We start from the raw sequence: 71442 nt of genomic DNA, 5'->3' as shown, positions 1-71442 counted from the left end.
GGCTGATGTTTATAAACAAGTGGTGTCTGCATTTAGAGTCAATGATTGGAACCTGTTTAATGCTGCTGCTATTTGAGAAACCAATTTTGTTGATTTTATTTTAATATTTTTATGTTACAAAACTGAAGTTGGGATTTTTCAGATAAAGTTTTGGGATATTTAAGTATTTTTATATTTGGTTTATTTTGGTATGAATTTATTTACATTGATTTAGTTTTTTTTTTATTTATTTTAATTAGGATTAAATTTTATATGAAAGCAAGAGTAAATACCAAATTATGTTTTAGTTTTATTCTAAAGTTGGCATATAAAAGGAACAAGTGTTTCTTGAATCATGATATCCAACTTGGACATAGATACAAATGGATTAACCGAAACAAAACGAATATGTATATGCGAGTCAATTTGGTTTAGTTCGTTTATAACTATAAAATCATACTTGAACTATACTTTCGTTATTGAATTGAAATCAGAAAAACGCAAATGAAGGAGTACGGATGAGATTTTTTTCCTGAATACTCGTACATGTTCTGCACGCGTACCCGCAAAATCAATACTAGGATTTTAAGAATTCGATGCTTACCGGCACTGATCCGTTAGGAATAGGTATAGTTTTATTGGGAAGTCCAAGCCGTGTGTGTCTTCAAGCGGTTATTTTGGTACTCGGTACCCGTTTGGATTAAGGTATTTTGGTAATTCATACCCGTTTGATATTCTGGTTTAATTTGGTATAAAGGGTTATTGGCTTAATTTTTGGTTTTAGTATATTATGTTTTGGTTGTGGGTATTACGGCTTTGGTATTATAGTTTATTGAATGTCGATACCATAACGGTACCCATACCAATTTAGCCAATTTGGTACCCATCGAGGACCAATACCCACACCAATTCAGCTTGTTTGTTACTCATACCCGCCACCAATACCAATTTATGTGGATCTTTGAAAAAACAAACAAATTGATACCAAACCGTATATTGTACCATGAAATATGTTACGATACTCGGTCTCCGGTCTAACTGCATTTCGGTACCGGTCTTAACTAAAGGAGAACACTTTTTACATGATTTATTCCAATTCTAAAGGCAAACTTATATGATTATAAAACACATCATATGCATGAAGTGTCATTCCAAAATGGTCATTATTATATATCTTACACTATTCTAGTATAAAGACTCTAAATGGAATGGCTTTGTTTACCAGGATAGGATCCGATACAAATAAAATTAACCTACTAAATATATAAATAAATAGAGTAGTTACTGTTTTGAACTAGGGTAATTATGTTATAAAAATAAAATAGTGTAATAATTATTTTAGTTTATAGAGTAATAATAATTACTTTAATGTTAACATAATTACTCCAGTGATTTGTACACTTCTCGCAATTAAAGTCATTTGTATTTGACCCTTAATCACCATCAACACCACACCTTTTTAAGAGTTGAAAAATTAAGATGACTTATCTATAAAAGTTTGGTTTAGCTAATTCTATCATCCTTGTGCAATATGTTACCTAACCGATTTCCTAAAGGATATTGCAAAATTAGTAAGTGCAATCATAGTCATTAGCCATGGGGAGATATCGACTGTGTTCATATGTCTAATAAACCGACGCTTGATCACCCCTTTCTCAACAAAGTACCATTACGGGTTTGAATAATTTTCTCTGTACGCATTTATGTGTATGTTGATTAAAAGAGTAATAATTTGTGGATGAGAAAGGGGTGGGCGAGCGTCGACTTATGACACCGATGTAGTTAAAAGGAAACACACAAAACTTGTTCTTGAACTAGCTAAAATTCGGTTTTAACCTACACATGCAAAAAATGAGTTGGGTGGTTGAGAATTCAAAAGCAAATCTTTTGATCAATTTTATTGTGTTAGCATGCTTGTTAAATGTTAACAATAGTTAGGATTTTTCCTACTTTGTATATTAATTAATCTATTTTATAGTGTTCCGTTCACCAGTCTGACCGTTAACTAGTTGAGAAAATAAAGAACATAGTATTATGATTTCATGGGAAATGAAGTAAAAAAGAATACATATGTTGGTCCGTTTAAGAAGTAATAACAATGGAAATCACAGATAAACTAACAAATTTATTTTTGTTAGTATATGACTATTATTTTAGCAATTTAATTATTTGTATAACAGATTCTCAATCCACCATTTATACATATTTTTTCCATATCATGTGGTTTTGCAGAGAACAATGTAAAAAATTCTTATGATATCTACATATATGTAATATTTAAATTATTTTCTATATGTGTGTAACATGGCCCGGTATCCTAGTAGATAATATGGCAATGGCAATATAATGATTCTTGGATGCTTTGGATGTTCTAATATGATAGGATGCAGGTAAGGAAACACAAACCGGTGATTAACAACAAAGCATTCTAAGGCTCGAACCTGCGACCCTTCAAAGATAAAACAACAAATTTTTCACTAAACGACATCGATTCCTAGATACTTCTAGGTCCTTAAAAAATTTAATATACCGCTTCTAAAAAATTTGTAAAAAATATTGGTGTCTCGTGACACCAATCCACACCATCCACCCCTTGCATATGGACCTACTTTAAGTTGGTAATGGTATATACTAGTGACCCAAGAAAACACGCTGTATATTTATCTGTAGCCCGTAATGAACACAAACTAACCCAGTTTAACTAAACGGTTCAAAATTTTCGAGTTTACTGAAGACGAACATAGAAAGAGTTGAAGACAATTTATAACCACGAACATAAAAAGAATAAATCACAATGTTGACCAGGGGGTGTTCGGTGAATGGTGGTCGGTGATTGTAAGGCCAATTTTAGTGACTTGTGATATCAAATGACGAAACCCGTTATATGTTTTTATGGTCAAATTAATAATTAAAGCCGATGATAAAACCAGACACAAAACGAGAGCTTCGGGAACGCGCGCTTAGCTTCAACTAGTGAAAGCTTCTAGAATGTTAGTTGTTTGGCTATAAATAGAGTCTTATGTTTGTCATTTATGTGTGTGTGTTTGTAAGATGTAAATCACCACCCAAGGGGAGCTCACCTTGGGTGGGACGGTTCTTCGTTTAATGTAGTAATCTTTTACCGATAACAAGATCGTTCACTATCCATATTATATTTACATTATTGTTCGGTCGTTTGATTTACCGCCTCCGTCTCGACACTTTGTATCAAGTGCAAAATCCGTTCGAGTGGTCTTTTTGGGACCTACAACGTTTTCATGAACATGGAGGTTCAAATATTATCGAGAGCTAATCTAGGGGGCCTTTCAACAGATCATTTACATAAACCAAGACGCGTCAAACATTATGTAAGTGAAAAAAAATATAATAACTACTTTTGATTTGCTTTCTGACTATTGAATTAATTGAATCTGAATGTAATATTATAGGTTAAGGCAAGAGACGATCAAAAAAGTTTTGAAAAAGCTCCTGAACTACTTACCAACATTGGAGATGAAGAGGTGGTGATAGGGGGGGGGGGGGGGGGGTTCAACAACCAAAATCCTGAAGAATGGCATCTAAACACCATTTCCAAATCAGCTGGCTATGAATTTGATTACCAAGAAAACTATGAGTAAGTGAAAGAGAAAAATGTTTGTAAGATTTGGGCAAAGGTTTTCAAGAAAGTTTCCTTAAGTGAGTTTAAAATTTTGGTATGTAGGAGTGTAAATGCTGATGAGTTTGGACATCTGCTGTTTTATATGCTCAAGATAATTTCATTAGCACATTCATTGTTGTATGATTTGGTATATACATGTTGTTTAGTCATACCTGCATTTAGAAGAGGCATAATGTGACTTATAAGCTTAAATAGTTACATTACATGTCCTTAATGATGGTTAGGAATTTATTCTATTAAGTGTATATGCTCACTCCACTCACCGTGTGTATTTTGAAGGTAAGATGATGTCGAAGACTAGAATGATAATGAACATGGTAACAAAAAGAGGATTATGTACATCAATAATAAAAGATACAGTTGTAGTGGGTGACCACACATTGAAATACTCTTGGTTAAGAGCCGAGAATTTAGGGGGTAAACACTTGATGGTTGTCAACACTCTCACGTTGACCGCGCGGTCGGTATTTACGGGTAATCATGAAGGTTATAGACAAATTGAAGCAACTAGGAGCTATAATATGGAGGTTATAGGGGTTTCAAGAACTAAACTGGTGGGGGCATTTCAACAGGTTATCTACATCAATTAAGATGCTTCTGATATTGTGTAAGTGAAAAAAAAAACATTATGGGGAGAATTATAACTTGGTGGAAAAGGTTGAGGTTAGCCCCAAGACAACCAAGGAGAAAAATTGCAAGATCTAGACAAAAGATTTTAAAAAAGTTTGATAGGGAAGATGTACGAGAGATGTTATAAATCATATGATGACTATGAGTTTGAACTTTACTATTTTGTAGAAACTGAGAATGGTTATGAAACTTATAAAGGGGAGCATTTCTTTTTCTTTTATATTGATAAGCAATATTTATTTTTCATAGTTTAAAATTTATTATATGAAAAAAACAAGCCTTTTTCTTTTTCTTTCACATGACTTTCAACACTTTATAAAAAGAAAATAAATCTGAAATTTTGCTAAGAGGGCGATGTGAGAACATACTTTATAAAACTTTTTATGTATATAATTTTAGGAGATGTTTGGCTTTAAGGGTTGTACAACCCACACCTAGTGTTGTATATTGAAAGTTTAAAGATTCAAATCACGTGCCATCTACTAACTTTGATTTTTTTTGTTTTGTTTTTCAACACAATTATTATTATATACACACACAAGTTAATAACTAAAAGATATAGTTGGTGTAGTGGTAAGGTTGTTGGGTTATTAAACAAACCACCTAGTATAATTCTAGTATATATATTTCAAAAGTTGCTGGCTACGAGTTTGATCATGGAGAGAACTATCAGTTGGTGGAAGAGGTTGAGGTTAAACCCAGGAAAACAAAGAAGAAAGTTTGCAAGATTTGGACAAGAGTTTGATAGGGTTGATGAGGTGATAAATGTAATAAAACAAGTAAAATTCTACTCAAACACCACCTAGGCCTATCAACTAGGCTTAATTACACACCATTCAACATGTACTTCGTATGCTCAGTATACGACCCGTATATTGAAATCTTGGATTTGACTTTTTCAGATGTCATACGCTTTATATGTGTTGTTATACGGTTCATATAGCTTAGCCCAATTCCCCAATTGTAACTTTTGGTTTGAATATTATAGGAAATACAGTTGATCACTTTGTATTATTAAGAATACATATAATGTGATAACGATAATAAGTTTAGGAAACTAAATAAACTAAGTAAGAGACATAAGCAAGGAGATATATAAGATACAAATGCATTTAAAAACACATCTTCAATATCTCGTTTTTTCCTTTATGTGGTGTAACGAATTCAACTATATCGGTTAGATTCGTTACATACACTAAACTCAATAAATTCATTAGTAACCACCTAGAATGGTATTGACATATGTATAACTAATGATAAAAAAAATCATATTTCAAACGACATGTATTCGGTTGGTAAAACCCGTGCATTTACAAAACTCACTTGTTGCGGCGGTGAAGCTAAGCGACTTCTGCCAATATCATTTAAGTTTGATATGGCACATGCACTAAACCCTAAAAGTAAATTAATAAACACCCAAAAAGCAGCATATTTATTAACAAAAAAAAAAGCAACACAATTTTAATCAGTATTTGTTAAATTTGTGACGGTACTGATACTTAAATACTCAATCGATCATTCCTAAAAGTAAATTAGTAAACATTCAAAATAAAAATAAGAATTTTTTAAAAAAAATACCCGATGTAAAACCATCACATCACGCGACTTGGACGAGTCGCATACCTTTAAATCTTATAAAATTACAAAATATATAGATTGTAAAAAACACCAAAGCTAAGGGACTTGTGTTGCCAATTGGTGTTATTATTACTGTAAGGCCCCGAACCCGGTGACCCTACTTTAGCGTCGGATTTACTCATAAACACAGTTCTCCAAATCAGAGTTTATTAAAACTTTTCGCGGAATATAAAACATCAATCATTTGTTACAAAACATTAAATCTTTTCTTTAATACCATAACACAAAACTTTATATTTAAAACATCTTTACTTCTTTCTTCAGATGCCAGCCGTTCAATCCATGCCGTGTGTCATCCTCATGCTAACTCTATAATCAGCTCACCTGCGTGCATACTAAAAGTCAGCTTCGCTGAGTGAGTTCTAGTTAATCGAACGCCATACAATACATACACATACATAAATATCCGTAGATACATATCCATACTTCACTAGTTACCCTTCTGTTCTACATACATACTCGCTACCATACATACATACATATCTACAATCACTAACCTCAGTCTACCGAGAGTACGTTCATAGTTCACCGTCTATACCTGTACTCAAGGTCGTGAACACGTACAAGGTTCGCAGTCCTTACCTATGTTCACCATTTATGGTACGTACAAGGATCGCGGTCCTTCCCTATACCATAGTACATCCACAACACGTACAAGGTTCACAGTCCTTCCCTATGTTGCAACTTATTTCATAGCACGTACGAGGTTCGCAGTCCTACCCTAAGCTACAAAATCAGCACGTATAAGGTTCACAGTCCTTTCCTATGCTGAAATACATCCACTACACGTACAAGGTTCGCAGTCCTTCCCTATGTTGCAACCTAATTCATAGCACGTACGAGGTTCGCAGTCCTCCCCTATGCTACAAATACAGCACGTATAAGGTTCACAGTCCTTTCCTATGCTGCAACCTAATTCATAGCACGTACGAGGTTCGCAGTCCTCCCCTATGCTACAAATACAGCACGTATAAGGTTCACAGTCCTTTCCTATGCTGCAACCTAATTCATAGCACGTACGAGGTTCGCAGTCCTCCCCTATGCTACAAATACAGCACGTATAAGGTTCACAGTCCTTAACTACGCCATCACCAGCCGAGTCTATGTCCGACAGAAGCTAGAGGGATTTGCCATCCTAACTTACTATGTCGAACGTAGAACTCACATGCCATTCGTGTACCTATATACACATACTTACATTATAACATAAGAACACTCTAGGCATTCCTTACCTCATTCATTTAACAACCATACCCCTTGTCGTTACGTGCAATATCCGAAGATCGTTCACGCCCCGACAAGTATTTATTTGAAATATTCATACATCTTCGATATATAATATTCGTGCCTTTATTTTTAACCTGACAGTACGCGCAATATCCGAAGATCGTTCGCGTACCGACAAACAATCATTCATATCTATCACACATATCACACATGACATACACTTATCACTTAGGATAAATGTATTAACAACACATCGAGTATGCACACAGCCCCGAAAACATAACAAGGAATGGGGCTAGAAACTCACCTGAATTCTGCTTCTTTTTCTGATAGCTGTAAATCCCTTCTCTATCTGAGCTCGGCTGACTGTACAAGTTACACGTATCAATACTCGTCTGATCTAATCTGGCGGCCTAGTATTAGCTTACTTTTACTTATCGCTTTTAATTTATTTTCTAATCAAACTTGGCTTTAGGCGAAGTTAACCCTCGGGCGAACTTGGCTTCAGGCGAAGTTAAACCTCAGGCGAACTTAGCTTTAGGCGAAGTTAAACCTCAGGCGAACTTAGCTTTAGGCGAAGTTAAACCTCAGGCGAACTTATCATCAGGCGAACTTAAACCTCAGGCGAACTTGTCATCAGGCGAACTTAGCTTGCAGGCGAAGTTCATCAGGCGAACTTAGCTTGCAGGCGAAGTTCATCGCTTGAAGGCGAAGTTGCCCAGATGAAGGCGAAGTTGCCCAGATGTCCGCTGTTTCGGTTTCTGATCAACATTTCGGGCGATTTTAACACCCTTGTTAAGGTTCAATACCACCCACTACACTTCCCGACCATTTTTGGTCGTTTATACACTAAAAGCTCGGATCTTTAAACTTCCTAGATCAAGAATCATACCTTTTTGAGCTTGTTTGGATCTCGTTTATCTTGGTATCACCACTAATCTTTCTCTCTTACCCGGACCTCGCTCGATCCTTCCTTCTTTCTCGGCCCGGCCGGCGGCGGTTTTGGGTGTGCTTGGTGTGTGTGTTAGGGAGTTTGGTGAAAAATGAAAGACATTTTGGGTTTAGGGGATATTTATATCCCTGAAATTCCATGGACCTAAGGCCCATTCTCATTTAACCCATCTCTATTAATCCAAGTCCATAACCCACATCCATTACCCGACACTAGCCCGACCCATACCAACTCCTATTCTTTTATTTATTTCCTGATAACCCGAGTAAACTTTCCCTCTATTATTAAGTAATATAATTAATATTATCTTGAAATTTCGGGATGTTACAAGTCTTCCCTCCTTAAAGAGGTTTCGTCCCCGAAACCTAACTTATTCCCTATAAAAGGAAAACTTCTTATATTTACACGCTTTATTGAATCGCCTTCGCTTTCTGAGTTATCCTTCTTACTTCCGACTTTGCAGTCATCGAATGGTGGTCATGTGTTTTAGCTATTTAAGGTAGCTTGTCCATGAGACCCTCGATGTACCACAACTCATCTCATACCTCCAAGGGCTTCGATTAGTACTTTTAACACTATTGTCTAAAACAACCTTTCATCATAACATAATAATCATTCATAACCAAACTCAATATATTACACGTCACTGATAAACATAAGTTTTAAACCTTAACACAAAACAAGTCCTTAAGCAAAAGTAACTTAATAAAACCATTGCATGAGCAATTATTCCTTCATCAAGCGTTCCTCTCTGCAGTTTCCCCAAGTCTTCATCCTTTCGCACCTTCCGCCCCTGATTCCTTGCAATCCCTAGCCATGTGGTCAGCTTTTCCGCATTTGTAGCACTTTGGACGATCAGGGCAGTCTCGAGAGTAATGCCCACCCTTTCCGCACCGATAGCACCTGTCTGTCCCAATCCTGCATTCCCCCGGGTGCACTCGCCCACACGTCTTACACGCATCCTTGTTCCCAACCTTGGTCTTCCTCTCATCAGTTGTTGTCACCATCTCGCCAGACCGCTTAGCAGAGGTAGCCCATTTCTTCTCCTTCTTTTCCCCACCACCACATCGTCCTCAGCCAGGTCAGCATAAACCACTTCTGCAAGTTCAACAGCAGAGTCAAAAGTAGCAGGTTTATTTGCCCTGACCAACATGCGGACTTTTTGTGGCAATCCCCTCACATAACATTTGATTCTTTTGACCTCAGTGTCAACCATATCAGGCACCAACCTAGATAGTCGGTTGAATTCAGTAGTATACTCACGATGCGTCATCGTACCGGCCTTTAAATTCAAGAACTTCATCTCCGTCCTTTCAACCTCGGCATCTGCGCAGAACTTTTTCATCACCAACTCCTTCAGATCGTCCCATCTCAACGCCTTGATCTCATCCCTAGTCTTTCTCTGCTCCACACCTTCCCACCAATACATAGCTTCTTCCTCAAATGACTGAGTAGCATAACCCACAGCTTGGTCGGGACGGCATTCGCTAATGCGGATAACCTTGTCCATTGTGGCTATCCATTGGAGAGTAGCGATTGCGTCTCCCAAACCAGTCAGCTTTGGCGGGTCGCATCCTTTGAAGGACTTATAGTTGCACCCACCTTGGCCTCTTCTCCTGTCATCGACTTTCACAGACTTATCCTCACTCGAGGCCCCTCTTTCTCCTTCCCCATCCTTCCTACCATCACCACCCGCCCCTTCAGCAGTTCGTTCACGGCTTCCAGCAGATCCTTCGGGATTCAGGTTCTTCACAGCAGCAACTACAGCTTGAACAATGGCTGCCTGAACTGCAGGGCTAAGTTGAACTTCTTCGTTGTTGTTCTTGTCTCCTCCAGCGGCGCTTCCTTCATCTTCGGTGTGGGAAGCTTCTTCTACCGAGGGTTGCCGGACAAGACGAGGCCTGCCACGACGTCCAGTGCGACCCCCAGTTCCCACAAATTCTCCAGCTCCAGCCATCAGTATTCTAAAAGGGACAACACAAACATCCTCACTCAAGGAACTATTTAGTACAAGGATAGCAAGGCTAACAGGTAATAACAGTGGCCAGCTGTGACTAGCTGATCACATTGCTTTCCGTGTCCTATACACTTCCCTTTATGAGTCTCTTTGTGCTGGTTCTACTTAAGCAGTTAGTCACATCAAACAATCAATTATTCCTATCCCTTTTGTTCACATATCTTTCCTTTCTCCTTAACATATATCATTTAATCATACACTTTACCTTTACTGATCTTACTTGAGCGACACATGGCATTCTTGGACTGGCATCTTCTTTACTTTCTTACTTAAATCCCATTCTCTGTTCGAGTCTAAGCATGTAGGATGCTTAAATCTCTCGAACTTTGCTCTGATACCAACTTGTAAGGCCCCGAACCCGGTGACCCTACTTTAGCGTCGGATTAACTCATAAACACAGTTCTCCAAATCAGAGTTTATTAAAACTTTTCGCGGAATATAAAACATCAATCATTTGTTACAAAACATTAAATCTTTTCTTTGATACCATAACACAAAACTTTATATTTAAAACATCTTTACTTCTTTCTTCAGATGCCAGCCGTTCAATCCATGCCGTGTGTCATCCTCATGCTAACTCTATAATCAGCTCACCTGCGTGCATACTAAAAGTCAGCTTCGCTGAGTGAGTTCTAGTTAATCGAACGCCATACAATACATACACATACATAAATATCCGTAGATACATATCCATACTTCACTAGTTACCCTTCTGTTCTACATACATACTCGCTACCATACATACATACATATCTACAATCACTAACCTCAGTCTACCGAGAGTACGTTCATAGTTCACCGTCTATACCTGTACTCAAGGTCGTGAACACGTACAAGGTTCGCAGTCCTTACCTATGTTCACCATTTATGGTACGTACAAGGATCGCGGTCCTTCCCTATACCATAGTACATCCACAACACGTACAAGGTTCACAGTCCTTCCCTATGTTGCAACTTATTTCATAGCACGTACGAGGTTCGCAGTCCTCCCCTAAGCTACAAAATCAGCACGTATAAGGTTCACAGTCCTTTCCTATGCTGAAATACATCCACTACACGTACAAGGTTCGCAGTCCTTCCCTATGTTGCAACCTAATTCATAGCACGTACGAGGTTCGCAGTCCTCCCCTATGCTACAAATACAGCACGTATAAGGTTCACAGTCCTTTCCTATGCTGCAACCTAATTCATAGCACGTACGAGGTTCGCAGTCCTCCCCTATGCTACAAATACAGCACGTATAAGGTTCACAGTCCTTTCCTATGCTGCAACCTAATTCATAGCACGTACGAGGTTCGCAGTCCTCCCCTATGCTACAAATACAGCACGTATAAGGTTCACAGTCCTTTCCTATGCTGCAACCTAATTCATAGCACGTACGAGGTTCGCAGTCCTCCCCTATGCTACAAATACAGCACGTATAAGGTTCACAGTCCTTTCCTATGCTGCAACCTAATTCATAGCACGTACGAGGTTCGCAGTCCTCCCCTATGCTACAAATACAGCACGTATAAGGTTCACAGTCCTTTCCTATGCTGCAACCTAATTCATAGCACGTACGAGGTTCGTAGTCCTCCCCTATGCTACAAATACAGCACGTATAAGGTTCACAGTCCTTTCCTATGCTGCAACCTAATTCATAGCACGTACGAGGTTCGCAGTCCTCCCCTATGCTACAAATACAGCACGTATAAGGTTCACAGTCCTTTCCTATGCTGCAACCTAATTCATAGCACGTACGAGGTTCGCAGTCCTCCCCTATGCTACAAATACAGCTCGTATAAGGTTCACAGTCCTTTCCTATGCTGCAACCTAATTCATAGCACGTACGAGGTTCGCAGTCCTCCCCTATGCTACAAATACAGCACGTATAAGGTTCACAGTCCTTTCCTATGCTGCAACCTAATTCATAGCACGTACGAGGTTCGCAGTCCTCCCCTATGCTACAAATACAGCACGTATAAGGTTCACAGTCCTTTCCTACGCTGCAACCTAATTCATAGCACGTACGAGGTTCGCAGTCCTCCCCTATGCTACAAATACAGCACGTATAAGGTTCACAGTCCTTTCCTACGCTGCAACCTAATTCATAGCACGTACGAGGTTCGCAGTCCTCCCCTATGCTACAAATACAGCACGTATAAGGTTCACAGTCCTTTCCTATGCTGCAACCTAATTCATAGCACGTACGAGGTTCGCAGTCCTCCCCTATGCTACAAATACAGCACGTATAAGGTTCACAGTCCTTAACTACGCCATCACCAGCCGAGTCTATGTCCGACAGAAGCTAGAGGGATTTGCCATCCTAACTTACTATGTCGAACGTAGAACTCACATGCCATTCGTGTACCTATATACACATACTTACATTATAACATAAGAACACTCTAGGCATTCCTTACCTCATTCATTTAACAACCATACCCCTTGTCGTTACGTGCAATATCCGAAGATCGTTCACGCCCCGACAAGTATTTATTTGAAATATTCATACATCTTCGATATATAATATTCGTGCCTTTATTTTTAACCTGACAGTACGCGCAATATCCGAAGATCGTTCGCGTACCGACAAACAATCATTCATATCTATCACACATATCACACATGACATACACTTATCACTTAGGATAAATGTATTAACAACACATCGAGTATGCACACAGCCCCGAAAACATAACAAGGAATGGGGCTAGAAACTCACCTGAATTCTGCTTCTTTTTCTGATAGCTGTAAATCCCTTCTCTATCTGAGCTCGGCTGACTGTACAAGTTACACGTATCAATACTCGTCTGATCTAATCTGGCGGCCTAGTATTAGCTTACTTTTACTTATCGCTTTTAATTTATTTTCTAATCAAACTTGGCTTTAGGCGAAGTTAACCCTCGGGCGAACTTGGCTTCAGGCGAAGTTAAACCTCAGGCGAACTTAGCTTTAGGCGAAGTTAAACCTCAGGCGAACTTAGCTTTAGGCGAAGTTAAACCTCAGGCGAACTTAGCTTTAGGCGAAGTTAAACCTCATGCGAACTTATCATCAGGCGAACTTAAACCTCAGGCGAACTTGTCATCAGGCGAACTTAGCTTGCAGGCGAAGTTCATCAGGCGAACTTAGCTTACAGGCGAAGTTCATCGCTTGAAGGCGAAGTTGCCCAGATGAAGGCGAAGTTGCCCAGATGTCCGCTGTTTCGGTTTCTGATCAACATGTCGGGCGATTTTAACACCCTTGTTAAGGTTCAATACCACCCACTACACTTCCCGACCATTTTTGGTCGTTTATACACTAAAAGCTCGGATCTTTAAACTTCCAAGATCAAGAATCATACCTTTTTGAGCTTGTTTGGATCTCGTTTATCTTGGTATCACCACTAATCTCTCTCTCTTACCCGGACCTCGCTCGATCCTTCCTTCTTTCTCGGCCCGGCCGGCGGCGGTTTTGGGTGTGCTTGGTGTGTGTGTTAGGGAGTTTGGTGAAAAATGAAAGACATTTTGGGTTTAGGGGATATTTATATCCCTGAAATCCCATGGACCTAAGGCCCATTCTCATTTAAGCCATCTCTATTAATCCAAGTCCATAACCCACATCCATTACCCGACACTAGCCCGACCCATACCAACTCCTATTCTTTTATTTATTTCCTGATAACCCGAGTAAACTTTCCCTCTATTATTAAGTAATATAATTAATATTATCTTGAAATTTCGGGATGTTACAATTACGTTTTGAAATAGAAGTTGCTTAAGGGGTGTTTGGGATTCCTTATTTTCATCCTCTTATAACTTACAAACTTTTTGAAAAGTTAATAAGGTGTATAAGGTGTTTGTCAAATCATAAGGCCTTATGGGGTTTAATTTATGGGCAAGGCAAAATAAAGGGGTTTGAAAAGTTAGGAATCTCTAACTTATTAACTTAATGAGTTTGATTTACCTATTACACCCTTTTAACCCTCAAAACTCATTACACTTCATTTAAAAAAGAGTGTCTTTTTTAGTCATTTTGGTTTTCTCCAACACATAAGCTAATACAAACATTTTTTTTAAACTTTTTTTAAAAATTCATAAGTTAATAAGGTCTTTTAACAAGATGTCCTTTTTCACTTAAATAAGGAATCCCAAACACACCCTTAATATTAAAGCAGAGTAATATTAGGGTGTGTTTGGGATTCCTTATTTTCTTCTCCTTATAACTTATTGTGATAGAATAAGTTATTTTTGTGTTAAAATAGTGTTTGGGAATACAAAAGTCCTTTTCCATTTCTCCTTATCTAATAGGCTAAAATATAAGTTTTCAATAAGTTAGGATTTCCTAACTTATCTCCTTATCAATACAACTTCCCATTACACCCTCATCCCACCATTCCACCTAGCTCTTTAACCACCTACCCTTACTAACAAAAATGTCCTTTTTAGTCATTTTACATCAATAAGTTATACCAAACACTTTTTAAAACACAATTTATTACCTTATATTAATCCAAACACTTTTTTAGAAACCCCTTATTGAAAACCCATAATACATTTTTTAGGTAACATATTGCACAAGGATGATTAGTTAGGAAAACCCATCATCCTTGTCCAATATGTTACCTAACTAATTTCCTTAAGGATATTGCAAAATTAGTAAGTGCAATCATAGTCTAAGCCATGGGGCGATATCGATTGTGTTCATATGTCTAATAAACCGACGCGTGATCACCCCTTTCTCAACAAAGAATCATTACGGGTTTAAATAAATTTCTATGTACGCATTTATGTGTATGCTGATTAAAAGAGTAATAATTTGTGGATGAGAAAGGGGTGGGCGAGCGTCTGTTTATGACACCGATGTAGTTAAAAGAAAACACACAAAACTTGTTCTTGAACTAGCTAAAATTCGGTTTCAGCCAACACATGCAAAAAATGAGTTGGGTGGTTGAGAATCCAAAAGAAAATATTTTGATCAATCTTATTGTGTTAGCATGCTTGTTAAATGTTAACACTTAACAATAGTTAGGATTTTTCCTACTTTGTGTACTTTTAAACATTTAATTAATCTATGAAATAGCGTTCAGTGAATTGGTATTATGATTTAATGGGAAATGAGGTAAAAAGAATACATATCCTAGTAACACGGTGTGTTGGTCCGTTTAAAAAGTAAAAACATTGAAAATCACATGTAAACTAACAAATTTAAAGTTATATTTTTAGTATGACTATTATTTCAGCAATTCAATTATTTATATAACCACCATTTATACATATTTTTCCTGTATCTTGTGGTTTTGCAGAGAACAATATAAAAAATTCTTATAATGTTTACGTATATATAATATTTAAAATATTTTTCATGTGTGTGTAATATGACAATGGCTTTAGTGGATAATATGACAATGGCTAGTATCCACATACTAGTATCCTAGTAGATAATATGACAATGGCTTTAGTGGATTTTACTTATAGAATATAATGATTCATGGATCCTTAGATGTTCTAATATGATACTGATACGATGCAGGTAAGGAAACACAAGCCGGTGATTAACAACAAAGCATTCTAAGGCTCGAACCTACGACCCATCAAAGATAAAAACAACAAATTTTCCATTAGACCACATTGACTCCTAGATACTTTTAGGTCTTTAAAAAAATTAATATATCGCTTTCAAGAAATTTGTAAAAAAAACATTGGTGTCTCATGACCTTAATCCACACTATCCACCCTTGCATATGGACCTACTTTAAGTTGGTATATACTAGGACCCAAGAAAACACGCTATATATTTTCTGTAGACCGTAATGAACACAAACCAACCATTTTAACTGCACGGTTCAAAATTTTCGAAATTACTTGAAGACGAACATAGAAAGAGTTGAAGACGATTTATAACCGACCAACATTAAAGCCACAATAAGAAAAAAAATACAAATTTTTCTCAAACTCAACAATTGTTCATAAAAAACAAGGCGGCAACATTAATGTAGAGCAACAAAGATCCAGAATTTCCAGCAGCGTTACATAGAACAAGAGTTTTATAAAAACTAAAGAAACTGGATAATAATAAACTTAAACAAAGTCAAAAAACACATCAAAAACATATTACCCTTGTATGCAAGCAGCAGCCCAAGTGTTTTGAACTCAGACACAATGCCAGCGAAAGGGTAAAACCTTCATCATCTTCATCAATCACCCTTCCTCCTAAACGAGCACCCTTCGGTGAGCCTAGCCTTACCACCGGTGGGCTGGCATAACACCGTCTGGCAGTTTCCGCACACCACCACTGTCTGAGAATGGCTAAACACGGTGGTTCTGTAAATCCAAATAATAACATTTCAATCAATCATATAACATAAATAAACATAAACAAGAAGTCAAGTTGTGATCTTAATGTAAACATGAGCTCATAACACGCATTACGCTTGAGGTGATGATGAAAATGAATTTTGAGTGTTTGAACAAATTATGAAGCATCAATTGAACAAATCTGACCGATTACGATAAAGATATATGATATTTTGGTGCTTTAAAAGTTTAAAATGATATAATATTTCCAATCAATAAAAGATTATTAATGTGCATTTTAAAACCAAGCTTGTGATTACAAATTTACAATACAACTTTTAAGAGAAAATACAAAAATATAAAGATCAATACTTACATATTGAAGCAGCCTTGGCATTTGACATCCTGCACAAACCAAACTAATCAGAATATATACGATTACATCCTAAGAAGCTTCAATTCAAATACGTGTTTAGTATGGGCACGAACAAGCTACTCAAGCAAGGATCGATAAAAAAGCTTTAAATGAGCCGATCATTTTCAGCTCAAGCCAAGCCCGAGTCTCAAATGAATGAAGCTCATTTAGTTATCAAGCATTCAAGCCCCGTTTAGGATACTCGTTTAGCCTTGTCCGGACTTAACAAGCCTAAACAAGCTTCCCAAACAAGGCTCAAGCTTTTTAAATCCAAGCCTTGCATGGGAAACTCGTTTGAATTTGAGCCGAATCCGAGACTCAAACAAAGCTTAATTTGTAATTTTTTATAAAGTTTTACTTATTTTAAACTTCTATATATTCATTTCGCATTGCACAGTCGAGCTCTGGCTCATTTAAAGTACACAAGTTTGAGCCAAGCTTAAGCTAATTTAAAGTTTTTTCTGAAAATATATAAACATAATTAAAACCATATATAAGACAATTAACTAATAACTAATAACACATGAACCAGGCTCAAGCCTCAGAAAAGAGCTCAAAACAAACCGAACTCAAGTAAGACAAAACTGGCCGAGCTCGGACCGTTTACACCACTAACATTTAGCAATTGTGATTCAATACTTCCCTAAAAATATATATTGTTAAAAAAACTGCAACTTTAAACATCAATTAAACTTCAAACAGTATTTAACAATTATAAATAAATAAATAACAGATAAGCTATGCCCGAGCTTAAAAACCGACTCACGAGCCAAGCTCAAGCTTCAGAAAAGAGCTTGAAACTAACCGAGCTCGAGTAAGCCAAAACAATTGTGATTCTATACTTTCCTAAAAATATATATTATAAAAAAAACTGATTCTATAATGCCATTTTAAAATTAATAATAATAATAATAATAATAATAATAAAAGTACCATGAAGAATGAATTAGGAGACTGGACAAGCCTCTTAAGCTTATGCTTCCTCTTCTCCAATTCAGCTGGCGGATTCAACAGATCAACATCATTCGGTAAAACCTAACAATATTAATATTAATATTAATATTCATTCATTCATTCATTCCATTAATCAATAAATCAATCAAACATATATAAACAGTAGTACAAATACAAATCAATACATGATATGATTTGATTAAAAGGACTCACCATCTTTGTTGATTGATGTTTGCAGCCGCCTCAGGAAAACCCTAGAAAATGTAGTAGATGCAAAAGAGGAGTGTGTGAATTAGGTGTTTGTTTGTATATAGATATCAAAATATGTGTAGAAGAGACTAATGAGATGTTGAATTGGGCTTTGTTTATTATTAATGGGCCGGTTTTAGACCCAACTTTAAGTAGGAGCTGATTTATAATTTAGATACTTCATTCTTAATTGGTGGATAATAGGACCCGGTGTATCTAACCCGGAATCGGTTTCTAACCGTACTTGACCTGCGGGTATGTGTAGATATAGGATTTCTCCTCGGAGTCATACCCAGAACCGGAAATACTTGGTCAAAACATACTCCAGTCATATACCCAACTATACCCGGAACTGGTTCCTGCCTGACCCGGTTTTGACTTTTGTTGACTATACCCGGAACCGATTTCAATATGACTTCGGTTCCTGAGAATACATGGTTTGTGCTATCTCTAGTTGGATATGTTATATGTGAATACCGTTTTTAAAAAATTGAAATTATAATGCCTTATAATATAATAATAAGATTGCATAATGAATACATAATTTAGTTGTTTTTTAAAATGGCCAAGGGCAACCGGGTGCCAAGGGATTCCGAAAGGCTTACCATCTGCATACAACTCATCTTATTCAAGTTTGAATCTCTCTTACAGTGGTGTTGCCCATATTTTAAAACTTGCACATAAAAATAGGAATCAAACTTAAACGCCATCTTAGAAAGAAATCCTAAGAAAAGCCTCTGACCAATTCACCAAAGTAAAGGTATATGAAACATGAAGATGGCGATGACTACAGGTACAAAGTAGCTTATGTGGATTCAAATAACACAAGATATAAAACAAAAGGAAAATTATCCTTTCATATGTAATATGTATGTTTTATTTTGTGTAACATCTATATTCCTTTCATATTGTATATCTCATATCTCACTTTGTCATTTCAATGTCTCGCGTTGTTGGTCATTTTCATCTCATTCCTGTCATCACTAACTAGATTTATCATCAATTTCTTCAGTTATTCATTACTCACATTCGTACCTCTTCCTCTTTTCATGTAACTCCACTCGTCGAACACTTCTTACGCGTGTAGTCTTGCCAACACCACCATCTACCTGAATCACCACTAAGCACGATGCAAATCACCACCTTAGCCCACTTCATATGCTCCTTTTTCTTGGTGTAAATTACATCATCACATGGTTTCATTTATGCTTAAAATCTTATACTTAGACCATGTGTAGTCATAACTCTCTACATGTGGGCATTTTGCGTCATGTGGCGCCCAGTCAGCTTTTCAAAATTTTGCAAAAAGAGGGTGTAGTCATAACTCTCTACCCTTAAGCATTTTGCGTCACGTGACGCCCAATCACTTTCGGTACCAGTACCCGGTAAAATGGCCTTTTTTTATTTGCGTTATGTAAATTTACCCGTTTTCGTCCGAAGTATACGTACTGTAAATTTACTCGTTTTTTATTAAAAATTTAAGGCTCCAGCAAACCCGTCCAAGCTTCGCCACTACACATAAATCTCAAGCTTTATTTGAGACTCAAACTAAAAAACACTTTACCGGCTTGACTCGCTTCCAACTAATTTACAAATTAAAATAATATTCTTCGTTCACAAAGAATAAAAACAAACACAATATATATAAGAAGAATGACACACTCACACACATCATTTATCAAAATAAAAAAACCTATCCATCTATCATTCCAATCAACCTACTAACAACGATAATGACGATGACGTCACCAGCAACGACTTCACTACTACTTATCTTAATAATATTATCCGCCATTGTATCAACAACCACCACCGTTAAACCAACACCAACACCATGGCCACACCAATTCCACTCGCTCCTAATCATGAACTACACCGGCACACTCGAAACAATCGACCTGTGGTACGACTGGACCAACGGCCGCAACTTCAACATCATACAACACCAGCTCGGGAGCGTGTTGTATGATCTCGAGTGGAATAACGGCACTTCTTTTTTTTATAATTTGGATTCCGACCTCCAGCAGTGCTCGTCAGCTCAGCTGGAGGTCGGAATCCTCCGACCTAATTGGCTCGACGGAGCCAATTACGTCGGGCAACGTCACGTGGACGGGTTTTTGTGTCACGTGTGGGAGAAAGCCGAGTTTATTACTTATTATGAAGATGTTGTCACTAAACGACCCGTGCATTGGGTGTTCTATACGGGTATAGCAGATTATACACTATCTAGTGTTTCAGATTTGTTTAAATTGTAGCTTGTTATTTATAATTTGGGGGGGGGGGGGGAGGGGGAGGGATGTACAAAATTAGGGTTAATGTATCGAACCAAAAAACGAAACTTTGTTTTTTTTAGTTGGTTTTGTAGGGGTGTGCATAAAATTGAAAAAACTGTTTCAAAACGGAATAAACCGAAAATACCAAACTATTGAAACCAACGGTCTGGTTTTATGTTTTCGTAAAAGTCAAACCTTCACTTTTCACTTTCGGGTTTGTGTGTTAACTAAAACCCAAAAAAACGAACCGAACTTTTCGATTTTTATTTTGATTTTTAAGTAATTATATAATAGTTTCATTTATAATTGAACCTAATACTTTTCGCCCAAATGTGTAATAATCAATTAATTAGTAACTAAAAAAAATATAAATATGGGCTCAAATTCGTTAGTTTTCACCAGCTGTCATGCCCAAAATTTTCTATGGCAAAACGAAAGAAAACCGAAACAAAATGATCCGAAACCAAAACCAAAAAACTGAGACCGAATGGTTATCAAAAACTAGAGAACCGATAATTTGATTTTTGCCCAAAACCGACCTGACCCATGTACAACCCTAGTTGTTAGATTTCTAAAAACTTTTTGGTTTTGGTTTTGGTTAGGTTTCAGTTTTCTCAGTTTTGGCATTTGAGCTTAAAAATTTTAAGTCGGGAAAAGAATTTGCCCAAAACAATTAATTTAGGCGTAAATTATTTTGTTTATTAATAAATAATTGATTATTATACATTTGGGCTAAAATATTTATTAAATTCTTATAAATCACTTAAAATCGGAAATTCTGTTTGGTTTCTGCGGTTTTTATTTCATGCAAAACCAAAAACATAAAACCAAACCGTTGGTTTCAGTTTTATATTCGATATTTTCAGTTTCGGGTCGGTTTCTTTAGGTACTGATGATTTGTGGGTGTGAATGCAGGAAGAGAAGCACATGTAATGACATTTGAAGTAGGTGCAGCTCTTGAGGATGCAAAGTGGCAGGTTCCATGGTATTGTTTCGAGAAGAGTACTCCGGCTGCCACACTGGCGGACGTTAATAGCAGCAGCATCACGCATCGAGGTTTGGTCGATTTTGCCTCTCGCAGATTCACAAGTGTGTAACAGTAATTCACAGTGTGATCCTGTTAGTTTTTGTTCCGGCGGCTTAATAATAACCATTGTGTTCAAGAATGTATGTGTGGTTGCAAAGATCAGTTTTGTTTGTTATTACTCGGTTGGGTGGGGTTTTATGATTCGGTTTAGCTTATGGCTAAACATATTACTCAATGGTCAAGATAGTAAGCTTTAAGTTAACTAAACTTGAACTACATGAGATAACCCGAGGTCCCGAGACTATGGACCATAGTCTCGGGATTTATCAAACGGTCAAGTCAGTATTATATTTACATGATTTATGTTTGCATTTATATAGTCTTTACAGAAGTTTAGAGAGACACAGAGAGAGAGGGGGGGGGGGTATGGGCCGAATTAGAGGTGCACAGAATACCCAGTTCCGGACCTGACCCGGAACCGATTCACACCCGTATCCGACCTGGTGTTGGATTTCTCCCCGACCCCTACCCAGAACCGGAAATACCTGGTCAATACCCGACCCAACCCAACCTGAAACCCGAAAAAAAGAAAAAAAAACAGAAAACCCGGTTAAAATCTGATCAAATACCCGACTATACCCGGAACTGGTTTCTACCATACCTGGTTTTGACTTTTATTGACCATACTCGGAACCAGTTCCTACCCGATTCCGGTTCCTGAAAATACCTGATTTGTGCACCTCTAAGCTGAATACCCTTTTTCCGGGTATTTAAAAACCATATTTTCGGGTATAAATTGGAATTTTTTAGGGGTCTTTTTCCGGTATTTTCCAGTTCTTTTCGGGTATAGATCGGGTATTTGAAAAACCCGGTTCAGGATTTCTGGTATTACCGGGTACGAATCGGGTTCGAGTTTTGGTACTAAAATGCATACCCTATACGTACCCTACAGGTAGGGTTGGGTTCGGGTATTAAAAAACCCTGGTATAACAAAAATCGATTCCGGTTTTTTTTTTCACCTCTAAGGGGATACCTTACATCACACCTAAATATGATTGGGCCAAAAGCCCTTTGATAATCTGTAAATATTTGACTCATGATATCAAATGCTTCGCTATAAAAAAGTGTTATCATAATGATGTTAAATATGTGATAATAAATAAACAAAGAGTGTGTTCCTATTTACTGGTTACTAATTGGTATATGTAATGTACTAATGTGTAGTTAATAAATTAACAAGAGACATGTATCTACACGAAATACTTTATTAATTATATAATATCTTGGTACCGTTAAGTCATAATTAAAAAGTCAAAACCTTATCTAATATATTGGTACCGTTAAGCCATAAAATTATGTAAATGGTTAGACCACCCGTAGTGGCAAGTTTTGGGAGGCGTTATAGCCTAAAACGCCAGGGGCACCCCCCTCCCCTCCCGCGGCATTATGTTTTTTTTTTGCGTTTTGTACAAAACGCGTGTGAAAGGCAAAAAAATAATAATAAAATAATGGAGTTGAGACATTATGAGGCATTATGGAGGCTTTATGACTACACCTTATTTTTGTATAAAACCATAACTCTGACTGGGCGTCACGTGTCGCATAATGCCTAGAGGTGAGGCTTTAGACCAGACGGGGACGTATAATTTTGATGATCCACAAAACAAGAATGATCTTTGATTTTCTTTTTAGTTGCATCTTTCGCTTATTTTTCATTTTAGTTGCGTCTTTCAGTGAAAAATTAACTAATGACTTATAGGAGTTGAATGATGATTTTATTTTTATTATTTAAAAAATATACAATAAACTTATCTACAAAATTTATAGTTAAAATTACCATCATAAAAACTGAATAAACATTTACTAATTGATCAAATAGTAAAACTATTATTTCATAAAATAAAAGCTTATAAGTTAAAATTATTTATATTTTTAAATGAATTTATATGAAAGTGAAAGATGGATAAGGAGGTTGGATATGATAATCCCAACGTCCAACATGCACCACAATTTTACATCAACCTATATTCCTTCCACATCTTCTTTCTTCTCTTATATTTAATTAAAAACAAAAGCCACCAATATCAAATATGCATTTTATATGTAAATCTCTTTACAAATCAAGTTATTTGATTCACTTTAAATTACGATAATCTTCTGCTAAATTATTAAAAGACTTAAGACTGATTAAAAGACCATCTTCTAATTATTTAACATGTTTCTGAATTATTAAAATCATTAAAAGACCTGACCAACATACTCTGGGCTATATAGTTGAAAACAAGAGGTACTTAAGAACTATATGTTCGTATACCGGATCTATATACTCGTATATCATATATCATATGAAATGACTGATTTAACAAGCATTAGACGGATATCTAGTAAAAATCCTCTTTTATTTCTTACTATATTTTTATAAAAATATTTTAATAACAAATGTGAAATCCCTTAATTACCCTTGCAACAACATCCACATTACCTTCAACTAGATGTTGTCATGGTATGTCATGAGGCAGATGTTCAATTTATAAAGACCACATCACATGTGGTGTGTCATATAAAAAAGAACTCTCATTTGGTACACATCACATTTTAAGTCCTTATAAACATGACATGCATACACCCTATGAAATTACATAAATAACCTCCTTCTTGCCTCCTCTCATCCATTCTTGAGTTTCTTCTTCTGAATTTGCAGGTGTTGCTTCTTGTTAAAAAAACAATCTTTATAGGTAATTAAACAAAACCCTTCATTCTTAGTGTGTTAATTACAATTTTTATGATATTAATTACTCCTTGTATCATATTTTTCTTGAATTTGCTTCTTCTATTTCTGTTTTCTTGCTCTTATCTTATATATATATATATAGTTATTCATATGTATTTTTTGGCAGATTTTGTGAGGATTCATAGGTGATAATTAGTAAAACAAGAAAGGTATGGAGATTAAGGAAAACAAATGTAGTTCAAGATATGGTAAACCTCCTTGGATTTTTAAAGGCAGGCAAGTCATATATCCTAATATAGTAATATTCAATTATACTTTTAGATTAAACATGTATATATATTTTTTATGGAAAAATATGCGCATTTTTTCATAGGAGAAAGTTAATATATAAATTAAATTAACGTGCTAACTATGAGAATCAAGCAGTGTAATTGTATATACAAGTAGCACGAGAAGGCGTGTGTGGAGAATCCATAAGCCTTCATTCCTTTTGCTTTTGATACATTTGGGTCTCTTGCTCCCGATGCTGCTACGTTTCTAAAAAGAGTTCAGCGGGTCGTGCATAGTAACTCAACGACGCCAAAGAACGATAATTTTATTTTCAGTAGGATCGGTTTTGTTATTCAAAAGGGGGTGGCGGCGCAGCTTGTTACCCGCTTACCTGCCTCTTTATTGTAATTGGACCCTTTTATTTGAAATGATTTTATTAAAAAAAAAAAGTAGTGTAATTATGTAATTACATTGTAGTGTAATTTTAATTTCATTATACTATAATTACACTATGTTGTATATATAATTATCTACATGTTAATTTAATTTGCATTTGATCCAAACTCGTTATTAGTTGCCACTAATAAGATATTATTTTAATCAAACAATGCAACTAACAATCTATGGGTTTTATGCAATTAGTAACTATGGGCTTGTAGAGTAGTAATTGAATATAATATAAAAAATGACTTTCTATTGTGATCTATTCAAACAATGCAACTTACAATTTTATCAATTATCATATTATGCAATTAGAAACCATGGGCTTTAGGGTAGTTGAAGCGAATTTAAAACGAGTTTCTATTGTGATATGTCAGTTAAAAAGTTTTCGTTCGAAATTGTATGTATGTCACATTTTTTGATCATTGTAAGTGTGTATGGCGGAATGAAATATATTTATAAACCTACGCGCTTCGTGGTTTAAATTGTACGTTAATTTCTAGCTCTGATACCACGTAAAAGTGAAGTAAATTTTCTAGTGGATTCAAGTAAATGAATTAAAAGTTTACAACTAATGTAAAACTTTCAAGTTAATAATAAAGTATTACAAATTAATAACTATAATTAAAGACTACCAATAATAAAGTACTAATGGCTATAAGTCTGTAACTATAATTAAAGACTAAACTTTATTATCTCTGCATTTTTGTTATTTATCTAAACAAGTTTGATGCTAAATTGTCTTTATTACCCTTCAGTGCCTTGTATCAGTTTCATCTTGTGAAAGCAGAAATTGCTAAAGCTATTATTCCTAAAGAGTTCAGATTAGTTGAAGCTTTTGGGTATTATTATTATAACTAATTATTTATTTTCAAATTAAAAATGTTTAAAATAATAAAATGGTTTTTTACTTTAATATGAATAATATATGTACATACACTGCAGGTACACTTTAGGTGGATTTTTTCTTGCAAATTACAATGAGAGCCCATTTGGACCCTTTGATGAGGTTAATTTCTTCATTTAGCTATTAAATTATTTAACTTATTAAATTAATTAATAATTACTTAAGCAAGTTAACTATGGTTTATTCAGCTCGTGGCGATTGCTGGAATCGTTTGGAACCCGCCAACGTCCCACGCGTGAGTTTAATCTTGACATATAACAAATAACTATTTTTCTTCTCATATAAAAGGCTTAACTTCCACATTATATTAATAAAAAGGATAAAACTTCAAAAATAGTTTTTCTTAAGGGAATCTGGCAAAGTTACATAGTGTTGACGACTTGACGTGACGCTGATGCGGCATTTGAAAGCCTGTTAGCTTAGAGGATTCCTCTAAATGAAACTATTTGAATGTGTGAACCCGTTTTGACCTCTTGGTGTCAATCGTGTCGGGTTGGCGGGTTGAAATGCCTAACCCGAACCCGACCCATATCATTATTCGTGTCAAAACCTTCAACCCTGACCCGCACACACATATATACGGCTCGACCCGAAAACGACCTGTTTAACCCATTTTGAATAATAATAATAATAATAAAATAATAATAAAAACAAAGTTGATATAATTTAGAGTTGGTAGAGTAAATAAGTAATATTAAATATTTCTTTTCAAAAATTATTAAAAATCTTGAAAAATGAATTGAAAATTACAAGTGTATCTTAAGAAAAATGGAGAACGGAAAAAACACAAATAAATATATAATCATTAAAATTTTTTTAGTAGTTAAACCGGTTAACGAGCCAACCCATTTTTGTAGGATCAACCCAAACCCGACCCGTTTTTAAACATGTTGTGTTAATCGACCCGAACCCCGATCTGTTCTTTTAAATGGGTCGTGTTAGTCGACCCAAAACCTTTTTTTTTCATGTCAGGTTCGGGTCATGTCAACAATTGCCGCCCCTACTATTACCCAACCCTCTCAAATAGTTGTTTCCATGAGTTTCAGATGGGCAGCAAGGGTTTATGTGAACAGTGATAACGCATGCGCGCATGGAAGAAAGGTATTTAAATTTTAAACATAGGATCAAACCGAAATGAAGATAAAAGATTAGATTATATTCTCAGGAATTCGGGCTTCCGAGTCAAGTTGCCACATTTTCAAAAGCCGGCCCCCAAATGATTCACGTTGCTGAAACCGATGGTCCTGTGACAACGGACCTCTATGACATTCGACTCCAGTCTCCTAGTATGTGGATCGACATCTTACTACTTGTTTACTCTAGGAAAATTGAATGTAATATGATCATATGCTAAAATTATAGTTTTGAAGATGAACCCGTTGAAGTGGATGGCTTTAGGACCGACGATCAAGATGTCACTTCCGAGCTTTAGGTACGCTTATTATTGTTCGGTTTTTGCAAGTCTTAGTAACTTAAAATAGTGTGTTTCTTTTGTAGTGGACACACAGAACATATACCTCAGCTTCTTAAGTACAGTTGCCAGATTGAATGCAGGTTCATTTTCAAGTTAAATTTAATTTACGGGAAAAATTCCCAAAATAATATTTTTTTTCAAGATTCGATAAAAGTCCCTCCAAAACCCCTCGGCAGAGACAAAAACCGAAGTTTTGAACCAAATACGTCTTCGCCGACGAGTTTTGTTTCAGCCAATCAAAATCTGCCACATGTTCCAAATCCGTCGGCTCAGACAACTTTTGAACAAAACACGTCAGCTCGGACGACTTTTAAGAAACCCGTCGTTTTTATCAAGTTTTGAATTTTTTTTAATATTTAATTATTATAATTAATTTCATTTCTATTTTGTTTTTTTATAACTTTGAAATATAAAGTTTTGTAATTTCGAATATACAGTTGAGACGAGCTTATTTTTATCTACGTGTCGACATAAATTTTATTCAAAACCGAGTCGGGTCAAGTTTTTTATTGAGCATTTCGACATAAATTTGACCTAACTCAATTTTGAGTAAAATTTTATCGTCACAAAGATAAAAATAAGCTCGTCTCAACGGTATATTCAGAATTTTATAAAACTGTATATTTCAAAATTTATTAAAGAAACGATATATAAATGGAATTAATTATAATAGTTAAATATTAAAAATAAAAAAGAAATTCAAAACTTGGTAAAAAACGACGGGTTTCAAAAACTCGAATTTCAGAAACGAGGGGTTTCGTAAAAGTCGTCTAAGCCGACGGATTTGGCGGGGCTTTTATGAAATCTTGAAAAAATGGTTATTTTGGGATTCTCTCCCGTCTTTAGGGTCATTTTGGTAATTTTCCTTTATAACTTATTTAAATCATTTGTCTCACAATGGGCAGGGTGAAACCAACATCACCAGCAAGAGTTTTAGGGTCATTGGACCGGAACAACACCGAAAATGTGGAGTCGAACGAATGTATAAAGAAGCGAGAAATGAGCATATTAGTGACGCTTTCAAAACCGATATTAGCACTCGAGTTTAACTGCTTGAAAATGGAGGTTCAACCTCCTGTTGTAGTCTCCAAAGGCTCACATCAACCCTTAAAACATGGGCTTTCATCATATCCATCTTAGTAATAGTAACCATTGTATTTAAAACAAGAGTCACACCAAATGGAATACATAGGATTGAATAATTAATTAACCTTTTGTATTCTTTCTTTCACTTGAAAAATTTTTGGAAAAATAGTTTATTTTGGTATACCTTTTGGACTTTGGTGTTAAATACTAGAATATTGACCCGCGCACTTTGCGGCGCGAACCAAGGAAAACCCGTCCCGACCCAAAGCCAATTCGGCCAAAACCCAAGTTTGCCTGAACAAAAATAACACTTTTGTGAGTGCACCATTCGACCTCGACATACGTCGGTTTGACCCGCGTGTTGTGGTACCCGGGCGTAGGGCGTGGTAAGTGACAAAGAATAAAATCATAAACATGATATATATAACGTGGAAAATTAGACAAAACCATTGAACCACACACGGGCGTTTCAGTGTTATAACTCTCAAAATTCAAACCGAAATATTAAACGAAAATTGTAAAAAAAAAGTATTAAGGGCCAAAGATGAATATGTAAAAGAGTTAGGGTTAAAAATGAAAAATGTTTTGTAACAGAGTTTTACAAGATTAAAAGTATAAGGTTAAAAGTGAAAATTAAAATTAAAATAAAAAAACTTTTTATGCACAACGTACAAGTTGTGATGCATAAGAAAGTTGATAATTGTATATATATATATAATTATATAATTAACTTGAATTATATTGTGATGACTGTTTTCAAGAACCCCTAAAAATTTAAGGTCAAAGGCTAAAAGAAATGGTAGCTAATTTTTTTTTTTTTTTTTAAAAAAGCTGCTTTTAGGATTTGAACTCGATATCGTTGTTTTAATAGACCGTCACCTTTTTCCTTTTCATTACACCAAAGAACAATTTTGTAATGTTTTTAAAATAATTTTATATGTAAAATATATATAAATTTTTTCTAACTACTATGAAGTATGAACGACTGTCGAATGTGGGCCTTAGTTAGTCGCTACTTCACCCTTTCTCCAGACTTGCCCTCACCTATGAATCTATTCACTATTTTTTATTTGTGATTTCGTGGTTAGGCATTGAATCTAGAAAAACAAAAGACAAATAGACGAAAAAATTGAATGAATAAATAATAAAAAATAAAAAAAGTATTGTTTTCTATATTAATTTTCGAAACACCTCTCTTTTCAATGAATGCCCGGAAAATTCAATCTAAAATTCAATATTCAATAATGAATACAAATATTTTTAAAATTTTGATACAAAAGAACTCTTTATACCGTCCATCTGTGTATGAAAACCAACCATCAAATCTAAAACCTTATTGAATAGTTCAAGAACAAAACATGTGTTATTAAGCCAAATATTAGATGGGTCTAGCATTACTAAAATGCATGCGAAAAAATGGGTTAGCTTATGCTAGCGAGTTATAATGTTTATCATTACAAAGCACTTTTATTTATAAATAACATGTCAAGTCAAATACGAGTATAAAATACTAACACAAACATGACATGGCGGACCTATGTAGCCCACTATGGAGTCATGAGAATTTAGTTAATTTCCGCGTGTATATAGAGATGTATGTATGGTTTTTTCGTGTCTCCTTTGTTTTTTTAATTTGGATGGTGACTCCATTTTTGAATATCGGAGAGAGACGGAGAAAGAAATGGAATACTTTGTAGAAGAAAAATGTGGAAAAGAATGTTAACGGTGTCTTTTCAATATTTATATTTAGGTTAACAATAAGTTGTGTTTTGGACAATTTTTTATTAAGGATACTGCATTTTAGTAATTCAAACTTTGAGCTATTGGTTGACGTTAATATCAGCTAATGGAATGTACAAGAACAGTCTCGACTATTAGCCTATTTTCTTTCATTTTCATTAGGGTTAGGCTAAACACACATATTCTGAAAAATCATAAAAGTTGTCATATTAGACCCTGAAAAATTCATTATTTTTAAGAAATAGTTTTATAAAATATAATAACTAATTTTTTTTTTCTTAAAAACTAGGTATGTATGTGTGTAATGTGTTATCCTTCATTGACTTTGTTGATGTAACATGTTATAACAATGTCATACTAATATCATGTTTAAAAACGTTATTACATAGCACTAACATGTTTGCTTCACGTCTTGTATGGTTGGCTTTTTATTTTGTCTTCTTATTATATTAAGAAAATATTTTAATTCAATTCAAAAACACAAAATGAGAAATTATAAAGAGTTATTGAATTTTAATAATCTCAACTTTAAGCGGAATTTATCTTAACTTAAAAATGTTTTCTAACAATCTCAACTTTCAACTAGGGGGTGTATGGGATTTAATTATTTGATCACACTTTATGACTTATAACTTATGAAAAGGTTAAAAAAGTATCTTTGATTACTTATTATGTAAGTGGAAAAGTTGATTAGTCACAAACTTGTGTCTTATAACTTATAAGTCATAACTTAGTGGCAGACCTAGTTCTTATTTTCTTGGGGGGCGACATCGGGACTTAACACTAATTTTAAGAGGGGTGATCAGGATTTTCACATACAAATAACACTAATTTTTTTTAAGTTACCCCCCCACCCCACCCACTCCCAGCCCATCACCATCACCACACAAACACCCAAATCGATTATATCTATACATTTTTGAAAAAAAAAATATTTATTTCTAATGTTTAAACCCAATTACTCAACTAATTTAAGATCCAAAGTTTTTTTTTTGTCTTCGGGCCAAAAAAATTTCACAATTCTCAGCGACGACCGTAAGCGACAACTTTGTTTGATTAGGGGCAAATGGTCATCATATCAAGTTAGTACTAATTGATAGCAACTTTGTTGTCTATAGTAGTAAGTCATTGCTTATTGGCAACAACTTTGTCGCCATTCTTTGAACTAATTTTGGTACACATTCTTTTCCTAAGTGCATATTTTTTCTTGTTTTCTGGATTGATATTCCAAGAGTATCATCGAAATATTTCAACCTGAATGTGATCTCATCACGATTCATAAGAAATATAAAGTTCCCACAAATTCTAAACTAATATATTGTATATGAAAATGTTAGTATAAGAACGTATAATATTGAAAAAAAATAATAATAAAAACTTATAAAACTTAATAAAACATAATTTAAGTGTACGTGTTATGTATAACACGTTCTCAAGACGGACTAGTGGGAAAAAAAGAGAAAGAAAGTCGACACACAAATATAACTATAAAGAAAATAACTAAAATATAGACAAGTATTTGGATCAACTACAAATGACTTTTATCGTGAATATTGTACAAATAAATAGAGTAATTATTATTACACTATATTATTTTCATAACATAATTACCCTAGTTCAAAACTGTAATTACTCTAGTTATTTGTATATTTAGTATGCTAATATTATTCATGGATAATTATTTTTCATATAGATAATTACAATAATCAAACTAATATATATATATATATATATATATATATATATATATATATATATAGGATGAGTATCATTACAGAACTGTTAAATTATTTAAGAACTTGAAGGAACCATTGAAACCTAACGTTTTTTATAAATTTTTTTGTATGTTAACGTTCTTTGAGAGTAGTTTTATCATTTTCTATATCTATATCTACGATTACAATTTTGAAAATTAGTTTTTATACAGATCTATGTTTTGTTTTACACCTATGTAAATTTGTTAGTACATAAATTTTACATATATGTAAACTTGTGATTAATGTATGTAATCAAATTTTTTTATATATAATATGATAAAACTACTCTTAAATAATGTTAATATATAAACAAAATTAATAAATTGTTTGGTTTTTAAGGGTTCCTAAGAGTTCTTAACTATATATATATATATATATATATATATATATATATATATATATATATATATATATATATATTATATTAATTACTCCTAACATCATACTTTCTTGCATTTTGCTTCTTCCTTTTGTTTTCTTGTTCTCACATCTCACCTTCTCTATATATATGCATGTGTGTACATATAGTGGATATATACATTACTAATAACTAGTAAAACTATAAAGCAATGAAGATTATGCAAACCACATGTAGTTCTGGTTTTGCTGGTAAACCTCCTTGGGTTTTTAAAGGCAGGCAAGTCTAATACTAATATTCATTATGTTATTTAAAAAAATCAACAATTAATATACATTAATCTTTCTACCAAGATATACTTATTTTTCTATAAAAAAAATATAATTTGTGGGTTTGATTCCCATTTTTAATACCTTTACTATCCTTGCAGTGCGGGTTCGTAGGCCCTAACTAGTAGCGAAATATATAAGCTAATTTTTCTAAATAACATTAATATTATAACAATAGATATAGTTATAAAATCTAATACAGTGAATAGCTAGCGACTTACCGATGATTCGTGAAACTCTCCTCGCAGTGCCGTGTACCAGTTTCATCTAGTGAAGGCAGATATTGCTAGAGCTATCATTCCTAAAGAGTTCAGATTAGTTGAAACTTTTGGGTATTATTATTATTTTTTTTTCAAATTAAGAATTTATTTAAAATGGTTTTTGCATTTTAATATTGTTTTAATGCAAATACACATGCGCGTGCACACACGTTGAAGGTATACTCTAGGAGGGTTTTTTCTTGCAAACTATAATGAGAGCCCATTTGGACCCTTTGATGAGGTTAATTAGTTTCTTCTTTTAACTATCAAATTATCCAACTTAATCTATAACTAATTGAAAAAAATTACCATGTTTTATTCAGCTTGTAACAATCGCAGGAATCGTCCGTAACCCGCCTATGCTAACGTCTCATGCGTAAGTTAATCTTCACTTAATCACCAATAATCAATGTGTTTTAACCACTTGACTCAAAACTTAAATAATTGGCTATGTACACTTCATTAAGTTATGTTGTTTGCATGAGTTTTAGATGGGCAGCAAGTGTTTATGTTAACAATGATAACGCGTGCACGCATGGAAGAAAGGTACTTAAATGTGTGATCAACCCGAATTTGATATATTTTCGAGGACTATTAGCATTCCAACGATTGATTAAAACACATGAAGATATTCTCAGGAATTCGGTCTTCCAAGTCAAGTTGCCGCTTTTTCAAAAGCGAACCAAACAATTCACGTGGCTGAAGTTGACAGTCCTATGACAACGGGCCTCTATGATATTCGACACGAGTCTCCTAGTATGTTGATTGACATCTTACTCAAGTTGATTTTTACTAGTATTGTTTATGTAATAAGATCATATGATCATATGCTAATATTATAGTTTTGAAGATGAATCCATTGAAGTGGATGGCTTTGGGCCCGACGATTAAGATGTCACTTCCGAGCTATAGGTAAACTTCTTGTTTTTCTTCGGTTTCGAATTTTCTGCAAGGCTTAATAGTCGACCAGTTATATAATTACCATATCTAGAAGGTATTCAAGCGTAATATTATTCTGTTTATTTTTTATAGGAATATATAGAATAATACTACACTTGAATACCTTCTCGATTTGATAGTTATATAACTGGTCAAGTACTTGGCAAACAAGAAGACTTATTGTGTTTTTTTGTTGCTTCGAAATTGTAGTGGCCGCACAGAGCATAGACCTCAGCTTCTTAAGTACAGTTGCCAGATTGAGTGCAGGTTCGTTTTCATGCGAAATTTTAACTTATTTGTATTATATGACGACGGGTACGTATAAATGTAGTCGAGTCAAAACTCATGTTACTAGACTACTGGCTCGAAATGTATTCAGAATCAACTCATGTTATTTTACGAATTTAGCCTTTGTACATATTTTGACCAGACATTCGACTGACTCGTTTTTGAGACCCCTAAACATTTGTCTTACAATGTGCAGGGTAAAACCTACATCGCCGGCAAGAGTCTCGGGGTCCCTCGGCCAGATTAATGCCGAAACTGAGTCGAATGGACATTTAAAGAAACGAGAAATCAGCATGTCAGTGATGCTTTCAAAACCGATATTTGCACTAGAGTTTAACTGCTTAAAAATGGAGGTTCAACCTCCTGTTGTAGTTTCACGTAACCCGTTGGAATTAAAACAGGAATAAATAATTAAATTTTTTACATTTTGTATTATTTTTCCACTTAATGTTTCAAAAAATTAAAGTATAATTAAACATGGTTGTAGTTTTTAGTAGCATCAATCATTTTATGAAGTTATGAACATATCTTACTATATTATGACATATATAAAATTGTCAAATTTAAGAACATGACATACATATTAAACTGTGGTGTTAAACGACTGAAAACCGTGCAGTCAACTCATAAAGTGGAAAACGTGTCGGGGATCAACTTACTTGCCTTGATGCTTCCCAGAGGCGCTGCTCGATGCCCATTTTTCTTAGCTCCATTAACCCTTGCTCAACTGCAAAGTCACGCGTCATCATTTTTTCATTAAAATTTCTATAACTAATTAATAAAATGTTAATGGTAAACGCTTATCGGAAAATACCATCAACAGCATCGTGTGAATTTGGTGAATGTGCGCTTCGGCTAATCCAAAATTCAAGTCGTTCCTTTGCGGTTTCTTCCTCTATACCAAATCTTTTTGCTCTACTCCAAAAATAAGTAAGCCATGCCTGTAATAACATTCAAACTTTAAATCAAAGATTATATAAGAAAAAAAAAAGGAAAACAAAAGGTGACAGAGAAGAGGTCTGGATAGGCCTGTAAGCGAACCGAGCGTTCAGTGAACAGTTCAGTTCGTAAACCATGTCTCGTTAATTAATTAATGAACGTGAACAAAATTTTGTTCATTTAATTAAATGAACGAACATGAACACATGTCTCGTCCGTGAACGTTTGTTCACATTCGTTCTTTAAATTCATTTACGTTCATTGATGTGATTATGTCTGTTAGTTTACGTTTGTTCGTTTAAGTTCGCTAATATATTCATTCAAAATTTTTGGCCCATTACAACTTGATCTAGTTTTAATAAAATTTTAAGCCCAACGCATTGTTCTTCACATTACTTTTAACTGGTTTTAGCTCAATTATAATCGTTCATCTATGTTCAGTTATTTTTGTTCGTGAATGGTTGGTTTATAGTTTATACCGTTAACGAACGAACATAAACGAACACGAGCAACAAAGACCTATTCATTTAATTGTTCGTGTTCAATAATTTGTTCAATTAAAGTTAAGCTAACGAACAGGAATATGCACCGTTCATGTTCGCTTGGTTCGTTTACAAGGCTAGGTCTAGAGTTAAAAACCAGAACTCATATTGGCTATTGGCAATAATAATACCTCTTTGAAAAGAACATCTTCAGACTCTTCGGGGCTCAATTCTGCAACAAATACACATATCATCTGTCACACATTTCTACATATACATATATATATATGTAAATGTAACTTACCGAATGCTTCCATAAACTTCGGGTCACCTGAAGACTTAACATCTGCATATAGCAAAATTCAATAGATCTTGATAAGAATCAATACATATATAGAGTAAAAACTTCACAACCATAAAGATAGAAGATAAAAGTAAAAATTAATAAATAGTATGATTTATAGCAGGCTTGCATTTATGTTGTAACAATTTACCTGACAAACTATGCCGGGCCAGGTTCATACGTCTCAATTGGGCCAGTGCCTGCACGATCCCTTCTTCAACCTGTAAAAAGACATTAAGAAATTTACACGGATGGTCCCTGTGGTTGGTCCAATGTTGGATTTAGTCCCTGAAGTTTAAAAGTAATGAAAATAATCCCCATCCACCTTTAAACATGCAAGCTCTTTTAAACCCATTTCAACTGTAAGCATGCTCTCGATATTCCCTTCGCTTGTTAAATCATTCAAGTCCTGCACAAGCTTACTCCTCTTTTCCTGATTCCGGTCACCTGTTCAATTATTGGCCCGTTATGAATCAAACGATTTGTGTTGTGTTTTTATCTCAAATGAGTTAAATGGTCAAAATAAGGAGTTAGCTTAAAGGGAACGGGTCAAATGAGTAGTCAACCAAAGTCCAATTCTAATGTACTGAAAAGTGTTTGCGGGTCAACCTATCCTGACCCGGCCATTTTTGACCCGTTACCCAACCTGCACGTGTTTAATGAGAAATTACTAGCCTTGTTTCCAGCATTCTTCTTTTGCCTTCTGCCCAGATGAAACCACAACTTCGAAGGGAAGAGGTGCTAAAGATGACCAATATTCATGTTTAGACACTGCCACATCAGCACAAATACCTAGAAAACAAATTGCACATCAACATCAAAACAGAGCAGAAAGAAAAATGTTAATACAAAAAAATTGTGTTGTTTTAACCTACCATGGCGTACAGCAAGACCCCAGTAGCGTGCAAGCCAACACCGTTTAAGTACTACTTCCTCCTACAATATTGAAATATATATGTATGTATAATGGCAAACAAAAATAATGGAAGACAGGGTAGGCTGACTTTAAAATTGCATACCATCTCACTTTGAGTTAAAACCATTCTCTGTGTCATAGAGTGAAAAGCTTTGACTTCAGACTCGATTCCTTGAAGTTGGTCAACAACAGCCGCAGCCTCTTCTTTTGCTTTCTGTTTCATACAAAAAGCGTTAATTAAGCTACATATATAAACAGCATAGATTAATTCTTGATGTGGAAAAGTGAATGGGTTGACCAAGAGCACTTTCGTGCTTAAACTTTCAAAATTTTTAATTAAATAATAGCTCGTATAATGATTAGGAGGTTTTATGCATTTAAACTGAGAAATTCCGCACATCCTCAATGGGTTATGAACATGGCAATGGAGATCAACTATACCAAAAACTAGCTAAGAATGCAAGAATTAACGACATGCCGATGATGTTTGACCTTATTGTAAAAATGTTGTCTAAATGTGTAGTGATTGTACTGAAAGAGACATAATATATAAAGGGTCCATGAAGTCCGCATTTAAACTCACACAATGACACGCGTAGATTGTTTAGTTGTATGTTGATAATGTATATTTAAATGTCATGCATATACTACTATACCACAATTCACAAGATCAGAATAGTGGCAAGAATGATTCACCTTGACTTCTGCCCGGAGTGAGGAAACTTCTTCATTTACTCCATCTTTGGCTTTTTTGGCCTCTTTAAGTGCAGCCTATCACAAAGTAGAAGTAATTATGTCTTCTAGATAAATCAATAACAAGAAGCAAATATATTTGACTTTTAGAAGCCAATGACATTTAACTAAAAAAGGCATGGAGAGACTCAACTCTTCATGAACATAGAATGAGAAAACAAAATACCAAAAAAGAGTCATTTAATAATTAAAGCAACCTCTCTTTGGCGCAATGCAGCTTCCTTCCTGCAACACACTAGAAATTCAAAAGTTAGGCATGAAAAATATTTTAAAAAAAGGCAACAAGAAATGAAATTAAAATAAAAAAATTAACCTGCTTAACAATTTTGCTTCCAAAGATATTCCTTCGCCAAGAGAAGCGACCTAAACGATAATAAACTTTAATGAGTACTTATGTTAACACGTTAAACATATACATCTACACACGTACATATGTTGAACATACAAAAGCAATTATAGAATATGATTGTCAGGAATTAAGGTGCCTTTTTATACTGCCATTCCTTCTTTTTCAGTTTTGTACAATTTTAGACACCAATGTACAAGAGATGATAAAAAGTATATGACCTGCTTCTCAAGCTCCTTAACCCTTTTCTCTGCATCTTGGCAACTTTCTTCAGCAGACCTAAGCTGCACCAGTAGATTGATTAATGAAGATTATATAAACCAAGGATATCACAATTATGAAAGTATATGCATAGATTACAAATTCACCTTCTCAAGGGCATTCTCATTCTCTTCTTGTAGCATATCAAGCTGCATGAAATTGCATAAGTTAAAAACATATCAAGGGCATTCTCATTCTCTAACATGTAACACTCGAGATATTTTTACATACTTCATCACGAAGCGCAGAAGCCTCTTTCCCATCTGCAAGTTTCAAGTTATTTTCTCCCAGTTCCATCGGGAACCTGCAATTTATGGCAAAATACAATCACATGATTTTAAATATCATGAACAATTGAAAGACAAAAGCCATGAATATCTTAATCGTTAACTGATACAACCTTTTGGTTGGCTGTTTCTTGGTTGGAGGATCAATTGGAGGAACAGCCATTGGGGTTCTCAAAGATGTTTTGCTTGGTGGCAGCATGCTATTTGATTTAGATGGCACTCCAGATAACGCAGATGTAATACGCGATGGCTGAGTTTCTTCTGATCTGGTCCTAGCTAGCTAACCAAAACAAAACATACAGTATTCAGCATGTTATGCTTATAAATCAAGCAGTATAACAGTTCAAATTCCAACTGGCTGAAATTTGACCTAATATTAACTTGGAGATCACATTATTTGTAGCATAGGCTGTTAGATTCATCTAACAGATTCCAATTCAACACTAATCACACAACAATTGCAGCATATTATTCACTAAAATTAACTTACAGGTCACATTATTAGTAGCATGTATTGTTAGACTCATCTGATAGATTCCAATTCAACACTAATTACACAAAAATTGCAGCATATTATTCACTAATATTAACTTACAGGTCACATTATTTGTAGCATAGACTGTTATATTCATCTCATAGATTCCAATTTATCACTAATTACAGTACAATTACTCACAAATGTTAACTTACATGTCACATTATTTGTAGCATAGACTTTTAGATTCATCTAATTGATTCCAATTCAACACTAATTAAAAAATAATCACATCATATTATATTATGATATTTCATTATTCACTAATTATTTAACAAATAAATGCAGCTGATAGCTCTAGGGCAACAAACACTAAATCAGTCAACTAGAAGCTAAAATCAACATGAAAATTTAAGTAAAATCACCGTAGGTAAAAAAGATCCAACAATCTTATCATCTATTAGTAACAGATGGAACGGAAGGCCTAACTATCTAACCAGACCAAAACATACAGCATTGCTTGTTACTCAAGCAGAATAACATTCCAATTCCACCTGGCTAAACTTCAACCTAATATATCACACTAAATTTAGCATAGACTGTCAGTTTCATCTAATAGATTCCAACTCAACACCAACTACAGAACAATCACATCATATTATAACATTATTCACTAATTGTGTAACAAATGAATGCAGCTAATAACTCTAGATCAACAGACACTAAATCAGTTAATTAGAAGCTAAATCAACACTAATTAAAGAGCAATCACATCATATTATTCACCAACTGTGTAACAAATGAATGCAACTAATAACTCTAGGGCAGCAATCACTAAATCAGTCAGCTAGAAGCCAAAATCAACATAAAAAATCAAGTAACTTAAACATCACACTATCTGACTAAAATTTGACCTAATATTATTAACTTAAACATCACACTATTTGTAGCTTAGAATTTCAGTTTCATCCAATGAATTCCAGTTCAACACTAATTAAACAACAATCACATCATATTATTATTCACTAATTGTGTAACAAGCACTAAATCGGTCAACTAGAAGCTAACCAAAACAAAGCATACAGGATTTACCTACTTATGCTTATTAATCATAAAGGATAGCATTCTGACTTTCAACTGGCAGGAAAAAAGTTCACATTATTTGTAGCATAGACTGTTATATTGATCTAACAGATTCCAATTCAACACTAACGCATAACAATTACAGCATATTATTCACTAATATTAACTTACAGGTCACATTATGTGCAGCATATTCCAATTCAACACTAATTAAACAACAATCACATCACATTATAATATAATTCACTAGTAATTACATAACAAACGATTACAGCTAATAACTCTAGGTCAACAATCACTAGATCAGTCAACTAAAACCTAAAATCAACACGTAAACTTACCGTAGGCAAAGTAGATCTAGCAATCTTATTGTTATTAGTAACAGACAGAACGAAAAACCTTGCTAGCTAACCAGACCAAAACATACAGCATTGCTTGTTACTCAAGCAGAGGATAACTTTACAATTTCCAACTGGCTAACATTTGACCTAATATTAACTTAAACATCACACTATCTGTGGCATAGACTGTCAGTTTCATCTAACAGATTCCAATTCAACACTAATTAAACAACAATCACATCACATTATAACATCATTCACTAGTAATTACATAGCAAACAAATGCAGCTAATAACACCTCTAGGTCAACAATTACTAAATCAGTCAGTCAACTAAAGCCATAAATCAACATATAAAAAAAATAAACTTACCGTAGGCAAAGTAAATCCGGCGATCTTATTACCATTATTATTACTACTCATAATCGACGGCCTAGTAGCAACACCAACACCGTCACCGGCAGCATTAAACATTTGCAGTTTTACTAACACTATAATATCATTCACTAATTATGTAACAAACAAATGCAGCTAATAATAACTCTAGGTCAACTATCACTAAATCAGTCAACTAAAACCTAAAAACAAAATATTAAGTAACCATACACATAGAAATTCAACACTAATACATAACAATTACAGCATACTATTTACTAATATTAACTTACAGGTCACATTATCTGCAGCATATTCCAATTCAACACTAATTATAATACAACCACGTCACATTATAATATCATTAACTAATTATATAACAAATGAATACAGCATCTAGTAACTCTAGGTCAACAATCACTAATTCAGTCAGTCAGCTAAAATCTAAATTCAACACATATAACAAAATTAAACTTACCGTAGGCAAAGTAGATCATTACTATTACTATCACTATCACTATCACTATCACTATCACTATCACTATCACTATCACTTTTATCGTTATTATTATAATTAACAGGCGTAACCGACAGCCTAGTAACGACCGCCGCACCGACACCAACGACAATGGCAGTTGTAGTTCTGTTAGAATTAAGCAGAGGTCTCCGGTTAATCTCAGGTTAATCGACGGTTGAGCGAATCGGAAATCCAGATCATCGTCCTCGTCATCACAGCATATTATTAACTATCAACTAATTACATAACAAACGCACACAGCTAATAATAACTCTAGGTCAACATTCACTAAATCAGTTAGTCAACTAAAACCTAAATTCAACACATATAACAAAATTTAACTCACCGTAGGCAAAGTAGATCCAGTAATCTTATTACTATTATTATTACTCGTAACCGAAGGCCTAGTAACCGCACCAGCAGCATTAACATTAACATTCGCAACTCTATTATTATTATTATTATTATTATTATTATTATTAACCGGCGGTCTCCGGTGACTCGCCGGAGGCGCATACCGAAACTCCAAATCATCATCGTCCTCATCCTCGTCATCATCGTCGTTGCCAATGTGAGTCGGCTTAGCCGCCATGACCTGAGCGAGCCGCTGCGCCGCGGCTTTGGCGGCTACATTTTGATTCCGTTTGATGTTTGAGATGCCGGAGTTTGAAGACGAACGGTTATGGTGATACTAAGTAATTTTATAGGAACCGAACCTTAGTTGCTATTTTTGAATAAATGTTTTTTTATTCGTTCAAATAAAAATAGTAATAAATGTTAAAAAGTGATCCCATAGTATATAAGTTTAAATAATATTTTTCTCCCATAGTAAATGAGTTTTAATAATTTTTTTCTCTAGTCATTCTATTTTTCAGTAACTCTTATCTTTTAAACAGAAGAATCGGATTTTAATGATGTAGATTAATCTTTCTGAAATAGTTTAAAAATAACGAGTGAGGGTCACCATCCAAACAAAAAGTGTTACTTAATCACAAGATTTTAATGTCTTGTTGCATGTTGACTCGGTCCGGTTACTCGATCCAGTTATGACCCGAAGCACACCTCTACTTTATTAACTCATTAAATAGTTTGTAATAAAATATTATTAATGTCAAATCACGTGTCCTCATCACTAAGTTTTTTAACGGTTTGTTGCATGTTCACCTGGTCCGGTACTTCAGTTAGTTGATCCAACTCTGACCCGATGCACACCTCTAGTTTATTAAAAAGTTTAGATATATAAAATATTATTAATACCAAATCACGTGTCCTCACGATTTCCTTTTATAAATAATACAAATCCAAAAAGGGAACATTCACAATAAGACAAAAGGTGAAGTACAAGTGAAGCATTGACATAAAGTTTTTTATAGTCACTAAAGTAGATGTAATTAAATGCATTACATAATACTTTCTATCATTTAAGTTATTAACATTTTTTATATATGTAATTACTTATTGATTTAATTTAATTTGTGTCCTGAGTCTAGAGGTGCAGAAAAATCCAGAACCCGAAATCGGACCGATAAAAATACCCGGAACTGGTTTTTTATACCCGGGTTTGTAATACCCGAACCCATAGTGTATGAATAGGGTATGCATTTCAGTACCAAAACCCGTACCCGGAACGGACCCGATTTTTACCCGGTAATATCCGAAAACCCGAACCGGATTTTACAAATACCCGGAACCGGATTTTTCAAATACCCGATATTTCCCGAAAAATACCAGGAAAAATAATCCTAAAAGGTGCAACCTTTTATAAAATCCAATATATATAAACCCAAAAATAAGGTTTTTTCAATACACAGAAATAGAGTATTCAAATACCCGGTTTTATACCCGACCCGAATACATAGGGTATGTTTTTTAAAGACAATACCCGGACCCGAACCCGACCCGGGTATCGCCAAACCAGATTTTCCAATACCCGGTCATACTCGAACCCAGTCCTATACATGAACCAGGGTATTTGAAAAACCCGATTTGTGCACCTCGACCTGAGTCAAACCGGAATCGGGTAGAAATCAGTTCCGGGATAGTCAGGTATTTGACCAAGTTTTCCGGGCAGGGTCGGGTTTTGACTGGGTTTACTGGTTCAAGTTCCGCAGGGTCCGGGTAGGCTCCAGGGATAAATCCAAAGCCCAGTCCGTACCCGCGAGTAGGGTAGGTTTGGGTCCGGTTCCGGGTAGGAACCATGGGGTCTGGTCCGGAACCGGTTTTTTTATGCCCCTCTAAGTCAAACCAGTCAACATGCCTTCAACTAAACATCTACAATTTCACATGTGAAAACATAACAATCAAAATCATACAACATGTTGTTATGTGATTATGTCATGTACATAGTTTTTGAATGCTTTCTTTTTAGCAGCTTTTAAGTTATAACCCTGATTCTAAAAAAAAAACATTTTATGGTTCTAACAAATAAAAATGTTCTCTAACCATGGACCCAGATTTATAGGGTAAACCGTGTCGAAAACAACTCTACCAAAAATGTCTCTCACTTCATCCAATCTACCCAACGCCAACGACTCATAATCGATTTCACCTCCTCTGTTTGGTACAAACCTCCGATTTCTGCCCCTTTTAACGCAATCAAACATAGATATTACCTTTAACGACAGAGCCCACGATATAAAAACCTGAGAATTAAAAAAAAAGTAACCAGCTTTTATTCTTATGAAACCGACATAACTTATCCTTAACCAAAGTAACCAACCCAACCCAAAAGACGACGGTTTGGTTTTATGTTTTGGTTTTGCATGTACCGGAAACAAAAAAGCCTGACCAAACCCATGTAAAAACCAACTTTTGTTACTGAATTTATCGAGTATAACTTTTTTTTAGAATGTTAAGTAATTTTTAAAAGAATTAATATATGGCGTCGTCCAAATGTGTAATAATCAATTAATTATTAATCAAAAAAACCTTTCCAGCCCAAATTCATTATTTACCTTTTTGGCCCAAAAACTACTAGCCCAGATGATAAAACCGAACCAAACCCTTTGTTAATATCAAAAAAACGAAAGAGAATGGTTTTCAAAAACAAAAAAAAACGAATTTTCAGTTTTTGGTTCGGTTTGAGCCAAGAACCGACCCGGGCCATACACATCCGTATATAATAATCAGATAATCAGTTTCAAAAGACGAGTACTTACCATATCAGATTGTGGAGCTTGGGGGTACTCGATCAGGGCCTGGGAAACTAAATTTTCATCTGTTAGTCTTCTCAATGCAGTTTTAACGGAATCTGCAAGGCTTATAACTTCATCCATTAATTCATCTTTTGAATATAAATGACTAGATTCTGATATTTCATGGAAGCTTGTTTCATGAGGCTGCGAGATTTCTTTTGCAATATCTACTGCTTCTGATAACGATCCGCCCCTATGCACCGCAATGCTAAACGCAGCAATAACTAATGCATCACGAGGTTGGTCTACTAATGCTTCATGAAATGCTAGAATACTGACCCTGTAAAAGTCAACTTCTCGTTCAGTCTCGGTCCGTTTAATCCCGGCCTGGCCCGTTTAGGCCCCTAGAGTTGCAATCAGTGTATCAAGTATCAACTATGTTTCTAGGGTGTAAAAGAATAGAACATTTAGTGAACCGTTCATTTATGTTCAAAAGTTCTCGTTCGTTCATTTATGTTCATAAACGTTCGTTCATGTGATTCAGTGAATTCGTTTATGTTGGTTTGTTCGCACTCATTTATGCTCATTAATATACTCATTCAAACTTCTAGGCGCAACACATTACTTGTAATTGGTTTTTGTTCGGTTATGTTCGCTCGTTTACATTCGTGAACCGTTTGTTTATATTGTTAATGAACGAACATAAACAAACACAAACATGTTCATTTTCTTAATGAACGAACACGAACATAAAAAAAACCTGCTCGTTTAGTTGTTCGTGTTTAACCATTCGTCTGGCTACAGTTAAAGTGTTAAACGAACAAACATGAATATGCTCCGTTCGTGTTCTTCATTACAAGTCTATAGGATTCTTACCACAGGCAAGAGTGGCACGGTCGATCAGGTGCTAGAAGTTTATCCAAACTAGCAAACAAAGACTGCAAAACACAATCATTTTAGTAAAATGTGACACGATACAAAACAGATAACAAAATACATATTATTAAACACACCAGAAGCATGTTAGATCTCTTATCACGTCTGCGAAATCCATGTGAAACAAAATAAGCCGCCTGCATGAACCCATATATCATATTATTATAGCAAGTCGCCTTATTGACCAATAACCGAAATTTCTGAAATGTAGTGTGTAATTTGTAATAAGACCCATACTTGGAGGGGTAGAACAATCTCAAGAAGTCCAAATTTCCAAAGTAACCTTAATGAAGCCTCTGCAGATCCATATGCCAGCATGTAATTCATTTCCATGTGTATCCGACCCTATATTAACCATTAAACGGGTCAAAATGAAAAATAATAGCTAAATATGAAACGGTCAAATACACTGAAAGTTGCTAAATTGATTAACTCTAAAAGTATACCTTATCAAGCCTTAACAAAGAATCCGAGAACTCTTTTAAAAAATGAGACGTTTCTCGAGAAAACCGAAACCCTAAACGAGCAGCGATTCGAATCCCACGTAGAATCCGAGCTGTATAACGTGTACAATAATCAAATGTCAGAGTTAATATAAAAAAATCAACATTTTTATTTCAGTTATTATTATAGAACATACCGCAATCTTCTGCAAAAGAAGTGTTTGCAGGCGTTATGCAACGAACCTACATACAACCAAACATATTAAATCAATAAATAAAAAAATAAAAAAACTGTAATAAACATGTTCATGGTATTTGTTGAATGTAGAACTGACAAATAATAGTCATACTTTAGCTTTTTGAATATCATTCATGCCACCAATATAATCATACACGATGCGTGCAAATGGGTCATACATTAACCTATAAATGTAACAAGAAATTAGTTATTACAGTTAGCTTTTAACCGATGACTTATGTGTTAACACAAGTACCCATTGATTGTAAAATCCCTTTGCATACAATTACTCCATCTAATATAATCACACTCATCACAACCCGAAGGCTTTCTAATTGGAGACTTTGACTTTCTACCAAACTTTCTTCCACTTGTGCTGAAACTTGACACCTGGCCCATATTAGATATTCATAACCAAGTTATAGATTTTTTTATTTAACGCGCACTATCATTATCTGGCGTATGAAAATAATTGACCAACCTCCACAATGGCATCATCAACATGCACGTGGCAAATAGCAAACCGCCTTCCAACTATTTCACAACGTGGAAACGCTCTCATTACCTGAAAATTAACAGCCAATATTGTCCAATTTTCAATTTTCATGAATGTGAAGATTGAGGTTTCAATTTTTGAACGAATAATGAAAATAAACCTCTTTAAGTTCAGCAGATGTCAAGATGTCAAAGTCCTTAGGAGTTCTTTTTAATACAAGATCGCGTACACAACCTCCAACAAGGTATACCTCATATCCTACATTAAAAAGGATAAATAAAAGTAGCAGACAGTTTACTATATAACTGATTTCAAGTAAAAGTAAGTAAACAACATACCTTTTTTTCTAAGTACATTTAAAACAACTTTTGCAGGCTTTGTAATTCTTGAAGTCCTGATTCCAAGTTCTTTAGAACACAACTTTTTCCATTCATGTGGCTTGCAAACATCATTTCCTGCTACTACCATCAAACAGATGCAACCTCAATAGGCCTGTAGACGAACCGAACGAACACGAACAGGGCATGTTCATTTATTTAACTTTAATCAATCAAATGATCAAACACGAACAATCAAACGAATGAGGTATTCTTGTTCGTGTTCATTTACGTCTGTTCATTAATAAAAATGAACAAACGGCTCCGAACCTAACCGAACATTAACAAACAAGCATAAAAAAGCACACACCAATCAAAATTAAACATGAGTATAAGATAAATATATGAAATGAAACATATGTCATGTTCGTTCATTTAACTAAATGAACAAAAAGTTTTATTCATGAGCGTTTGTTTAATAAATAAACGAAATCCTACTAAACTGTTAACCGAACGTTTGGTTCATTTGCAGACCTAAACCTCATAAACGAAAAAACTAAGATACATAACTTTGTAAATTATTTTAAAGTAATGAAAAGTAAAGATAAGCATTCACCTTTTACATCTCTAGCAGGTGAAATCCGAAAATCTTCTTTATGAATATTCACTGATTCAGTCAGAGATTCAATGGCTGCCACGGAAAAGCTATGTCTCGCCTATATGATTAAAGCAATTAGAGGTGCAAACAAGCCAACCCACTCGCGAGCTACGAAATCGTATCGATAAAAAGCTCGAAACGATCCGAGCCTTATCAAGCTCGAGCCTTGTATGGGAAAATCATTTTGTGTACTCTTTTAAATCTCTATGTGTTAATTTCGCACTGCATAGTCGAGCTCGCGCATGCCTTTGGCTCATTTAAGGTTATTTCAAATATAAAAATATACAGAAAAATGTATATAAATTAAACAAGTTAAGTTTATACTCTTTTAGACTTCTATGTATAACTTTGCAATGCATAATTGCATAGTTGAGCTCGAGCCAAGCTTAAGCTCGTTTAAGGTTATTTTCAAATATAAAATATGCTAAAAATGTATATAAATTAAATAATTTAAGTTTATACTCTTTTAAATTTCTATGTATTAATTTTGCATTGTATAGTCAAGCTCCAGCCGAGCTTAAGCTCGTTTAAGTTTATTATTAAATATATAAATATACAAAAAATGTATATAAATTAAATAACCTATTATACTTATTTAGATTTCTATGTATTAATTTTTCATTGTATAGTCAAGCTCGAGCCGAAGCTCGTTTAAGTTTATTATTAAATATATAAAGATACGAAAAATGTATACAAATTAATTAAATAGTAAATAATAAACTAGCCAAGCTCAAGCTTCATAAAACGAGCTATAACTCTCGTAAGCCAAAACGAGCCGAGCTCGAGCCTATCAAAAACGAATTAATATAATTAAAGCACTAAATGTAATAAACTAATAATATCACAATATCATTCCAATTCGGATTCAAATTCGAAATGATGACGTAATCATACCTTCTGCACGCGGCTAAAAAGAGGTAGATTGAACGATAACTGAGTTCTGCAAGCAAAGCCTTGTGATATAGCAATTGTCATTTGGTTAATTATAGCGTTGGATCATGCCAATTTGGCGATTATGTAATCAATTGGTGGTAATTTGAAATATTAGTGTTTGTTTGTTTGTTTGTTTACAAATTGGGGGAAAATATCTGGAGAAGATGAAGGTTGAAGATGAAACTGTTTATGGGCTAATGTTATTAATTATTATTATTGGGCTTATTTAAAGAGTATATGATGTGGGCTTTAGTTTACAAATTACTAGACTCGGAAGTCGGAACCGGTTCCTACCCGTATCTGACCCGTGGGTACGCCATGATATTGGGTTTCTCCTCGGATCAATACTTAAAACCAAAACCAGACCCGGCAGAACTGGTTCCACCTTTACCCGGTTTTGACTTTTGTTGACCATACTCGGAACCAGTTCCTGCAAAACACACGTTTGTGCATCTCTACTTAGAGTTGGGCAAAAAAATACCGGTTCCGGACCTGACCCGCAGGTACGAATCGGGTTTCGATTCCCCAACAAATTGTACCGGGCCTGCATGAATCTTCTACCTCTACCAGGCCAAAACCCAATAAACCGGGTCAAATACCCGACTACTCCTGGAACTGGTTCCTACCAGGCCAGGTTTTTTACGTTTATTGGTCATGCTCAGAACCAGTTCCTACCTAGTTCTGGTTCTTGAATATACCATATTTGTCCACCTTTAATTCATATTAAATGATGGTGTTTCCGACGAATCATACGACACCACTTGGAAAATATTTGGTTAAGTCGACCATCTTTTTAAAAATTAAATTTGACGATGTTTTTTGTGAGTCTTGACCAAATTAAATGTGATATTTGACCAAATTATTTGTGAGTTCCGAGTAAATTTATGTGAGGATCCACGGTATTTTTGGTGAGGACGGACGATATTTTTTACACGTCTCAACCAAATTTTAATGTGACCCGACCGACCCTTACAAAAATTTTAAAATAATTTGTTGAAACAAGTATACATGAACAAACGAGACATGCGTTCAAGTATGTCCAGTTAACCAAATGGACAAAAAAAATATTCATGTTCATTCGTTTATTAAATAAACGAACTTCCTGCCGATCAGTTGTATACGGTTTTTGTCCATTTTGAAAAGGCGCCTTCCGGTGACTTTCAACCTGTTTGACCTATCTTGTTGACTCGATTCGTTGATCTTTTAATGGTTAATATTATTAGGTTATTAACAATACCAGATAACTGTCATTTAAGAGAAAACAACACATTCCCGGATTCAAAGTTAAAAAATAGTGACGATCGGTTATGATGGCACATCTTAACGATCGATGAGACAATCAAGACAAGCCCATGTCTGCAAAACTATGCTCAAGTAAAGCGATCACAAACAACACGCAGCAGACATCAGTTAACAAACAGGTCCGACGCTTCAAAATTAAAAAAAAATTATAAATTATAATAAATTAGTTTTGCAAATGTTACAATCACTAACAAGATATTAAAAACTAAAACAAGGGAAACTATGATCTCGACCGAATGTTTCAAAAACCGAATTCTTTTTTTGCGTTAAAAACAATGACCGCTCGTAACCTCGATACTTCTTGATCGCGTTCACTTAACTGTTTCTTCAACGTTTCAATCTCGTTTAAATAACCGTCACACGTATCACACGCCACCTTCTCTTTTGGTTCCGGTTTCTTCTCATTTGTCTTTAACTTCTTGAGCGGAGTTGTACTCTCGTCTTCAATCGGCCTCTTTTTCGATACCACCCGAACATTATTATTAACAACATCACTATCAGGGGCCATCTTCCGAACATACATAGTACCAAATGCACCAATACGCTTCTGCGGTCGGCCTGATGAATCCTGTTCACAAACGCGAGCTAAACGTTAAAAAATGGTAATAACGTTGTTTTAAAGTGAAGTGGCGTGCTTACGTTATAAACGGGTTTTGGATTGGAACGGGTTTGGTTCAGATTTTGGCTCAGATTAGGTTTCAAGCCGACACGAGTTTTCGCACGGGATGGTTTGGTGATTTGTTTCGTTTTCGTTGATTTTTTCGGTTTCTGTTCATTTCTCGGTTTTTTTTAACAAGGATAACGGATGAAACATTATAGTTTTTTTGTTTTCGATTATATTACGACTTTTTATTATTTTTTTAAGGAGTTTTTCATCTTAACAAAACCCCTAAAAAAATTCAAAAATAATATAAAAAAAATCATAACTCAAAATATAAATTAAAAACAAAAAAAGTAAAAGAACCAAAGTGTTTCCTCCGTTGTTGTTAAAAAAAACCCGAAACCGTTTAAATGACCCATTCCGACCCACCCACGACCCATTTCGACCCAACCCATTTGCCACCTCTATGTAAGTGAAGTGACATATACTTACTTTATCTTGGTCACCAACAAGCCGCTCATAAGCTTCGCCAGCCTCTCGTTTACTCTTAAAAACTAAAAAAGCCGCATACTTGTCTCCGCCTTTAATATTTTCCTGCAAGCAAGTTGTCCACGTCATCAAATAATCATCAACAAACATGAAAAATTTTAAAACAAACTAAAAATTAAATTAACCAACCTTTAACTCGATGGTGTATTCACCGGGAATGATTTCATATAATTTCTCTTTAGATACGTTTATTGGTATGCAATGACAAAGTAACTTCATTGCATTGGCGTTATGCACCTGAAATAATATATCCGAATTTTGGTCAACGGGATAGAATATAGATTTGACCAAACATCGCCAAAATAATTTAAAAACTCGCCTCGTTTATATTAACGTTTTCACCTTTCCCGTTTAGTTTGGCAACAACAAGCTTCATTGTGTATATTGTATCATCCAAACAATCATGTACATCGCCTTCCTTTCGAACTTGAGACCCTAAAACCGCCTGCCAAATAAAAAAATAATATTGTCAAACAGTTAATATAATAAAATGTTATATCACTAATGTTTCTTTCTTGTTCTAATCCTATATATTTTACCTGGATAGCAGGTTTTGTAGGGTTTTTTATTTTTAAATAGTTAGACATTGCAAAATATTTTTTTAAAAGTGACAAAATTAGTAGAAATTGAGAAAAAAAATTGTGAAAAAATGCATAAAAACACTAAAAAAATGGAAAAAAATTAAGAAAACGTTTTTTGTTGCAATTTTTCAGTTTATTAGCAATTTTTCCAGAATATTATTTTTTGCAATTTTTCGCCAAAAAAAACAAAAATTTGCAAAAGAAAAAAAATTTAAAATTTTTTTTTTTGCACCATTTCAGTTTTTTTTTTTTTGCAATTTTCCTGATTATTATTATTATTATTTGAAATTTCCCGCAATTTAAAATTTATTTTTCTCAATTTTTAAAAATATTTTGTAATATCAAACAATTTAAAAATAAAAAAAACCTATATGTCCTGCTATCCAGGTAAAATATATAGGATTAGAACAAAAAAAAAACTTACAACTTTAAAGATATCAAACTTACCTTGCACAAATTATTTAAAGATGCTCTCCGGAAAATGGGACCGCTCGAATAGTTGAAAATAAAAGATGTATCAATTACTCTTGTGTAGTCTATCTTGAGCGCTGCGGCAAGGGCAAAATGGTAATTTTTGACACCGTTTGTCATATAATTTATAGTTAGGCTTGTAAACGAACCGAACGTTTGGTGAACTGTTCGGCGCAAAGTTCGTTTATTTAATTAAAGAAAGAACATGAACAAAAAAATATGTTCGTTTAAATAAGCGAACGAATACGAACACATGTCTCCTTCATTCATTTATGTTCGTCAAAGTTTGTTTATGTTCGTTTATTTGTGTTCATTTATGTATTAATAAAATATAACTAAATATTATCTGAATGAGTCATCTACTTAAATAATTTGTTTATTCATTTATGTTCGTGAACATTTGTTTATGTTCGTTCATTAATGTTCATTTATGTGTTAATAGAATATAATTAAATATTATCTGAATGAGTCATCTACTTAAAGATTTTATATTTGTTCATTTAAGTGTGTTCATTTATGTTCGTTTATGATTGTTTGTGTCCATTTATATGTTCATATATGTTTGTTTATTTTTATTCATTTTTTAAATAAACGAACACGAACAAAAATTCACAATATACGTGTTCGAATAAGTGTTCATGTTCGTTTAAAGTTAAATGAACGAACACAAACATGAAACCTAGTTACCTCTTAGATCACTATCCAGACTGTGACCAGCCAATATAGCCCCTTCCGATAGCAATTTCGTCATAAACGCCTATTAAAAAAATAAAACAATTTAAAAAAAACATAACATAGACGGTGCGAGGTGATCAAGTTCAACAAAGATTTTCACCTGTACGCCTCGTAAATTCAGAGTAACACGTTCCAAGTCTCTAGCACGAATCCCGGTTATGCGGGTCCTATAATCAACAACTCTTTTATCAGGTTTAACAAGTTCATCAAGTTTGACCTACAAAAAGTCCACACATTCGTTAACTTACAAAAGGAATTTAAATATTTAAATAATACTTTATAAACTTGTGACGCGTGACAATACCTTTAAATCACGATCCACAACACAAACCCTAACCAACGCATCAGTACCATCATCACAAAGTACCATCTCACAATCAACCGCATATATTGTGTTGCATTCCGGTTCTTTCAACTTTTTGCTATTCTTTATAACCACCCAACCCTACATCAGTTCAAAGTTTATATATATTTTCATGCATTATAACTTTTATTAACAAAAGGTAGCACAAAGTTGAGAGCTTAAGATGATAATATGTATGGGATTAGGATCATGTGAGAACTATATTGAAATTGAGAACTTTGAGAACCATTTTGGACCACAAAATAACTCCTTTTAAAAAAAATTAAAAAAAATTATAAAACAAAAAAAGCGAAAATAAATAAAGTAAAAAAAAACAAAAAAAATTTACTTTTCATCCTGATTTCATAAAAAAATTAAAAAAATATATCGGTTTAGCAAAATTATACATATATGTATGATACGTATTTTTTAATTTTATACAAGTTATTCTTTATACACATATGTACAATTAAGATAAATGATAATGTACATATGTGTACATTATGTAAATCGAGATTAGATAAAAATATACATATGTGTATAATTAAGGTTTTTTTTATGAAACCGGGATGAAAAATAATTTTTTTTGGTTTTTTTACTTTTTAGAAATTTTTTGTCTTATAATTTTTTTTAAAGGGTTTTTTTTGTGGCTCAAAATGGTTCTCAATTTCCAAAGGGTTCTCTTAGGATCCTCACCCTGTATATATATATATATATATACACACACACACACATAAATATGCACGCAAACACACACACGCAAACCTCTTTATGTGATGGAAGTACATAACTTGTTGCATAATGTGGATGAGTAACTGTCTTGTGAAACAGCTCCTGCAAGTGCATACAAAATTGCTAGTTTAATACAATTCTATATATATATATATATATATATATAACAAAAGAGTACTGCTATAAAAATAATCAAAAGTAAATAGCATATTAAGAATATAAAATTATAGAATTAAGTTAATCATCATGTAAAATCTACGTAAGTGCATAGTTACCAATAGAGGTACAAACAAGCCGAGCTACTCTTAAGGTTTTCCTCAAAATATATAATGGAGAAAAAAAAATGCATATATAAATTATAAAATAAATAATAATTAATAAAAAAGCCAAGCCCGAGTTCAAGCCCTTAAGTGACAAAGAGGCCGAGCCCGAGCCCGGCTCGTTTACGTTTACATCTCTAGTTTATTCTACTAAAAAATACAACACGAATAAATCAAACAAACCTGTTCGGGGGATATTCGATCGGTACTCTTCTTGATAGCTTCCACAATCTCATGCCTTTCAACCACCTTAGCAAAATACTAAAACAACAAAACTGACATTACAACTTATTCTGGGTCATAAAAATAACCTTTTGGGTTTACGAAAAATGCTTAATGGGTTTTAATGGGTCATACTAGAAAAAAGAAAATTTTGGAACGGGTCCAAATGGGTCAAGAGAAAAAGTTGGAATGGGTCGAAACGGGTTAGGGTCGGAAAGGGTCAATTAAAAAAAGGGTTGTTTTGGTTCGGGTCGGAACATGACCCGTTCTGACCCTAACCCATTCTGACCCAAACCCGTTTCTACCAATGACTCGTTTCAACCCATGACCCGTTTGACCCAACCCAACCCATTTGCCTTGCCACCTCTACTCAAAATATAAATCAGAAACAAAAAAAACCTAAAATGTTTCATCCATTGCCCTCGTTCAAAAAAGAAAAAAAAGATCCGTAACCCATTCTTACCCGATCCAACCCAAACCAAAACAACCCTCTCGTTAAGGTGGTGTTTGAGATTCCTTATTTTACCTCCTTATGACTTTTACAGTCACAAAATCTAACTTTCCCAAACACCTTATAAGTTATATAAGCTATAAGGAGGTAAAAGAAGAAATCCCAAACACCCCCTAATTGACCTGTTCTGACCCTAACCGACCATTTGCCACCCATAATTATAACATAATAACTTAAATACAAAATATAAATCAGAAACAAAAAAACTAAAAAAAAAAACAAAATGTTTCATCCGTCATCCTCGTTCAAAAAAAACCCAAAACCTGCTCTTACCCGTTTCCGAACCCGAAACAAAACAACCCTTTTTCAATTGACCAATTCCGACCCTAACCGACCCATTTGCCACTAGGGGTGCAAAAAAGCCGAGCCCGAGCTCGACCAGGGTCGTTAAACTTACACAAAGCTCGAGCTCGAGCTCGGTTCGTTTGAGCTCGGCTCGTTTAATATTTGTTAATTAATTTTTTATATATTTATAATTATATATGTATATTTATTTTCATAATAACTTTATATATAAAATAACATGTTACTTAATTAATTTTTTTCATAAAATTATATATATATATATATCAATTAATATTTATTAAAATGTATATGTATCTATTAACATATATAGTTATTAAAAAAATATAATCCACAGGCTTGTTTAGGCTCGCGAGCCGACTCGAGCTCGATAAGTGAAGCTCGGGTTCGGGCTAGTTTATTAAACGAGCTTTCTTTTAGGCTCGAGCTCGGGCTCGTTTAAGCTCGGCTCGATTGAGCTTTTTCACTTTGCACCCCTATTTGCCACCCATAACTAAAACACAATAACAACTTAAAACACAAAACAATATTTAACAACTTAAACTTAAACTTAAACTCACATTCAAATAACTAGCATTATTAAATGTTTTCAAGAACTCAATCAATCCATCAGGTAACCACTTAGCTGGATCATACAACCTATTGTCAAGTTGCTTGTTAGACACGTTAACAAACTCCTTCCAACAGCCGTTAACACCTCTCATACCTTGTTTTTGTGACCTCTTTACTATGTCAACAAGAACCTGAAATAATTAAATAAATAAACATACAAATTATTCAAATTTGAAATTAAATAAATGGGTATTAATAAAACACAGAAAGTTTACATTTTTTGGGGCGGTTTCTATCTTCTCCATTGAATATGGTTCAAGGGTTTGTTTGGTGAGTAGAGAATTATTAGGGTTTTGTATATGTTAAAGGTTGGTTTTTTATTATTGGGTTTATTGTGTTAATGGGTCTGGTTAATTTATGGTCCAGTTTTCTTGGGTTTACTATATATGGGCCTAGTCAGTCATAGTCTCAAAGATTTTGGGTTTTGACTGGGTAAAGGTGGGATCGGTTCTGGGTACAGGTCTAGGAAGAAACCTAATATCAGGTCGTACACGTGGGTTGGTTACGAGTAGGAAATGGTCTGGGTTGGGTCTGGAATCAAGTATTTTGTGCACCTCTACCATGAACCAGGAAAAACCAGTTTTTGAAATCCCGAACCCGGACTCGACCCTACCCGCAGGGTATGCATAGGGTATGACTTTCAGTGTTTAAACCCAAACCCGAACCCGAACCCGAACTATACCTGAAAAATACCCTGGAAAAAAACCTAAAAAGTACAACCCTTAGAAAACTCGATCTTTGTCTGAAATATATTTGAAAAATACATGAAAATAGAGTTTTATTATACCTAAAAATAAAGTATTGAATACCCGGTTTCATACCCTACCCAAAATCGATTACCCCGATATGTTTTTTCAAGCCAATACCCAAAATTCCAATACTCTAACCCAATTTCATATCTGAAATCGGGTATTAGACAAACCCAGTTCCTCAAACTTCATACCAATTAATATTGTTGTTAGTCTGCTAAAAGCTAATAAATTTGTTTTTGGTTATCTGAGTGGATCCTTCTCAGCATGTCACTCATCTTGAAAATATATACTCGAGCACATTTAACTATGGAGTTGTCATTTCATCTATAACTAATACATCCAAAATACGTTGATTTTATTTGAGGCGAGGTAATTCTTATAAGTAACGTTTGATTTACTTGTGAACCTATAGTCACATATGGTCCAAAAGGTTTACTTGGTATTAATTTGTTGTTACTAATGTCTCGTGTTGCTTCTAAAATTAATAGATTGTCTCACTTGAGACTCAATTATTACTTTGATTTATTAGACTTGGGTGCTTCTTTGCAAGGTCATTTCTTATGGCTTGTGTAGTGGTGTAAATGCGTTGAGCCTAGTTCAAGTGCGCCTAAGTTTGAGTTTGAGACGTTTATTGTACGAGAACTCGCCTAAGTCCATCAATTATAGTATGTTAAATTGGATCGATTGTGGAAATTGCTGGAGCAACAAAACGAGCACATAAAAGAGCAGAGTGTATTGTCAAAGCATCTTGAACCTTGAACTGAACCTATTGTTGAAGCCATGCGTGTGCAGATGTGAATTAGCAGGCTTTCCACCTTTTAGGAGTTTAGGGTTTGTGCTAGCTCTTATGTCTGATCAAATGACATACATAAAATACTCATTCTTATAAACCTCTCGTAAGTTTGTCGTTCCACCTATATGGGACAAGTTAACAAATTTTTATCCATTTTCAATCAAATTTTCGTAATTTGGCTTTCCCAACCACACAATTTTAAATATCAACATCTAATCTATCTTAGCTTCGTTCTCGACATGAATTTATTCTTTGCAAAGCTACCAAATAATAAATGCAAACCCAAAAATAACTAGTGCATGTTTGTGTTTTCAAAGTTTGTGGAAAAAACATACTTTCACTCATTTTACCAATATTGTCCTTAAACTTCATACCAATTAATATTGATGTTTGCCCCTAGAAGCTAACAAACTTGTTTTTGGTTATCCGAGCGGATCCTCCCACACATGCCACTCATCTTTGTAAATATCTACTTGAGCACATTTAATTATGGAGTTGTCGTTTCATCTATTCCTAGATATCCAAAATATGCTGATTTTATTTAAGACGAGACATTCCTTAGGTTATACCCATTTACAATCTTAATATCACATTATAAAATTAATTTCTCTCTCCTTAATCTACATAATTTAACACATCTCAATCTTTTACACACATTCACAACTCATCCCAAGTTAAAAAAAATATTTTTTTAACGAAGTCTGTTTTTTAATAAAATTTATGTTAAAATGTTCATAGATTTTTTTTAAGAAATATCGTGCATTTAATTATTTTTTTAGTTCGAATATTAAAAGTTAATAAAATAATTAAGTTATTGGGGGTTAGTTTGGATTGCAATCTGGGTTGCTCCACCAACCCAGATTGCTAATCTAGATTGCTTTGTTTTCTTTTTTATTTTTATTTTTTTAACTTTGAGCTCACCAATCTTATTATGAGATTGTCAATAGAAGTAGTCTTATAACTATGGTGTGATTTGCTAGTTAATAAGTTGAGAACTATGAACATGAACTGTCTTTGCATGGTTACATTTTAGTAACTAAAGATGAAAGTGTGTTATGATTTTGTTCACTCTTATACTCCATGTTAATTGAAGGTTGTCATGATTGTCTTATACTTTGTTTCTATTGTCTGTCCCTACCAACCTCCATATATACACACATAGCCGTCATTAATCCAACCTCCATCGGTTGATCGATGTAGTTTCACACTTTGATGTGTGAGACATGACAAATTCATTATTACATTATTTATAAGGTAGTTTTTTTTCTTTTTGACACGTTATAATATATTGAAAAAATTACAATTTTTGTTCTTTTGAATTACATATATTATGGAATGAGTCATTTATCAAAAATTGTTTAACTCTATGTCCTTTGTTTGGAATTTTGCCTCGATTTTAGTCATTTACACTAACGAAGGTAAAGTTTCTTAGTTAAGTTACCCCATGTGTATTGCACATGAGGGTATTTTAGTCTTTTTACTTAAAGGGCTATTTGTGTAATTAAATTAAAAACCCTGGTTCAATTTTTGATTTGTAAACTTGAAACCATTGTTCAACAACTCTACCCCCTTTGAGGGATGTAGTTTTCTTTCCGGTCGACCAGATTACTAAACCACCATGTTGTCACCAATGTTCGCCACCGATAAGTTTTCTTTTAGAATATCGCCCCCATTGTGGTCTCTTATTTAGTAGTCCCATTGGCTTCATTGTTAACTTATATGGTTGTTTTCTTTAAGAATACCGCCACCAATCGCCACCGCTTTCGTTCTTTAGCTGCCACCTCCCATCCAGATCTAAACAGCCATATTAGTTAACAATGAAGCCTTGAAACCTTGACCGTCCTTGAAACCTTGACCGTCCTAGATCTAGCTTTTTATCATATACCCCTTGCAGTAAGTAACAAGCCTCATAATCCCGGTTCAACACGGGTCAACCCAATTCTTTATCAGTTACCACATAAGCGAAAATCACAAACCCGATTAGCAAAACGAGACTGAAAAACATGAAGGTGCATGAGGAAGGTGTTCCAGTAACACGCTCAGATAAACGAGGCTATTTTTTTAATAATGATGGCGGAGTGTGGCAGATCTAACCGAAGCAGTGGACGCTATAACGATGTCGGAGTGTGACACTGGTGGTGAGGGTTGATGATAACGGTGAAGACGGTGAGTGTCGATGGTGTTGTGGTGTGGTTGTGTTGGTGGGGGGGGGGAGAGAGATTAAGAGAGAGAAAGATCTCAAGTTAACAAGTGAGGAGGAAAGAGAAGGGTAAGGGAAAAGACGATTATGCCCATCACGTTTTTTGCACATGGGGCTGTTTAACGGGATAAGTTAACAGGTGTTAGTTTAAAGGACAAAAATCATGGCAAACATCCATATAAAAGATAAAGAGTAAAACTATTTTTGATAAAGGACTCATTCTATGATATATGTAATTCAAAAGGACAAAATTTGTAATTTTTTCTAATATATTAGTGTTTTCTCTTGTCAAACTAATTCACATGCCTTATAAAATTAATCTTAAATCTACAACAATATTTTTTTCATGAAATCAAAACCTCATTTGAGAAAACACGTCTACTAAGACAAATTTGGGATGGTAAAAAAAGTTGATGTTCTGCCTGTCAGAATATGATTGTTTATAACTGGGGACATCTTTAAATTTTATTAAACTATAGGTTTTAATATTCTTTTTTTTATCATGTTTCATTTTTGTTTCAATGAGGAAATCATGGCAAACATTCATATAAAAATCATGGCAAACATCCATATAAAAGATAAAGAGTAAAACTATTTTTGATAAAGAACTCATTCTATGATATATGTAATTCAAAAGGACAAAATTTGTAATTTTTTCTAATATATTAGTGTTTTCTCTTGTCAAACTAATTCACATGCCTTATAAAATTAATCTTAAATCTACAACAATATTTTTTTCATGAAATCAAAACCTCATTTGAGAAAACACATCTACTAAGACAAATTTGGGATGGTAAAAAAAGTTGATGTTCTTCCTGTCAGAATATGATTGTTTATAACTGGGGACATCTTTAAATTTTATTAAACTATAGGTTTTAATATTCTTTTTTTTATCATGTTTCATTTTTGTTTCAATGAGGAAATCATGGCAAACATCCATATAAAAATCATGGCAAACATCCACATAAAAGATAAAGAGTAAAACTATTTTTGATAAATGACTCATTCTATGATATATGTAATTCAAAAGGACAAAATTTGTAATTTTTTCTAATATATTAGTGTTTTCTCTTGTCAAACTAATTCACATGCCTTATAAAATTAATCTTAAATCTACAACAATATTTTTTTCATAAAATCAAAACCTCATTTGAGAAAACACATCTACTAAGACAAATTTGGGATGGTAAAAAAAGTTGATGTTCTGCCTGTCAGAATATGATTGTTTATAACTGGGGACATCTTTAAATTTTATTAAACTATAGGTTTTAATATTCTTTTTTTATCATGTTTCATTTTTGTTTCAATGAGGAAATCTTGTTATCTATATTTTGATGTTGATATGGAGTAGTAACATCGATATTATTTTTTAATATAATTAACGTTTTTATTTTTTTATATATAACTACATATATAACAAATCTCAACCCCCACATGTTCTCCTAATTGCTTTCTAGACGCACACAATATCTGATGTGGCTTGATTTGAAGACTTAGTGACCCGATTTGAAAAAAAAATTATATGAGTGACTTAAGTGGAACACTTTTAAAACTTCTTTAATATTCTCAAAGATATCATACTCTTCTAATTAAAAAAATAACTGTGACACATGTCGCTTTTTTATTAAACCTCGTATTTCTTTTCCTTCCAAAACTAAAATATTAATTGACGATAACATATGTTATAAATCAATAATTATTCATTTTCCTTTTACACCCTATTTATGTTATGTTTATATATTTTTATAAAAATAAATGTTAACATATTATGTATGTTACTATATATATTCCAAAATACTTGCTGAAATCTAAAAAATCAACAACAAACAATATTTGTTAAAGACTGAAAAAAAAATATAATTTCAAATGTTATCATTAGCACGTTATACTATATTGTTAAATATTGTAAAAAACAAAACTCGAATATGATTTCATTTTACAAATCAATTTTTTTAATCATTAACTTATAAATAAATGTTTAAAAGTCGATCCATTTATATAAAATAAATCAATTTATTGATCGTTGTTATTATTATTATTATTATTATGTCATATAAACTTATAAATTATAATATATGTTTTAAATCTATTTATTTATTTTTTCGGTTAATTTAGTAAACTATATATATGTTAAATTTTAAGGATAATATATATACAAATCACTATCAAATATAACAAAGTTTATCATAATTAATTTCTATGATTTTTTTATAATAAAGTGTCATTTTCGTCATTATGGTTTGACAAATAATGAGAATTTAGTACAGATATTTTATTTTTTGCATATGGATCATTCAAGTTTCACAATTCTTGCCAATTACATCCAAATCACTAACTCCGTTAAATTTAATCGTTAAGTCAAAGGTAAACATGTTTTTTCACTTTTTTCTTTATTATAATACTTATTCCAGTGAATTGTGGTTTTTATCCATATGGTTTGTCCAATTCTGCGGTTGAGTGTCGCTTCTGTTTTCACTGAACGGGCTCGCAACAACTCGTGGGCCTTTGATTTCACTTAACGGGGATATTATGGTCTCGTGGGATGATTAACGGGTTGAGCTCCCCATTCAAGTCTTCATTTACTCGCCATGGTCATCATTTGTTCGTTAGGTCAATCATTTGTTCGTTGGAAAAGTGCCACTACTGTTTTCACTGAACGGGGCTCGAAACGACTCGTGGGCCTTTGTTATCACTGAACGGGGATATTATGGTCTCGTGGGATGATTAAGGGGTTGAGTTCCCCATTCAAGTCTTCATTTACTCGCCCTGGTCATCATTTGTTCGTTAGGTCAATCATTTGTTCGTTGGAAATGTGTCGCTTCTATTTTCACTGAACGGGGCTCGCAACGACTCGTGGACCTTTGTTTTCACTGAACGGGGATATTATGGTCTCGTGGGATGATTAAGGGGTTGAGTTAACCATTCAAGTCTTCATTTACTATCCCTGGTCATCATTTGTTCGTTAGGTCAATCATTTGTTCGTTGGAAAAGTTTCGACTGTTTTCACTGATCGGGGATCGCAACGTCTCATGGGCCTTTGTTTTCACTGAATGGGGATATTATGGTCTCGTGGGATGATTAAGGGTTGAGTTCCCCATCCAAGTCTTCATTTACTCGCCTTGGTCATCATTTGTTCGTTAGGTCAATCATTTGTTCGTTGGAAAAGTGTCGCTTCTGTTTTCACTGAACGGTGCTCGCAACTACTCGTGGGCCTTTGTTTTCACTGAACGTGGATACTTTGGTCGCGTGGGATGATTAAGTGGTTGTGTTCCCCATTCAAATCTTCATTTACTCGCCCTGGTACAGTTACTACATATCCGTCACACGAATCTTCCTCAAGGAGAGGGGAGTGAAAATGCGGGATTTCTTAAGGAATTTCTCATTTAAAATCGTCCTAAAGTTTTGAAAACAATTTTGAGAGTGAGGCATAGCCTCGGATTAAATGTGTGATTTTGTGTACAAGAATAATATTAAATCATCAAATAGTATTTAAGCTACTGCAATCAATAATATAATTCAGGGTGCAAACACATAAAGAAATATCACGTATAGGGACCCTAAGCATGATACTAGGCTGTTATATCTAACCACCTATCTTATAACCTTCGTGCTCTGATACCAATCTGTCACACCCCGACCAAAGGCGGCGGAACATGTCGGGGCGTAACGTATTGATTGGACAGTAGCTCAAAAGACACTAATTAAAGCGACAATAAACATTTAATTTCATTAATATTAAACACGTACACAAATTCAATAATTATAACAATTACATCATATTTTTGTATGTTGAATAATATCCAAAGGTCTAACTATTATCTTCAATCTTGAATAATATCGACTACTTGTACCTGTAACATGTATGAAAATAGAGTTTGTCAACACGAATGTTGGTGAGAATACATAAGTTTTAGTTGAGTTATATAGAGAGATAAAAACCACAATTCACATGTAAATGATGAGTATTATAATTTTTATGAAAATGCAAACAACTAAATAGATGTGGACCCGTTCCTATTGATACGAAATCAAAGTACTCGGGTAAGTGTATGATTATACTAGATGAGGATAGATGAGGATGAGATACCAACCACCAAACATAAAATAAACAATTAAGCACATAGAGCATTATTGTAGAGCATGCAATAATCACACATAAACATAGGTAAGTGTATGATCATACTAGATGAGGATAGATGAGGATGAGATACCAACCACCAAACATAAAATAAACAATTAAGCACATAGAGAATTATTATAGAGCATGCAATAATCACACATAAACATATATTGAATTGTGTTATGAATAGATAAATAAATAAAAATGAGTAATTTAAATAGGGTATACATGCCACCCCCAAAAGTTAAAAGATGAAAAAAGGGGATATGTAAACTCACATTTGAGATTAAAACCAAACTTGAAATGACAACCAAAAGCATGTTAAAGAAAATGAATGATCAAACCTCACGAACTATAAATAAACAAAATATAATAATTAAAGACTAACAAATGGGATTGGAAATTTTAAAGAATACTAAATCTAATGTATAAATAATAAGATAAAAACAAGGAAAAGATCAAAAAGGAAGATGAAATACAAAATCAGTTTTTGGACAACAAACGGTTCTGTTTTGATTAAGGTATTTAAAATATCAAAAAACTTTATTATAAATCAAAACTTTCCAGTCTACTAAATTAGAATGTTTTGAACAACTTTCATTTAGAAAAGTTTTGCAAATTTGTAACATAAATAGGCCAAAATAGCCATGTAAATCAGGGGGTATGAATCTGCGCACTGTTTTTAAAATATTTATTGTGAATTCATAGGAATGAATTAAAATGCGTAAAAATAGTTTTTAGAACTGTATTTCATTGAAGTATATCATAGAATTTGGTGTTGCACTTTTTTAGTTTGTTATAAACAAGATATGCCTCTTTCTTTGACAGCTATATCTAATGTCAAAACTGAAATATTGCTAAAAGCAATATTCTAACGATTTCGAAAAGGATTTTGATGAAATAAAATTATGGACTTTTTTGGATATGATTATATAACATTTATTAGCATATATCATCAAAAATCTTTGGATCCTTTGAACAAAAAAAATAATGATTCAAAACAGAAAAATAAATATGTAAGAACGTTTCAAGTGTGACATTCGTGTAATCGATCATCTCCTTGTGTTCTTTGTCTCATCCACCCTATACACCACGGTGTATGAATTATGTGGATTCCTAGACATGATTGTGTTATGGTCATATGACCATTTAATTAACTAGTATGAACAAGAATTAAAAATAAATAGAAATAAGATGAAGAAGATTTGAATAATTAAAACCTTACATTTGAAATGGAAAAAAATAATCTCTTGAACTTGTCAAAAAGTGGTGCAAGAATGAAATGGGTGGGAGTGGGTTCTTATTTATACTAAAATAAGGGGGTTATTCTTTAGAATGTTTTAATGATAGGAGAGAGATTTGGGGGAGGAGGTTTGGCCAAAATTTGAATGGTGTAGGAAGATATCTTTCATCTTTTAAAGATAAATAACTTTATGTAAAAATAAATGTGACATAGCTAGATTAAAATGATGTATTTTGGTTATGCATCAATAATGTTATCATGTGATATTTGAATAAAGAAAATAATCATGAGTGTTATAATTTTTATTTATATACATATTAGTAATCATTAATATTATTAAATAACTTTAGGAAAGAAAAACAATTATGTATGAAATATGTAACATATGGGTGTTAACTTAATCACCTAGAAAAATTTAAATGAGTCGGGTTTTCGGGTTCGAATATTGACGAATGTTACAGTATACACAACTTTTTGAAAATTTCGTCTCGAAATTATAGAAAACCATAACATAAAAAAAGAAAGTAAGAGTCTAAGAATTTTTTTTTAAAATATAACGCAGACCTTCGAATGACCCGAATTACGCTACAAATGGAAAATTATGATAAGGACACTTATATATAGGATGTACCGGCGGCGTATCCACCATGCCCTTATCACATCGATATTTGTACCGTTACCCAAATCACCATAGGTTCCGAGTTATGACACACAACCGTATTCATCATGAGTTCCATGCGAGGATTTCGATAATTATGCGTGCAATCATAATTATTTAGGTCGTCGCATGATGCACATGGTTCGTCCCGTTGTGCGGTTTGAAAACAAAGGTAAAAGAAAACTAAAAATTGATCAAGAGCAAAAGCAAAGAACTAAAAATTGAATGAAAATTGATGAACATAATTAACTAGTAAAATAATTAAAAAAATGACTAAATGGTTGAAGTTAACCATCGAGAGTAATAACAACAAAATGAAATAAACAAGGAAAATTTTGAAATTATATAAGTAACTTACACATACGATGTAGAGAAAATACTTGAGATGACTAGAAAATTCACGTAATAATAAATAGGTTCACACAACAAACAAATCACATGACTTATGAGTATAATAATAGATAAGGTTTGAAACCAATATTATAAAATCGATGAGATGAGGTAAGGGTACCATGAGGATGAGATGAGTTTGGAGGGTTTGGGTAGCCATGTATTAAAATATCGAAATAAAATTTGTACATGTAACTCCTATTAGATAACTATGTACAACACATGTTCATAGTCCCAATTTCCAACACGTTTGTAGGAAATTGGTCATAGGTAGTTTATGATACAAATACGGTACTATTAGATAACTATGCACATCATCATGCACATAGTCCCGGTAAATAACCGGTCATAGACCACTTAAATCATGATAATAAATTGTGTAACAACAAATAGTGCACTAAACAACAAAATAGGAATAAACGAATGATTGAACACCATTATAAATAATCATAGTTCTCATTCATAACAAAATTGGAGATTTAAAGAAGTCAATACATTATATTTAAATGAAAAGAACTAAATAAAAGAAACGTCTTTTGCGTAGCATGTCTTCATAAATGGTTAGGCTTAGATTTGGGAACTATTGATGTAACACACTTGTCCTTGAGTAGCTTGGTCACTTGAGGTTGGTTGATTGGGATTTGGTTGACTTGAATTGGTTGAATGGGTTGGGCTTGAATTGCTTGGATGGGTTGAGCTTGGATTGGTTGAAGTTGATTTACTTGGGCTTGGTAAGCTTGATATTGAGTGGTTTGAGTTGGGTAGGATTGAATTTGGTTCATGTGTGCGAGTCTTGGGCATGCATTGCGAAAATGGCTAGGGTCTCCACAATTGTAACAAGCTCTAATAGTTGAGGGTGCTTGAGTAAACGGTTGAGCATAAGGTAAGGGTTGGGTAAGAGGTGAGGCAAATGGCTGCATCAAAAGTTGGTTGCGTTCACGACATGTGGTAAAGGGGTGGCCAAATCGATTGCAGTGGGTGCATTGTCGACACTTGAGGTTAGGCGAATGGTGAAAGTTACATGTATCACATAATGGGTGGGGTCCTGTGTAGGGTTTCTTGGTGGGTTAGGTTTGCGATTGGGCCAATACATAGTTTTGGGAATTGGACTTTCTTTTATTGTTGCGGTAATGAGGAGAGTTGCTGTGCTTGAAGGATTTGGGCTTAGAAGACTCGGGTTTGGGAGATTCAGGCTTGGGTTCTTTGGTGGGCTCGGATGCAGGCTTATCATTGGGCTTCTTAGAATTTCCCCCCGTCAAGTTCCCGGCCTTAACGTGGTTTTCGGTGAGGGTACCGGCTAAGGTGATGGCATCATGGAGGGTTTGAGGGTCACGACTTAGGACGGAATCTTGGAATTGCATAGGCAAACCCGAGATGTACTTGTCGATTGAACGTTCAAGGGGAGTGACCATGTGAGGGATTAGAAGGCTAAGTTCATGGAAACGATCGTTGTAGATGGTGTCATTTCCACTTTCTTGTTTCAAATTCCAAAACTCCTCTTCCAACTTCCGAAGTTCATGTTTCGGGCAACTTCTTGAGCATGAGCGGGGCTCCCAACGAATCGTGGGCCTTTGTTTTCACTGAACGGGTATATTATGGTCTCAAAACTTCTGTGTTAGCGTTAATTTTTTCTTCAATGGTGACCAGAACGGTGTATTGGAGGCATGTGATGCAAAACTATGCTCAAGTGAAGCAAAAAATATTCACAAAATTGAAAGGGTTAACATATTATTTTTTATTTTATCGTTTTGGCAAAGCGTAGAAGCTTCTTGAAACATATCAAAATCTATTTCATGATGTAGCTCATAAAAACATAGTGCTTGAAGAGCATCCGTCATTACAACTTAGTATTCTCTTTTCCTTCTATGGGTGGTAAATTGATAAATATATCAATAAAAGTAATTACTATTAATTGAGAAGTTTTCTTCCCGAAATTGGTTCATAACCAAAATTATTTCAATTATACATATATGATATTGGGAATGAAATTTTCGATAGAAGGAGAGTTCTCGGGTCCGGAGCATTCTCGGTTACGTTTTTTGCATGTGCATTTTTTTATTAAGTTCATTTAAAAAAATCATTTTGTGATATAAATAAAGTCAATTTATGTACACATAATATAGATGTAATACATTTTTCCATATACGTTATATAATCTATAATTTGGATCATTACGTGTGTTACACGGGCTCTAAAACTAGTTCCCTTATAAATAACCAAATTAAATCAACCTTTACCAACAATCAAATATAGAGTGTCACCTCATCCCAATCCGTGTGAATCCAAATGAATTCATGCCACTTGCGACATTGTTCTAGCTCCATCATTTGAACCCCTATACTTTCCATGAAAATCAACAGCCACTTTCTTCTCCCTTTACTCTCTTCAACCTAGAAATAATCACATATAACTAGATGAAGGCAATTGCGCCGATGTTCCCCTGCCCAACCCCTTCAACTCGAATTCTCATCAAGTGAACACCCGAATTCCCTAAAGACATAATCATATTTATTAACAAATATCAACTTTATCCAATAATTTGGAAAGCCAAACTATTAACCAAATTATTGTTAACACAATTGTTGTTTAACTCAAGTAAGAGGCCTAACTCAAGAATTAAAAGAGGTTGTTAAATAGTTGATACCGAGTTAAAGTATTATTCACATTTTAAAGAGGTTTTTGAGTTATATTTTCTCTATGTAAGAATATTTAGAGCTATTCAATATTCGTTTTCTTTTGTGTGTTTTCCGTTTCGTGTCTATCAACTCGCTCTTGATTATCAAATAACTGAATTAACTTAATAATTTGTAAACCTACTAGTTATTATGAAAGTATAAAAAATATTCATATTTGTTCTAAGTTTAATAAAGAAAAAAAAACAAATTTGAAGGACATAAATCACATAATGGTAGACCAGATACTTGGGGAGACTAGAAGAGAACATCCTGTCTGACAAAACTCCATATACATGTACACGCCATGAATCAACAACATCAGATTGATGGTAATTATTAATTTAATTTTTGTGACTGACATGCCATATGTATACTCATTATTCCACTCACACGCCATGCATTTTGTTTTTATTTTTATTTTTATTTATTCTTCTTTTACTAAGTTTAGTTTCACTCCAAATTAATGTTATTATTTTATTAGTTAACTCTAATTACACATCTTATAATTATCTAGAGATTAATTATCATTTTGGATTGAGTGAACTTGCTATATATGTTTTGCACTCATCTTGGTCATCATGCATGTTAACATGACCTTCAACCAACACCAACTAATTGGATTCTATATTATAGGGGTGTTTGGCCTAGCTTTTTTAGCAAAACTTTTAGCTTTTTTAGCTTTTTTTATAAAATAAGCTTTATTTGGTGTTTGGTTTAGTTTTTTTAGCTTAGGCTTATAAGCTTATATAAGCTAATTTGTATAAACTTATTTGAAGATGATTATTTAGCTTATTTGAAGAAGCTTATTTGTTTAAGGGGGTAAATTATTCATTTGCTTACAAATGGTGATGGATTAATAATATGGAGTAACTTATTACTATAACAAATTAAAAATGATGGATTTAACAACTTATTAAGATGTATAATCAACTTGTAGAATATAAGCTAATCCAAACACTTAAATATAGCTTATCAAATGATATAAAATAAGCCATAAGTTTCAAAAAAAAATATAAGCATAAAAAAAAATATAAGCTAGGCCAAACACCCCCTATGTTGAATATTAGAATATAATCTATACTTATGTTATCTACCAGCGGGTTGGCCTGCAAAAATACGACGAGTGTCACCGAGGCTCTTTTGAAGATCGCAATCTAATCAGTCTCGCCTTAAATTATAATTATATTCGGGTATTATTATAATAAGTATGTAAATATATAGTAATCATATAGTTAAAGGGTTAGTTATCCTACATAGTCACCTAAATCTCGGGAGAGTATAAGGATACAAAGAATCATAAAATATAATACAATGTCAAACAAAATATAGCACAATGTTGAGGCAAAAAGACACAACGGTGGAAATAAATAAAAAACACAGTGATAAATAAAAAAACACAATGACAAGCAAAAATTCTAAAATCCACGAGCTAGAAATCGAAAAGCAAAAGCCTAAAATCTGATATAGTAAAGTTCCACAAGAAGGTTTTCAATGCCACTAATCTGGGTTCAATTGGAGTCCGTTTGACACCCTTTGCACGACTTTCTATTTTTAAAAGACTGTGTAATTTAAGTTTTTAACCTAGCCCATAATTAAGTAATTAAATAAGATAGTACATCATTTAGATAGTATTTAGTTATAAAATATAAATAGAAATGCAAATTTAAGTTTTAATTAAATCATTACAAATAAGATAATATTTAGCCATTAAAAAAAAGCAATAATATTTAGTATAGTAAATTAAATAATATAATTGTATTATATATATAATGTATTAATTAGAAGTTTAATAAATGAAGGAAAACTATAAACTACTAGATAGCTAAGCAGTTAATGCGAAAAAATATCGGATATCGGTCAAGGACCGATATTTGAGATATCGGTTATTGCAGTGAGATATCTGTGAGATAACGTTAAGTTTAATATCATGTAAATTTATATATAACAATTTAACACTAATAATTCAGTATAGTCTCCTACCATGAACATTTTAACCTTTTGCAAATAGCAAAACACTAACAATCGTAGCAAACTAAGAATTGATTAAGACTTAAAACATTAACATTGAACACTAAAAGTTGATAATTAAGGCTTAAAACACTAATATCGGGAGTATTGGTGATATATCGGTCAATATCATTGATATTATCGGTACCGATATTCTGAACCGATATTCTGATTTATATATCGTCAAAGATCGAAACCGATATATCATATTGATATATCGGCGATATTATCGGCGATATCAACTGCATAGTTAGATAGAACACTTGTATCCTGCGTACAAAGTTGTTTTAGACGTCGTAAAATGAAGAGTAAATTACGAGTCTGGCATTTCTATATGCTTTATATAGTAGTGTGTATATCATTATCGTGCGATTAGATTAGGTTAGAATTAATTAGGATATGAGTAAGTAAGTCACCGATTACTCATAATTCCATCGCACCATCGAATGACACACACCCATATGTGTAAACTTATTGTATTCCAAAATGATTCATTAAAGTTATTTTCTTTCTAATTTAATCCCAACATATGATCATGAAAAGATGTTCTTGACTCTTTGATTGATTGCTCTTGATAACGTTTTATGGTTGTACAACCTCTCCCTATGCACACAACACAAAGAGAGGTTGATGATAGTGGTGACCACAATTGAAGAAATGCATATAACTTTACTGTGATGGAAAGACATGCACCATTCTTAACGTTATTATTAACATTATTAGGTGGGCCACACTCTACACTATAGTTCTATCTTATTAACAAATGATTAATTAATTTTTACCATCAAAACCACACCTTTTGTTAACTTTTTTTGAACCGCAAAATCTTCTATAAAACTAAAACATATGATAATTTTGATATGTTTACTCCAATTAAGATGGCCACTAAATGAAGGGGACATTTTGTTAAGTAGTGCTAATTAATAACTACTGAAAATGTTGTAGAAACTTTGGTATGAATTGTTTTTTATTTAATAAATAAAATGAGTAAATTTGATATCATGATTATTAAAGTTTAAATGAGATATTTGAAAAAAATATACATGAATTTTAAAGTTTAAATAAGATAATTAAAAAAAAAATTTCAGGTTATACATGCATTATGTGGCTGTCTGTATATTTATTGATACGTTATATAATCATTTTCTTTTGGTTTGGATTATAATTGATATTTATCAATGCCTTATTTATTAGTCT

At 33.9% G+C, this 71442-nt stretch overlaps 8 protein-coding genes across 10 annotated transcripts in view; 4 read left to right on the top strand and 4 right to left on the bottom strand.

Moving 5' to 3' along the window:
* The window catches only part of LOC143533079 (uncharacterized), a 2089-nt gene extending 1984 nt beyond the window's left edge, over positions 1-105 (top strand). Inside the window, exon 7 of the mRNA XM_077027951.1 lies at positions 1-105. This exon is cut by the window's left edge and continues 75 nt beyond it. Coding sequence (XP_076884066.1) covers positions 1-76 — 76 coding nt within the window. The 3' untranslated portion in view covers positions 77-105.
* A 15916-nt stretch (positions 106-16021) lies between these two features.
* Positions 16022-18683, bottom strand: LOC143533065 (small ribosomal subunit protein eS27y-like). Its single transcript, XM_077027937.1, has 4 exons — positions 18579-18683; positions 17704-17805; positions 16732-16760; positions 16022-16382 (listed from the first exon to the last, which is right to left on the bottom strand). Exons 1-4 carry the CDS (start codon positions 18681-18683, stop codon positions 16256-16258), a joined length of 363 nt encoding a protein of 120 aa, XP_076884052.1. The 3' UTR covers positions 16022-16255.
* Positions 18684-19706: 1023 nt separating this feature from the next.
* On the top strand, positions 19707-21638 carry LOC143533078 (uncharacterized protein At4g14100-like). Its single transcript, XM_077027950.1, has 2 exons — positions 19707-20178; positions 21162-21638. Exons 1-2 carry the CDS (start codon positions 19707-19709, stop codon positions 21341-21343), a joined length of 654 nt encoding a protein of 217 aa, XP_076884065.1. The 3' UTR covers positions 21344-21638.
* Positions 21639-23794: 2156 nt separating this feature from the next.
* On the top strand, positions 23795-28357 carry LOC143533077 (protein NEOXANTHIN-DEFICIENT 1-like). Its single transcript, XM_077027949.1, has 10 exons — positions 23795-24008; positions 24171-24280; positions 25474-25557; positions 25661-25724; positions 25811-25857; positions 26669-26723; positions 26788-26908; positions 26985-27054; positions 27120-27176; positions 28002-28357. The coding sequence occupies exons 2-10, from the start codon at positions 24216-24218 to the stop codon at positions 28234-28236; spliced, it is 798 nt and encodes a 265-aa protein (XP_076884064.1). The 5' UTR covers positions 23795-24008; positions 24171-24215; the 3' UTR covers positions 28237-28357.
* A 3768-nt stretch (positions 28358-32125) lies between these two features.
* Positions 32126-34327, top strand: LOC143533112 (protein NEOXANTHIN-DEFICIENT 1-like). Its single transcript, XM_077027978.1, has 9 exons — positions 32126-32316; positions 32615-32698; positions 32804-32867; positions 32950-33002; positions 33118-33172; positions 33265-33382; positions 33469-33538; positions 33776-33832; positions 34050-34327. The coding sequence occupies exons 1-9, from the start codon at positions 32249-32251 to the stop codon at positions 34258-34260; spliced, it is 780 nt and encodes a 259-aa protein (XP_076884093.1). The 5' UTR covers positions 32126-32248; the 3' UTR covers positions 34261-34327.
* Positions 34328-34364: 37 nt separating this feature from the next.
* LOC143533064 (coiled-coil domain-containing protein SCD2-like) lies at positions 34365-43169 on the bottom strand. The gene is made up of 22 exons (XM_077027936.1): positions 43065-43169; positions 41317-41661; positions 41187-41206; positions 40932-41096; positions 40747-40781; positions 40451-40569; positions 38294-38460; positions 38125-38197; positions 38001-38042; positions 37854-37916; positions 37600-37649; positions 37484-37511; positions 37230-37304; positions 36637-36747; positions 36493-36553; positions 36293-36409; positions 35943-36064; positions 35769-35838; positions 35579-35620; positions 35466-35506; positions 34668-34794; positions 34365-34580 (listed from the first exon to the last, which is right to left on the bottom strand). The coding sequence occupies exons 1-22, from the start codon at positions 43167-43169 to the stop codon at positions 34504-34506; spliced, it is 2055 nt and encodes a 684-aa protein (XP_076884051.1). The 3' UTR covers positions 34365-34503.
* A 202-nt stretch (positions 43170-43371) lies between these two features.
* Positions 43372-48243, bottom strand: LOC143533109 (uncharacterized). 3 transcript variants are annotated; one of them, XM_077027975.1, is made up of 14 exons: positions 48087-48243; positions 47151-47250; positions 46556-46678; positions 46378-46475; positions 46203-46286; positions 45978-46111; positions 45834-45906; positions 45681-45726; positions 45487-45596; positions 45278-45385; positions 45118-45177; positions 44981-45042; positions 44129-44444; positions 43372-43612 (listed from the first exon to the last, which is right to left on the bottom strand). In XM_077027975.1, exons 1-14 carry the CDS (start codon positions 48165-48167, stop codon positions 43388-43390), a joined length of 1620 nt encoding a protein of 539 aa, XP_076884090.1. In that variant the 5' UTR covers positions 48168-48243; the 3' UTR covers positions 43372-43387. The 3 variants fall into 3 exon arrangements, with proteins under 3 accessions (XP_076884090.1, XP_076884091.1, XP_076884092.1); XM_077027976.1 differs by having other exon boundaries at positions 46556-46675; XM_077027977.1 differs by having other exon boundaries at positions 46556-46672.
* A 1425-nt stretch (positions 48244-49668) lies between these two features.
* On the bottom strand, positions 49669-55686 carry LOC143533063 (small RNA degrading nuclease 1-like). Its single transcript, XM_077027935.1, has 12 exons — positions 55623-55686; positions 55356-55538; positions 53943-54020; positions 53473-53541; positions 52669-52809; positions 52465-52581; positions 52317-52386; positions 51606-51706; positions 50912-51022; positions 50707-50814; positions 50521-50622; positions 49669-49995 (listed from the first exon to the last, which is right to left on the bottom strand). Exons 1-12 carry the CDS (start codon positions 55650-55652, stop codon positions 49669-49671), a joined length of 1437 nt encoding a protein of 478 aa, XP_076884050.1. The 5' UTR covers positions 55653-55686.
* Positions 55687-71442: the final 15756 nt, after the last annotated feature.

This window comes from Bidens hawaiensis, unplaced genomic scaffold (assembly GCF_021521415.1).
Source record: "Bidens hawaiensis isolate Kalapana, Puna unplaced genomic scaffold, B.hawaiensis_p1.1 tig00009618_1, whole genome shotgun sequence".
Taxonomy (NCBI): Eukaryota; Viridiplantae; Streptophyta; class Magnoliopsida; order Asterales; family Asteraceae; genus Bidens; species Bidens hawaiensis.
Note: the sequence above shows the minus strand (reverse complement) of the source record. Positions and strands in the feature narration are given on the sequence as shown.

Bases quoted from the DNA above. Each gene is read 5' to 3' on its own strand.
- LOC143533065 (XM_077027937.1), bottom strand. From the start codon at position 18,683: ATGGCGTTTAAGTTTGATTCCTATTTTTATGTGCAAGTTTTAAAATAT. The intron at 16,761-17,703 runs GTACTTTTATTA...TGGTTTGTGCAG, and splicing joins CTCCTAATTCATTCTTCATG to GATGTCAAATGCCAAGGCTG. The intron at 16,383-16,731 runs GTAAGTATTGAT...TTGGATTTACAG, and splicing joins TGCCAAGGCTGCTTCAATAT to AACCACCGTGTTTAGCCATT.
- LOC143533078 (XM_077027950.1), top strand. From the start codon at position 19,707: ATGACGATGACGTCACCAGCAACGACTTCACTACTACTTATCTTAATA. The intron at 20,179-21,161 runs GTATAGCAGATT...GTGTGAATGCAG, and splicing joins GCATTGGGTGTTCTATACGG to GAAGAGAAGCACATGTAATG.
- LOC143533077 (XM_077027949.1), top strand. From the start codon at position 24,216: ATGGAGATTAAGGAAAACAAATGTAGTTCAAGATATGGTAAACCTCCT. The intron at 24,281-25,473 runs GCAAGTCATATA...ATTACCCTTCAG, and splicing joins CCTTGGATTTTTAAAGGCAG to TGCCTTGTATCAGTTTCATC. The intron at 27,055-27,119 runs GTACGCTTATTA...TTTCTTTTGTAG, and splicing joins ATGTCACTTCCGAGCTTTAG to TGGACACACAGAACATATAC.
- LOC143533112 (XM_077027978.1), top strand. From the start codon at position 32,249: ATGAAGATTATGCAAACCACATGTAGTTCTGGTTTTGCTGGTAAACCT. The intron at 33,173-33,264 runs GTACTTAAATGT...AGATATTCTCAG, and splicing joins CGTGCACGCATGGAAGAAAG to GAATTCGGTCTTCCAAGTCA. The intron at 33,833-34,049 runs GTTCGTTTTCAT...TACAATGTGCAG, and splicing joins AGTTGCCAGATTGAGTGCAG to GGTAAAACCTACATCGCCGG.
- LOC143533064 (XM_077027936.1), bottom strand. From the start codon at position 43,169: ATGGTTCCTACCCGGAACCGGACCCAAACCTACCCTACTCGCGGGTAC. The intron at 40,782-40,931 runs GTAAGTTTAATT...TATTATAATTAG, and splicing joins AATGATCTACTTTGCCTACG to TGTTGAATTGGAATATGCTG. The intron at 34,581-34,667 runs GTATTTTCCGAT...GTGACTTTGCAG, and splicing joins TTCACACGATGCTGTTGATG to TTGAGCAAGGGTTAATGGAG.
- LOC143533109 (XM_077027975.1), bottom strand. From the start codon at position 48,167: ATGACAATTGCTATATCACAAGGCTTTGCTTGCAGAACTCAGTTATCG. The intron at 44,445-44,980 runs GTAAGAATCCTA...TGACTTTTACAG, and splicing joins CCGTGCCACTCTTGCCTGTG to GGTCAGTATTCTAGCATTTC. The intron at 43,613-44,128 runs GTAAGTACTCGT...TTTAATTCTCAG, and splicing joins AAGCTCCACAATCTGATATG to GTTTTTATATCGTGGGCTCT.
- LOC143533063 (XM_077027935.1), bottom strand. From the start codon at position 55,652: ATGGAGAAGATAGAAACCGCCCCAAAAAAT. The intron at 54,021-55,355 runs GTGAGTTTAAGT...TTGTTGTTTTAG, and splicing joins ATAATGCTAGTTATTTGAAT to TATTTTGCTAAGGTGGTTGA. The intron at 52,810-53,472 runs GTTTGCGTGTGT...GAACTGATGTAG, and splicing joins TACTTCCATCACATAAAGAG to GGTTGGGTGGTTATAAAGAA.